This window comes from Nymphaea colorata, chromosome 10, assembly GCF_008831285.2.
Source record: "Nymphaea colorata isolate Beijing-Zhang1983 chromosome 10, ASM883128v2, whole genome shotgun sequence".
Classification (NCBI taxonomy): domain Eukaryota; kingdom Viridiplantae; phylum Streptophyta; class Magnoliopsida; order Nymphaeales; family Nymphaeaceae; genus Nymphaea; species Nymphaea colorata.
Window position 1 is genome coordinate 11,513,968 of NC_045147.1, and position 71,184 is coordinate 11,585,151.

General features: G+C 38.9%; 6 protein-coding genes across 7 annotated transcripts in view; 2 read left to right on the top strand and 4 right to left on the bottom strand.

Annotated features, from left to right (window-relative positions):
- Positions 1-4,073: 4,073 nt before the first annotated feature.
- On the bottom strand, positions 4,074-5,663 carry LOC116261772 (zinc finger A20 and AN1 domain-containing stress-associated protein 4). Its single transcript, XM_031640619.2, has 2 exons — positions 5,474-5,663; positions 4,074-5,108 (listed from the first exon to the last, which is right to left on the bottom strand). Exon 2 carries the CDS (start codon positions 5,104-5,106, stop codon positions 4,591-4,593), a length of 516 nt encoding a protein of 171 aa, XP_031496479.1. The 5' UTR covers positions 5,107-5,108; positions 5,474-5,663; the 3' UTR covers positions 4,074-4,590.
- A 4,668-nt stretch (positions 5,664-10,331) lies between these two features.
- Positions 10,332-24,566, bottom strand: LOC116262503 (PHD finger protein ALFIN-LIKE 4-like). The gene is made up of 5 exons (XM_031641945.2): positions 24,148-24,566; positions 23,858-23,890; positions 13,500-13,728; positions 11,673-11,781; positions 10,332-10,970 (listed from the first exon to the last, which is right to left on the bottom strand). The coding sequence occupies exons 1-5, from the start codon at positions 24,230-24,232 to the stop codon at positions 10,662-10,664; spliced, it is 765 nt and encodes a 254-aa protein (XP_031497805.1). The 5' UTR covers positions 24,233-24,566; the 3' UTR covers positions 10,332-10,661.
- Positions 24,567-31,168: 6,602 nt separating this feature from the next.
- On the bottom strand, positions 31,169-32,311 carry LOC116262779 (protein LITTLE ZIPPER 1-like). The gene is made up of 2 exons (XM_031642273.2): positions 31,543-32,311; positions 31,169-31,455 (listed from the first exon to the last, which is right to left on the bottom strand). The coding sequence occupies exons 1-2, from the start codon at positions 31,608-31,610 to the stop codon at positions 31,239-31,241; spliced, it is 285 nt and encodes a 94-aa protein (XP_031498133.1). The 5' UTR covers positions 31,611-32,311; the 3' UTR covers positions 31,169-31,238.
- Positions 32,312-40,691: 8,380 nt separating this feature from the next.
- On the top strand, positions 40,692-42,935 carry LOC116262153 (uncharacterized). The gene is made up of 4 exons (XM_031641275.2): positions 40,692-41,218; positions 41,445-41,523; positions 41,896-41,964; positions 42,456-42,935. Exons 1-4 carry the CDS (start codon positions 40,866-40,868, stop codon positions 42,546-42,548), a joined length of 594 nt encoding a protein of 197 aa, XP_031497135.1. The 5' UTR covers positions 40,692-40,865; the 3' UTR covers positions 42,549-42,935.
- A 2,074-nt stretch (positions 42,936-45,009) lies between these two features.
- Positions 45,010-59,403, bottom strand: LOC116262152 (uncharacterized). 2 transcript variants are annotated; one of them, XM_031641274.1, is made up of 13 exons: positions 58,779-59,403; positions 57,550-57,734; positions 57,370-57,470; positions 55,461-55,550; positions 52,947-53,056; positions 52,748-52,834; positions 51,363-51,565; positions 49,035-49,236; positions 48,870-48,920; positions 48,683-48,781; positions 47,967-48,026; positions 47,103-47,224; positions 45,010-46,286 (listed from the first exon to the last, which is right to left on the bottom strand). In XM_031641274.1, the coding sequence occupies exons 1-13, from the start codon at positions 59,055-59,057 to the stop codon at positions 45,092-45,094; spliced, it is 2,784 nt and encodes a 927-aa protein (XP_031497134.1). In that variant the 5' UTR covers positions 59,058-59,403; the 3' UTR covers positions 45,010-45,091. The 2 variants fall into 2 exon arrangements, with proteins under 2 accessions (XP_031497134.1, XP_031497133.1); XM_031641273.1 differs by having other exon boundaries at positions 47,103-47,227.
- Positions 59,404-65,996: 6,593 nt separating this feature from the next.
- The window catches only part of LOC116262762 (uncharacterized), a 6,111-nt gene continuing 923 nt past the window's right edge, over positions 65,997-71,184 (top strand). Inside the window, exons 1-3 of the mRNA XM_031642255.2 lie at positions 65,997-66,995; positions 68,030-68,266; positions 68,373-68,590. Coding sequence (XP_031498115.1) covers positions 66,738-66,995; positions 68,030-68,266; positions 68,373-68,590 — 713 coding nt within the window. The 5' untranslated portion in view covers positions 65,997-66,737. The remainder of the gene's footprint in view (positions 66,996-68,029; positions 68,267-68,372; positions 68,591-71,184) is intronic.

Below are 71,184 nucleotides of genomic sequence, written 5' to 3' on the forward strand. Positions count from 1 at the left end.
AAAATAATATTTCGGTTCCTGCAAAAATTTAAAGGTCGGCCCCTCTTGTAACAAATTTCTAACTCTGTCCATGCATGGAAGTAAAGTTCCACTGCTACATTGGATTTCCACCTCTTCAAACGCCCCCTTTCATAATAGCTTCTAGCTCTACCCAATTTAAGCTGCTGGAAGAGTAAAGGCGCCTTACAAGAAAAGAAACCCCAAGTATCTCTCTCTCTTCCATCACCTTCTTCAAGTCAGTGCACCTCCAACCACAACATTTTGCAATGAATTTTAAATCAGGACTGCAAAAACCCAAAAAAAAAAATGATTGAATTTTTGACAAACTACATCTCGTAGATTCAATTAGATTCAGAAATTAATCTGCAAAAAACGTTACTGCATATACTTTTTAAATAAAATCAAAACAAGCAAACATAATCACACAAACAAAAAGCTTTAAAAATGAAAAGAAAAAGAATAAAACATGTAGCACCCATTGTATCGGCTGATGAATCGAGTTTATTTGCCACAGATTTGCTGAAACTCAAACATTCGTTATTAATTTAGTAAGTTCTCTCCTCCCCTTTTTTTTTTTTGTTCTTTATAAAAGTGATTCCGATTCTAGCCTCGAAGCTCCACTGTTTGCATAATCAAGAATTAGTAAAAACTCTTCTTATTAATGGCGTATATTAAGGAGTGGCTGTCGTCGACGCACATCAAACGTAATGCCATTTATAAGAGTAATAAACTGTTTCATACTTTATATTGACGATGCAAAGCAATATTCACGGGAGTTTTCTACTTTATAATTAAAGAGGGTCCTGCTTATGGACACGCACACACGTACAAAAACCAACGTAGCAATAATCAAAGCAGTGTGAGAATAGATCACGTACTGGTGCGAACAAGCGGACAACGGGGAAAGGAAGAAGATTAGAAGTCGGCTTTTTCTAACTTTTAAGGCCGACTTGCATCATATGTTTTTTCACTTTCCATGCGCATCACAAGTGAAAGGACATAACAAACTACATGCTTTATTGAACCCTTCAATATACATTCTGCAATCGTCAATACTTATATTGAGTTTATATATTTATATATATATATATATAATTGAACTCCAGTACTTGGGTTGAGTTTAATTAGAGTTAGCGTGTCAAACTGCTCATCTGTCCCTACCACTGCATAGTATAAAGCAATTAGTACTGAACTTCCTTGAGAGTTTTAATCAATATATATGTATAGTTGGCTTGTACTGCATAACATCCTTTTCTTAGATATAATGCTGTGACCTTGAAATTGTTTGTTGTGCAACTCAAGTAACTCCTTATATATTTTTTTCCCTACAAAACTGTTTTGAACATTTATTGAGAAGATACATAAAAACAATGTAATTCACCCAGTAATTAGTTGTGGTCCTGTGGACACACACACACACAATAACATTGATTACTATTTGGATTTGGAATGTTCAAGGTGAATATATATATATATAAGGGAACGCCTCATGAACTCGATTTAGCCATCGAGAGAAAAATAAAAAAGGCCTTCGGCTGTTTGGTCTGGTCGTCTTTCGTGGTTTCTCCCAGTTTAAACAATACACAGAGTTTGACGAACTACAAACAATTTTGAGACTTGTAACCGCTGGACTAACTCAAGAAGATATTACGTTGCTGTATACAGAAGGTATTTGTGCTCATTATCATTGAAGAAATATTTATCATATATATCACATTGATCCGCATACTAATGTTCTTCAATTACCTCAAGCAAAAGAAGTTTTGCCAAAGTTACAGCATGGTTTACGGTTTCCTTCTTTAGAAATGTAGCAACGCTTCATCTCAAGAGTACATCGCACTCTGTGGTTCCCAAATAGATCAAAGATGAAGTTTACCGCCCTTCCACGGTGAAAATGATGAAAAGTAAAAGACTGCAGCAAAAAAATATTAGAAAAGTGTATATATATTAGTGAAAACCAAAGTAGTCTCACTGAAGTAATATATATATACATATATATATATATATATAATTGAGATTTCAATAGGTTAGGTAACGACTCCAACCAAGGAATCAAGAGGAATCTGCAATTTTAGTAGACAGTGCATGAATTTGACTGAATCACTAGATCAAGCCCATAAAGCCTCATGAGAGGCGCCAAGAGGAGACTATGCATGACCCCCTATATGTTTGTTTACTATTCCTGTAGTCTATTATGTCTGGACCAGAATAATTGATGATGCGGCTATCTGTGGAAGGCCAAGTCTTTTGATTGAGAATCCATCTCAATAATGACAAACGTCAAATAATTGCACCATATTTAATTTATTGGTTGTCTGATAATTGGTGGTTCCACCTTGAGCTTATCCAAGAGACAAATTTCAACTAAATATATTCCTCCATTTTGATGAATAAAGTACTCTACTGTCTCGAAAGAGAAAACTTACTTACGTCCCTACTCACCTGATCTGCTTCCAAGATTAGGCAGTTGAAGTAGTACTGATCAGGGAAGCATGAACAAGTTCCTGATCATCTTCTTTGAGACACGCTAGTTCGTGAACTTGGTCGTGTTTAGCAACTTATAGAAAGAGCATGACAACTAGATGAGCTCATATATATAGCCGGAAGAATCATTACTGCAGTGCAAATAAAAAGGTGTACCAAACAAAAGATAATAAAAATCAGCAACATGATAATAACCCACTTGCAGATTGGCACCACCTAACTCATAAAATATGCATTTTAATGAACCTTCTTACAACATACTGAGATCATTTCGATGCATCGGTATCTCCACGGCGGCTTCATATGTGGTGAGCATTCAAGAGCCGGTGGCCCTGAAAATATGTTTCTCACATTTGGTTGGTCCTCCAAGATCGAGAGAAGAAGATAGCCGCTAGAAACTCTGCATTGCTCGGCCACACAGAGTCTCCTTCTTATATGCAGATAGCGATGGATTGAGACCGCATGCATGATCAGCTGCCTTTAAGGCAGCCCATGGCGGATGAACGACAAACTTTACAGATGGCAAATTCAAGAAACGCAGCAACTTACTTTCGCACGCTATCAATGAAATGAAAGCGTTTCAGGCAATGGGTTGTATATGCATCATCCAACGCGGGTCCGACGGGCTGCGTGCACATAGGGATCGGCGTTGCCGGTCGTGATCGGAAAATTTATTATCAGCAGAAGCTATCCAGCCAAAGTCGGCACCGCTGGTGCTCACCAGAATCCGGTCAGAACCGGCGTCTTCGAACTCCGTTCCGGCTATGTACCGAAGTTTAAAAAGAAAAAGGAAATGCAAAAGGCGCCTAACTTTTACCTTAATAGGTGCGTAATTTTCAAGATAAAATTTTAAGGAGCTGCTTTCCAATAGGATTGATTACTTTTGCATTTTTTAACAAAAAATTAATATTTTCTATTAATAGGTGACTCCTTTGAGAAATTCTCTCATGTTGTTTGTTTAATGCCGGCATTAAAAGTTAAATGCTTGTGGAGTCGTTTGAAATAGGAACAAGGACATTAAGAATGTTTTATGAATCTAGTTTGAAGATTATGACAAATTCATGAAAGATTTACTTTTAAGAGATTTACAAGTTTATAAACACTTACCAACGATTTTTAAAACTTACCCTAATTCTTAAGGCAAATTCATGAAACTAAAAGCTACACCCTAAAAAAAGTTATTTGGATAATCAAAGGTTTTATAAAAGCCTAGTTTCTTAGTCAGGTTTTGAAACTGAGTCTACGAGTTTAGATGCGACGAAAAACTTAGGAAAGCCACGTTACTCCTTTCGAAAACATATGATTTTCTTTTTGGTACAAAATTTGAATCATTTTACATGCTACCCGCCAATAGAAAAGGCAGGCTTCGTTGTTGTAATAATAATCGGATCCATCGTACCGAACACAATCGGATTGCCTGGTTGCGCGATAGAGCAGACTTATATACCTCTTTAATCAAATTAATCAGGTTGACCTGACTTCAGTAAAGATCAAATGTCTCGCACATGGCAGTCGTCAGCATCGATCAATCAAACACATCCCAAAATCAAACCTGAGGCCACCACGCATTCGCCTGAAGCAAAACAATCAAACACGAAGAAAATAGCTAGATGTTTTGCAACCACATTGAAGGTGAATCACCAATTTCCACGTCTAGTTAGCAGGTTCACCCGCCACGGATTTCACCCGCGAGATAAGGAAAAAAAAAGGCTTCCGAAAAGAGGAACCATCCACGTTAAAGAGAGCGACACCAAGAATGACAAACACAAGAAAAATCATCCCACGACTTATGATTCCCCGTAAATGTCATCATAATTCACACACAGCATATCCATCACCCACCTCCCCCCGCCCTTTTTCCCAACCCTTCTTTTTTTCTCCACCCTTCTGCCGACCCCAATTTTCCCACCAAACGACACGGCGCAACCCGGCGGAGCCTACCCTACGCACTACGTCATCCCCCACGAACCGTTTATTCCGTCTTCCCCTCCCCCTTTCCCAAAGGAAACCGAACAACTTTTTCCTAATCGTCGGGCCGCAACCGTCGGAATAACTTTCTGATGAAAATTCGAAGAGAACTGATGAAGGGAAACATCTCCGGGAAGTTCAAATTTTCTCCAGTTTCTCTGCTTTGACGACGGGGTTGGACCTCGCGATGGCCTCCCTTCCGGCTGCCTTGAAGTCGAACGAACAGACGTGCTTCTCCGGCAGGCGGTGCGACGCGCAGAACGTGCTCCCGCACCGGCACTTGAACCCCATCAGACCCACCCGCTTGTTGCAGCTCGAGCAGCGGTTGGGCTTGCCGGAGACCGGCGTCGAGGACGCGCGAGGGACGGAGGAGGAGGACGGCAGGAAGGGAACGGCGGGTTGAATAAGCGTCTTCTCTTCCCGGATTTCGACCGTCGCGGACGACTGCTCCATGAGGGTGAGCGACTTCTCGATCGGCGGTTTCGCTGAGGACTCCTGGAGTTCCTTCATTCGAAGGTCTCGGTAGCACTTGGAGCAGAGGTTCATCGTCGTCGGGCTGCCGAAGAACCCGCAGTTGTTGGCACAGAGGCGGTGGTTCTCGGGGGCTTGGCACCCGGTCTCATCAGCGCCCCTATTCCAGCTTTCTTCCGCCATTTCTATCACATAATAAAGACGAACAGTACCATCAGTAAAGCTTTCCTTGATTAAACGTAGAAACGTTTTTCTGCTTCGTCGAAGCACATACAAGAAACAAAATCCCAAATTCCACGACGATGATGGTGGTGGATTTGGTGTCTGGTGACGGCGATGATGATATTAAGTTTCTCAAAAAAAAAAAAAGAAGAAGGAAAAAGGAAGACGACCTTCGGCACAGATTATTTCATAGAAGCAGGAGGACAATTTACTTTCCACGAGGAGAAAATAACGGAAAAGAAAAAGGGGAGAGCAGCGAACCAAAAACCCTGGAAATCGAAGGAAAAGAACTTCCACAAACACACCAAACGAAGAAAAGGAATCGTACCGTTTCAGAGGTAAAGAAAATTCTTCCCTCTTCTGCTTCCGATCGGCAACCGCCGGCAAGGAGAAGCAGCCCCTAACCCTCCTTTCAAGGACCCGAATAACAAGAACCACACGGAATTTCCTTCCAAACAAAGCAAACGGACACCACGGGAAAAGAAATCCCCAAACGCCTTTCCACTATGAAAAAATCGGCCGCCGGGTTAGAGCAGCTCCCCTTTTATACAGAGAGCTACACCCCGACTACCCCTAACGCCCTCCCAAATTACATCACGCCATCCTCGATAATACTCGGGTCCGCATCAAGGAGTGGCGTCCTCGTTGAATCGCGAAAACCCGGGTCCTTTTTGGAAACGGGAACCTTCTAAAACAGCTCCCTAACCACACTTCCTAACCCCACCCACCTCACTTAACCCACGCCGAGTCCCCGCGGGGCCACCGGCTGTTGACCGTAACGAACCCGTAAGTCGGTAAATGGTCGTGTGGGGCCCCCCTTGAGCTGCCACGTGGACAGCTGGCCAGCAACAGGGCGGCCACGTCATCAATTACCGACACGTGGTCATTGCCAACGTGTCGTCATCGGTGCCGTCAGCACCTGGGGTCTCACGGTTCGCCGCGTGAGGCAACGGCTGACGTGGAATATTCCGGCCGCCGCTCCGACTTTCCGAGAAACCCCCCGTTTAGGGTGGATCCCTTACCAGATTGTCGACCCGAACCCGAATCTATGTGCAATGGGAATGGGATGAACCCGGATTTGCTTCGCCGGCATAGATCTCTTCACTGGTCAACGGCCGACGACGAATCGGCTCCCCTTAGCCCACAATGACTCACATAACTTTTCTTAATTACATTTAAGTGCTCTCCAAAGTAAGCAGGTGGTGCTTGCTTTGGAAAGTCGATCAAAAGCACGAGAAGCTAAATCTGAAGGACCAACTTGGCAAGCAAGAGGGACATTTTTCTCATCTTAAGACTTGTGTAGCATAAACCAAAAAGGAAAGGAAAATATTAGTAACCAACCCTTGTTTGACAGTAAAAAAAAAACAAAAAAAACACACACACAAAAGAAGGCATAATATGGTTGGTCGAATTATAATATAGTTGGTCGAACTATAGTTATGTTAAGCAGCACTCAAATCTGATTTCTTTGCATATTATACACCTGTGCCAAAAATGGTGTACGGGCATTGTGTCTGCTTACTTACATTAGGGTTTATTAGGGTTTGGGCTCATACTAAGCACCAACGTAGCATTGGACTGACTTTTTAAGCTTTAAGGGCATAGCGTAGCTGGACGAGATAGGACGCAGGTCTCTAGTTCGATTTTCGTTGGCGTTATGTTTATGTGTCTTAAGGTAGTAGGGTGCGGCGTCCACATTAAAGGGTGTACTATTGCTATCTGACACTCACGTAGCTCAAGACCTTGAAGGCATGAAGAATAGGGGGCCTTGGGGTCTCGTTTCGAACGGTAGGATGACTTGCCCACCCAAAAAGCTAGGTGAGAGATGTGGTGCACATAAAAGGGGTTGTGTCAACTCCCATGACTAAACTACATTAATCCAAAAACAAGCTCTTTTAGTTGAGATCAGGACTCAGGAGAACAACTCACTTACGCAGACCAATAAAAACTCTTTCTCTAAACAACGGATTGTAATAGAAAAGAGGAGTTAAAGAGTTGACCCGTATCCAGTTCAAACTTTTAATGATAAAATAAATCTGCCGTATATTCTAATCCGAAAATGATATTCCTTTGCTCTTCCATCTTGGAGTCGAGTTGGCTGCCGTCACCGGAAAACCGAGAACAGAGTCGGCTGCCCACAGAATCGAAGAAATATCAGCAGAGAAACCAGCAGCATGGGAAGTGTGGGGTCTGCCTTGGACATTCCTTATTGTATGCGGCACATATCAGCGTGTGGGGTCCCAACCCGTCAATTCATGAGCCAAATGGCTTCTCCTCTCCAAAAAAACCACGCAGATGACGATGAATCCTCCACCACTTCCAAAAGCCAACACACTGATGCTGGTTTCTAGCTCACGACCCATCCCTCTCCTAGTACGGGCAGTTAATCCGGGCCGTCCAACTCACAAATCAGACGCTCTGCCTTCGTCCTCTTTCTTGAGACCAGGACTTCCTCCTTTTGAATCTTCGACTTTCGTTTTCTTGGTTCCTTGTTTTTCTTCTTCCTCAAGATATTTAATGCGTGCTAGATGTAATATATATATATATAATTATATTATGTAGTTTGTGTACGCTGCATAAGTCAAATCAGGAGAGAAAAAGAATTTGTGACTTCGACTATTGACAACCAGAAAAAGAATGGTTGCAATAGTTAAATTCCAGTCGACAAGCTGCTAAACTTGAAAATTTATTTCAGCTAGCAAGCAGAGGAAGATAAGAGGCTTTTTAGATTCTGTGATGTAAAATCTTAAATATCTCAGATTCGTGGTTTTCAACAGAGATTCGAAATCCAGGGACTTGGAGGAAAACGTGGATCTTAAATCCACGTCCTGGAAATCTCGTGTTTGACAAAACCATGGATTTAGGGTGGGCCTTGCACGACAGATCAGACCCTAGGATTTGAGATCCAAGGTAATCAAACATCCTCTTTTACTGAAATACTTTTCAGCAAAAGTTTACACAACTTTTCCGTGTTTTGTCGTTTGGTGCAAAACATATGCTTGAAAAGGCTAAATATTTGAAATTTTTTCATGTCTTAAAAGATCCAATGTCCTGTGAGAAAAAATGGAGGATGATCTTTTGAAATTATTGAAATGGGGATAATGGGGAGGAGATAACATTGCAGCGGGATCATATGAAGACCTGGTTTTGACCAATTGAATGGATAGGGACAAGGGAAGATGAGTGGAAGGAACACCCAAAACCTTCCCTTGGACTATAAAGAGGAAGCATTTTAATTGCTTTTGACCAGCATATGATATGATATGAAATGTCCAATAATGGGAGGCAAGAGTCAGAGGAAGATATCATATGCATATGAAATGTTGGGTTCGGCTTCTGGACCACTAAAAGGAGTTAACTTTGTTGAACGAGAAATATATTGAAAAAAAAAAAGTCTGGAAAAAAGCAAAATACATTGAGAGGAAAAAAAAGACCAAGAAGAAGAAAATTGAGGTTTAAAAAAGAAGGAAAAGGTGCTGCTCAATTTGCAACATTAACATTGACACTTTTGTTTAAAAGTGCGTTTGATTGAGGTGAAATTTAGTCTGGAGACAAGTTCAACGTGGATAACTTGGCCCTTTTCTGAAGGAGAAAATTAGCTCCCCCTTAGATTGTGGCCAAACGGTTCGTAGGGATGTCAATGGAGGGAATTCAAATCAGATATATTATTTGCCATGTCCACATGTTCATATTTGAATTCACATTTAAATAAGAATGAAGAAGAATTTAAACCATTTCCGAATCCAAATCTGAACTCACAAATTCGAATTCAATCAGAATCCAGTTTTTAGATTAACAACTAAATCTGGATCTGATTTTTTAAACTAAACTTAAACCACATTACATATGTTAAGATGTAATGGAATAGTTATTAAAACTATATCTGATCTAATCTGCATCCAAATCCTACTGGATATATACTTAAATGTAAATACAATCAGATATCATTTATTAAATCCAAATCCAATCTAATTTCTTAATGGAATTTTTTTTTTTCATATGAAAGTTTTTACCAGTGTCTCGTTGAGGAAGCAAATACTCCACGATGGTGGGGTGAAATTTACGTTTGGGAAAAAAGCCTCCTCCCTGTCAAAACGCACCATCATGCTGGGTACAAGCAAGATACAACTAGCTACAAGGCTAATTGCAGAAACTTTTATGGCTGCGCATCACACAAGAATAACATACACGCTTTTATTTCTATATCTCTTAGTGAAGAAGTCTTGAGAATAATGGTAAAAACATTTCTGCTTGTCCCTTTCCCCCTTTAGAATGTGTTCTCTCTTTCTCTCTCTCTCTCACACATGGGTAACCTGGGGATAGGCTTGCATTCATGCGGAGAATTGAATATTTAATTTTCCGTTTGGTATACTGAACGCTGCTGACGCTGCTGACAAAAACCATTAAGAAGTCTATACAAAACCAAAAGCAGAGATTATTTGCGGCCTCCATTTTACTATGACACCCTGACACCTCCCATTCTTCTCCACTTCCATGTTCACACGGCAAAAGGATTCTCTAATAGCCTCAGGGCATGGCCCTTGTTGCAGACGACATTGATGCCTCCTTAGTAACCAACAGGGCAGCACCTATGATCCTGGCAACTGTTTCCATTCCTGCTGGGGAAGCGCAAACCAGGTTTAGACAGAGTCGACGACACTTGGCTCTTCATTGCACCTTAATAGGAAGAGTGTACAGGAGAAAAAGGAAAAAGAATATTTCAATTACAAAGAATCTCGAACCTAAAAGGCTCTTCCTTCCTAACATAGCCAGGCAAGGCTGACGGACGACAGAATATTGGCGTCGTCTTCCGTTAAAGTTTCAACCAGCCATTCAACTTTCATAACCCTTCACCACTCAAACCACTTAAACAGAACCCGCCATTGAAGAGGGCATCACAGAGCTATCTACCTCTTCAAGCTTATGGAAACCGCATTTAGCGCGCAAGTAGATCAGTAGATGGTTTTGGCAAATCACATCCAATCTGCAAAGATTCAGAAACCAGTCAGCTGTAAGCTTGAAAGTTAAGAATGGCATGCAGCCTTCAATATTATGGGCAAGGGGCAGTCAAGCACCAATGTGGAGCCTCAAAATGCGAAAAAACCTTCCAATATCCATACCAATCAGCATTTAAGCCAAGTCGTATCATGCAACTGGCAGTAGGGACAATAAGCAGAAATAGCATATGGAGAAAGAATGCCCATGGCATACTACACTAGGTATACATGTCCATAAATAGGAAAGTTCATATGTTACCAGCAGAAAACTGCGGCCTAATTGGCTTATCAATGCATTCTGCAGTGCAAGAGGCCGCTGCATTGCACTTCACCTTGTAAAAAACATGAAAAAACTGGAAGAGGTTATGAGCGATGAACCTTTGGAACAGAGAGAGAGAGAGAGAGAGAGAGAGAAAGAGAGAGGCATAAGAAAAGGTCTGATAATCCAAGAGATGGAAGTTACAAAATGAGGACTTTTTCCAATTGAAGGGATCAAAAGGTACACGGATCATGTAATGCCTACTGCACTCGAGACTTTTTGTTGGAGCAGCTGGGGCATTTATACTGCTTGATATGCTGGGCCTTGGCAGGGGTTATTCTCACACACTTTCCATGAAACCATCTCTCACATACATCACAACAGATCCAGAACTGGTCAGAAGTATTATTCATGCCGCATGCACCACAAAGGGCATCCTTGTGTTCATCTTCATCATCATCCTCATCTTCATCTTCATCATCATCTTCTTCTTCTTCTTCTCCTTCACCATCCTCATCATCCCGATCCACTCGTGTTGGTGCTCTCGATGCTTTTGCAGTGCTCTCTCTCTGCATTTATAATGTAACAAAGCTGAAATCGACAAGCTAGACATTGATGATAAAAATCCACTGTGCCTATACACACAACACACACACAGGTAGCTCTTTGATCGAAGCCATTAGGAAATATGCACTAAAAAATGATGCTTGAAATTCAATAACTTGCAGGTTACAGGTGCACTTGCAAATCTAACCATATGGATAAAACTTATCCATCCAAAAGGAAAGGAAGCAACATACTGTACAGTGTACACCTTCTGATGCATACATATTTTTTAATTTAAGGAGCTGTAACTTTTTTCACTTATAATCAGTTATATAAATAAAAGAAATTAAACACTATCACTGAAACCTGGCTTTTTGCATATATATCTGGTACTTGTCCATATTAGATTTGTAAAAGAAAATGTCCCAAAATGAAGATCAATAAATATCGTATAGCACCTATTTGTGGATTGAAATTTCAGGCATCTTGTGTGCATGTGCACACCCTACACCACACGAATTATTCATCTTGACCCTGCAGGGCACCCTCCATAGCAACCCGCACTGTAAACTTTACAAAAGTTATTGGATCCCCAAATCCACCGCTACATACATATTATGTATGCATGTACCTACGATACTTTGAGACTGTAACCCACTTAACTGTCATTCCACAGAGAAACTGTAATTGCAAGCAAGCAGTTACAACAAAAATTTCCTGCATACCTTGCTCTTGCTGTTGCTTGTAACACTTGACACTTCTTGTGGCTCTTTCTTCCCTACAATCACCTCATAAACAGATGGAAGGTTATTGATCATGTTAAATAGTCTCCTCCTGCAATCAAAAGCGCATATAGAAGAAACAGTTGTTCAGAAGATGGTCATTTTTAATTAACAAGGCAAAGAGACTTAGCACAAGAAAAAGAAAAAGTTCGAAGTTTGCCATGGATGCTGTGTACTTGCACAGCAACGTTAACTTTGACAAGTGGTGAATTGTTGCAAGTCATTTCAGCAGTCAAACATGGAAAACATGTGGCAGATCACGAAAGCAACCAAAATCATTTCTCCTCTAGAGCCCTCAAGCATCAAGCAACTTCTGCTTATGAGCCCAAACAGCCAGGCTACACAGAGATGAATCAGAGATGCAATAGGCTCAAATGATAGTGGTAAACTCAACTACAGTTGGAGTCTGATGAAAACTATGTTTATACTTCAGGTTCTAAAGATGAACATGCACAACAGCTGTAGCAAAAACTTGATCTTCAGATGAACCATGAAGAGAACAGAATATTAGAAACTTTATCATCTACCTTCCTGATGGAATATTTCTTGTCACAATCTTCATCAGTATGACATTCTGCAGTCTAATATATGCAAGTTCCAAAATGCTTCCAAACCTTGGATGCTAGGTTAGGGCCATAAAAGGGACTAATGATATTCGGATCTCTGATCAGATCTTTGAAATTTTTCATCATTAAATTGAACACAACTACCCACTAGTAGCTTCTGCTACAAAAGGTTGCCAAAGCAAAAAGAGTAAAGAGTAATACATATGAGTGAGCAGCAACACTCCACATCAAAAAGGCTCCTCACCTCACACATTGAAAGCTATCCACAAATTGAGCACACCCTTCAATATGTATGACAATAATAGTCATGCAAACAAGACACCAGCACAGCAAGAACAAATCCTTATATTAAAGCTCTTTTACTGACATAAATTGGTTTAGCATTTAATGTAGGAAAGTGGAGCCCAAATCCATTACATCGATATCAATTTCAAAAAATTTCAGAAAGGTATCTCCCTTCAGTAAATTTAACCAACTTCCTTAGACAATGGAGAGCGTCAAAGAACCAAATAAGAATATGACCGTTGAGCAAATTTACAAAATATGCCATGCATGGTCACCAACATGTCCAAATTTACATAACCAAAATTTTAGAAACACCTCATCATATTACCAAAATATCACAATTAATGTGATAGTAAAATAACATTTCACATAGATATTTCAATAACACCTTTTATCTTGAAACAACACTTTTGTATTCTTTATATTTCTACAAGAAAATCATAGACCTATTATCTGATAGCATTCTGCTTATAATTGTATCATTTAAACTTTAAATCTTTTCCAAGGAAATCACTTTTTGAAGGAAAGATCGAAGAAAACCTCTACGAGAAAAATATCAGTGATGAGAAAAATATATGCTGCTAAGGCTAAGTACGATTGTTAAACTTTCTAAAAAAAAAAATCAAATGTAGATGATAAATAAAAAAATGTGAAGAATAAAGCATGTCAATCACTTCAGGAACTACATTAATGCAAATATCATTAAAAGAAACAAGTAATACATTAAAACTTAAAAGTAAAAATGTGGCATACAGCAGAGCTTTAATAATATTGCTAACACTTTATCAGGATGCTAGTTGCAGGAAGAAGAGGAAGAAATTCCCTGCCAGATATCTGGAACTAGGTAAAAATTTCGGACAATTTTCCACCCTTTCTTACATCCATAAAATCATTACCCAGGAATATGCAGAACACATACCTGTCATTCTTATCAAACCCAGAACGAATCCCAAAATAGAAAGCAACGGCCATCAACCATGAATCACTATGAACAGCCACAAGTTTAATCCAATCCTCTTCCAACATGCCATCCCTAGAAAAGTTGATTCCCAGCACAGGTTCAGGAAATTCTGGAGGTACTTCTTCTGAAGGGAGATTAACTTCCCAAGATTCATTAGGAAATCCATATAAGCACAAATTCTCCTTCTCTGCAAAAGAACCACAAGAGACAATCAGTATGGCAAGCCATATCACAGGCAAAACAAAAATAAAATGAATTTCAGCACAAGTATAACTGTTACACAGTAGATGCAACTATAGGTTTTTTAGTGGATTATGTCAACAAGGCTGCTTTGCCACTTATGATGCCTGCCAAGTAATCTAACGCAGCCTACATAACACAGAATGATGCCATATCCCAGCTGCCTGTGCTGGCCCATTTTTATCCACGGCAGGTGTGCACCCAACTCAAGTCAACAGTAAGGATGTGGTCAAACTCTATAGAGAGCTAAATTGTCCTCCTATTGAGTTTTCCTTTTTAAAAGGATTGACCATCTTAGGGACTAGGACAGTGTTGTACGTATCGTACGATACAGGGCCGTATCGTATGATACGTACTGTACCGTTTGGAACTTACGACGATACACCCCCCGTATCGTAAATGGGGGGTGTATCGTCTTTGTATCGCACGTATCGTGTGATACAGGGTCCATATCGTATGATACGGGGTGATACGCCCCGTATCGTATGATACGGGCTGTTTTTCACAGACGGTTGCTGCCACACCCTTCCCCTTTTCCAAATAGTGCTTTGCTCAGCGTCACCATGCTCAGCCCATACCCTTTCTTCCCTAGATCCCCGTACCCACATGCCCCCTCTACTTCTCCGCCACAGCCACCCACCACCACCACCACCACATTAATGCAAACATGGAGGCGATCGAAATTAATCAAAACTCAGAAGTTCCAATTTTTCCATACAAATTGGTGGGAAAAGAGATTCCCGATTGTTAGAGAGGAAGAAAGAAAAGAGAGAGTACCGAGGATGTCGAGGGGATCGTTCGCCACGTAGTACGTGCACCTCCATTGATTTGTGTCGAGGGAGAGAGAGGATGAAGAGACGATGAGAAGGGAAGATGGCGATGGCAAGAAGAAGACGAAGAGGAGGAACAGAAGGCTTCAGGAGCCGACGACCATCTCTCTCCTTCTCATTCTCTCTTGCATATCTGAGTGAAGTAGTGTGGGAGTGAAGCTTTTTCCCCTGTCTTTCTCGCTTTTTTACCCTCACCGTTAGTGGAAGCACTTGAAGCCTGGTTTTTATCAGATTGGATTTGACACTGGGTCCAAACATGAGAACATTTACGAATACTGAAGGGAATAACGAATACTCCTTTTCATCATTTTCTATTTATGAATATTTGATGATGATGAACATATTATTCTTGCTTTTTACTGTTTTTTTATGAATTTTTTATTTTTATTTTTATTTTTATTTAATTTATTTTTTTAAATGCGATACGGTTACCATACGTTACGATATTTTACGATACGGCGTATCTTAAAGTCAGACCGATACGGCTTACAATACACTTTTTACAACATTGATCTAGGATTCAATCTTTTCTGGACTATCGAGTGTCTTATAATCTGTTTTTGTTTTAATTTTAGTATGTTTCTGGGCAATTATTGTACTATATATATATATATATATATATATATATATATATATATATGTACCCAAACTTTTATGACAACTATTGCAGCTATACATCAAGAGGCTGAGATATCTGGGTTGTGGTAGCATGGTGTTAGAGACGGACCCAAGTCCAAGATCCTTAATCATTAGGACAATAGGTTCTATCTCCTAGTGAGATGAGTCGAGTTGGGCGGAGAACCTAAATGTAATAAACTCTTCCCCAGGTTATTACATGATACTGTATTTAAGCTTAAGAGGTTTACCCTAATCGTAATGAAGTTTTGATCTGAGTAAAGGAAGTTGGACTTTCTAGTGTGTGTGCGTAAGTTTTAAGTGATATTGTTAGCAGAGCTGGTAACGGTATCGGAGTTCAGAATGGGGGAAAGAGCGATGGCAGCTGGAGTGATGCATGCCATCGACTACCTCAGGGCTCGCACCAAGGAATCGATGGAATCGGTGAACCGTCGGCTACATTTTGTAGAGCGCCATCACCAAGAGATTGATGCCAGACTGCAATCCATCTTCACTGAACAGCAATCCCTCTCGGCTCTCAGCGATGATGAGAAAACTCCTGCAACAAGGTAGGCCATTTAATTCTCATAACACTGAACATACTGAAACAGACTTTCCATCAGGAGGAACGCCAGCTGCATCGTCCAGCCGAGGCAGTGACATCGTCCAGCCGAGGCAGTGACGGGGGGTTGTCGAGTTGGAAGCCAGTGAAAATGGAATTCCCCCGGTTCAGTGGGGAAGACTTGTTGAGTTGGATTTTTAAAGCAGAGCAATTTTTTGAATGTCAATGAATAGCCGACGAGCACAGAGTAAGCCAGGCAGTGATGCATCTGAAAGAACAAGCTATCCACTGGTACGCTGGCAGTTGGCTCATCATAGAAAACCAAACTAGTTGGGGCTCATAAAAGATATGAAGGTGAGATTTGGTCCCTCTACATACCTTCACTATAACGTTGAGTTATCTAAAATCAAACAGAGGGGAACGATCGTGGAATACCAAGAGAACTTTGAGGAGCTTAATAATATGGTTCGAGGATGGCCAGCAAAAGCCTTGATAGGAGCATTCATCGGAGGGCTCAAGGATGAGATTCATATAGTGGTCCAAGCCACCAAGCCTCACAATATTTCAGACTGTTTTCAGCTGGCTCGGATGGTGGAAGAGAAGCATCGCAATTCATCTAGCATCACGAGAGGGGACTACAGATAGATCATAGAGGCATACATGGGCAGTCCACACGGACAGACCTCTTCCCGCAGCTAGCAGGCATGGCAAACCCTCGAGGATATCCAACAGGGATCGCGGCAACGCAGAGGAAGCCCAGTGAATCGGCCAGTGATCAGACACCAAATGCCTGAACAAACTTATGACAAGCATAGAAGGGGTATATGTTTCCACTGTGATCAACCGTGGACTTTGGGACATACCTACATGAGGCTTCATATGTACCTGATAGATGAGGGGGAATATCCCCTAGATGAACCCCTGGAACCTACAGAAGAAGAGACCTCATAAGTGTTGGCAAAGGCACAAGAAGAGGGACCTCCTGAGATATCATTGCATGCACTAGCAGGGGACGAGGTACCCCAGTTAATGGAATGGAAGACTTATTGTGTGGGAGATCTGTGAGTGTGCTGGTGGACACCAGACCCACCCACAACTTAATTTGTGAAAAATCAGCAAAGACACTAGGACGTTGAGTGGAGAATCAACCAACCTTTGACGTAGTCCTGGGGGATGGTAGTACATTGAAATGCCAAAGGAAGTGCACCAAGGAACTTCTCGAAATTCAAGGCCACAAGTTTCCTATTGAGCTCTTTACATTGGCTATGGCAGGGGAGGACTTAGTCCTTGGAATCCAATGACTAAGCACCCTAGAAGAAGTCGTTTGGGACTTCGTTGGCATGAAAATGAATTTCTGTAAGGTGGGAGAGGAGAGAAAAAAAACTCTTGTCGCAACAGTTCGAAAGACCAACGTAGAACAACAGCCTTGGCCAAGCTGTTGAAAGGAGCATTGACTCCCTTAATGCTGCTGTTAACATGTGAGCAGGACCAACAGGTGATGGGAGCTGGAGCAACAAGCAGAGTTTGTCAGCAGAAGTTGTCAAGCATGTTATTAGAGTTCAAGGAGGTTTTTGAACCAGTGAAGGGACTCCCCCCTCCCTGAGCATGTGCCCACAGCATAGAGTCGCGTTCTGGAAGTGAAACAGTCTCCCGGAGGCCCTAGAGGTACAGCTAGCACCAACGGGAAGTGCTGGAAAAGCTAGTCCAAGAAATGCTGGCTGATGGTATCACTCAGCCCAGCAAGAGCCCATTTGCTTACCAAGGAAAAGGATGGAGGGTGGAGATTCTGTGTTGATTATCACGCTTTGAATGCCATCATAGTAAGAAATCGCTACCCTATCCCAGTCATTGAGGATTTAATAGACCAACTGCATGGGGCTAAGTAATTTTCCAAGCTCGATTTAAGGGTTGGATGTCATCAAGTTAGAGTAGCAGCGGAAGATGTATCCAAGACTGCCTTCCACACTCACGATGGTCATAACGAATTTGAAGTGATGCCCTTTAAACTGACGAACGCCCCCGCCACCTTCCAATCACTCATGAACGATGTGTTCAGACCATTCCTCTGCAGGTTTGTATTAGTGTTCTTTGACGACATTTTAGTTTTTAGTGCAGCTGAAGAAGAACACTTTGAGCACCTGTGGCAAGTGCTGAATACCTGTAGTAGCATAATCTCAAGGCCAGATTGTCTAAGTGTGTATTTGGCACTATTCAAGTTGCTTATTTAGGGCACATCATTAGCAAGGGTGTGGTGAGAATGGAAGATGAGAAGATTGAAGCTGGAAGCAGCCAGGATATGAGATCTTTCCTTGGCCTCGCGTGATATGACAGGAAGTTCATGCAGGACTATGGTCTCCTTGCTGCTCCTTTGACAACCCTCACTAAGGAGAGATTCGAATGGGGTGTGGTAGAACAGCAAGCGTTTGACAGACTGAAGCAGACGATTACAACAGCACCAGTCCTTCGAATGCCCGACTTTACTATTCCCTTCATTGTTGAAGCTGATACGTCAGATTTAGGAGTGGGTGCTATCGTCCATCAAAACCAGCATCCTGTGGCCTTTTTCAGCAGAGCTATGGGGCCAGCATTCAAAGCAAAGTCAGCATATGAAAGTGAAGTCATGGCCATTGTGCTAGCTGTTCTTAAATGGAAGCACTATCTCATGGGGCGAAGGTTTGTAGTGACCACCGACCACCATAGTTTGAAATATTGCTTGCAACAAGAGACATTATCTCCCATTTTACAGCATTGGATCTTCAAGCTGATGAGCTTCGACTTCAATTCAGAAAAGGAAAGGAGAACCCAGTGGCTGATGGCCTTTCCCATCAAGGTGGATAACCAGCAGAACTGCTGTTGTGGCATCGAAGGTTCAGACAGAGATATGGAACCAGATCAAGCAAACTCATCAAGAGGCAGCGTATGTGAGAAAAATCAAGGAACAACTGATCAATAATCCAACAAAATGCTACAGTTATGTGTAGACAGATCCTTATACTTCAGTGAAGAATCATTAACCATCTGAACAAACTCTATTGAAGCACTTTTATAATTCTAAAGAGGCCGGCCATGAAGGTGTGGAGGTAACCTACCGTCAGTTGAGGACCAGTTTTTATTGGCCAGGAATGAAGAAGGCAGTTAGGCAATCTGTGAAACAGTGCAGCATTTGCCAGCGAAACAAGTACGAGACCCAAAAGCCTGCGGGTTTGCTGCAGCCTCTACCTATGCCGGAGCAGATATGGAAGGATATCTCCATGGATTTCATGGAGGGACTCCCCAAATCGAGTGGCAAGACAATTAATTTAGTAATGGTAGATCGCCTCTCAAAGCACACGCACTTCCTACCACTAGCTCAACTGCAAAACCTGTAGTAAAAGCTTTTCAGGATCAAGTAGGGAAGCTCCACAGAATGCCGCAAACCATTGTGAGTGACCGCGACTCACTTTTCTTGAAAGAATATTTTCGATTTCAGGATACTAAGTTGTAGATGAGCACATCCTATCATCCCCAATCGGATGGACAAACTGAATTGTGAACAAGAGCTTGGAGACTTATCTTTGATGCTGCGCAGGCCAATGCCCAAAGCTATCGGCAGATTATTTATCATGGGCCAAATTTGCATATAATACCCACTAGCACTCTTCTACCAGAATCTCAACTTTAGAAGCTGTGTATGGGAGAGGCCACCTCCAAATCTCTCGATGCTATCAGCCGGGAACAGCAAGAGAAGAGAAGATTGACATTCAGCTTCCATGCAGGGATCAGGTACTTAAGAGCCTAAAACAGCACCTTGCTTGCTGCTGCAAGGAATAGGATGGTGATACAATATAACGGGTAGGCCACAGCCAGATCAAAAAGAAGATTAGTCCACTAGCGTATGAATTGCGATTATAAGCCAGGAGCCTGATTCACCTAGTCTTTCATGAGTCCAAGTTGAAGCCATGTGTTATGCCACCTTTGAAAGCTCAGATTGCAACAGCACCGACGTTGGAGACATCAACAGGGCCCAGGCGTGCAAACCTATAGGAGACTGAACACCCACAATACTAAACTTGGGAATCAAGTCACAACAAATGGATCATAGAGTGGACTAGCTATGATGATCTGCCAGCAACTTGGGAGCCAGCTACAGAAATTCAGAATAGGTTCCTTGAGTTCTCACTTTGAGGACAAGGTGAAGTTCGAAGGTGGGATAAGTTGTTAGAGACAGACCCAAGTCCAAGATCCAGGGTCATTAGCCATTAGGACACGATAGGTTCTACCACCTAGTGAGATGAGTCGGGTCAGATGGAAAACCTAACTGTAATAAACGCTTCCCCAAGTTATTACATGATATTGTATTTAAGTTTAAGAGGTTTACTACTCTACGTAATGAAGTTTTCATCTAAGTAAAGGAAGCTGGGCTTTCTAGTGTGTGTGCATAAGTTTTACATGATATTGTTAGCAGAGCTAACACATGGCTGCTCAACCATTTACCCATCAGGCTATCACACACATGCAACAAATGACTTGTTGGGAGTTAAGATATTGACGAACTTTTTGGTAAATATGTTTATATTGTGAGAGCTCATTAAGTTGTAGGAGGTTTCTCCAATAATTTATTTTTATTTCTCAGATTGTTTTTGTATTTTTTTCCTGCTGCCCCTTAATCCTTATTGATATGAGGATTAGGGTTAATGAGAATTGACTTTTTTCTCTTTCTCAAATCTACGTAACATGAGTGAATTGAGCAGCATGTTACGGAACAAAAAAGACGGTCCAAGGGTCTCAAGACATAAAATACTCACAAAATATAAACACAGTACACAAGCTTTAGAGCATGATTTTGATCGTTGTGTCAAACATCAAGTAAAAAATTGCAATTTAAAATCTGGAAATTGTAATAGAAATTTTAGAGCTACTAATAAGAATATAAAATATAATGACAATCTCAACGTACCTCCCTCTTAGAAAACAACGGATTACCACACAAATCCACATTAAATATTACACTAGAAAAGGATGTACTTGTGGATGATATTTTAAATATTCTAAAGCCTCGACTATTTTACTTTAGAACCAAGTCAAATTCGTAGCCGAGAAGAAAAAAAAAGTGAATGTATGTAGCAAAAAAAATCAATGACGAAAGATATTTAATCTCAAAAGACTCAAGAAAATCCTATAAGCCAACACCAATCACAAGTTAATGAGGTTCTTCGATGGGTAACTGTAATAGAATCAGGCAATGTTGTTAGAGGCGTGCGCTTCACACTATGAAGTGCGTGCCTCAAGGCATTTTCCACCCAAAATGCCTCAAGACGTAAGGGTGAAGCGCTGTGTGCCTGAAGGGTGCACATCACCAAGGTGAGGCGCATGCTTCTCACTGTAGCACGATTCACAAATGAGGTGCATGCTTCAGGCAAAACCCACCTTTCTTTTTAAAAAAAGTTGTTAATTGCTTTGAGGGGCCTGCCTTTTCTTTTTACTCTATGTGTAATGTAAAGTAAAAAGTAGAAAATTCATTTCTTTAATCCTCTTTTGTACACCCTCAATCTCTCTTCTACACAAGAGAGGCCATTGTTGCAGGTACTGGCGCTCTCTCTCTCTCTCTCTCTCTCTCTCTCTCTCTTTGTGGCCATTGACCCTCGAACAAAAGCTGCCACCCAGCAATTGGCTTGCAACCTGGTCTATCAGGCAATAAATATAATAAGTAGGCTTAAGTTTGAATTTTCAAAGTAATTTTATAAGAAAACATTAAATATTTCGACCTGAATATGTAAGCAATAAGCATGTGCTTTTCCCTATTTAATAGTGTTTAATGCCTAACTTCCAAAGAATCCAAACCCTAAGAAAAAAATCTGTAAGCAATTGATCCTTCTGTACTATTGGCATTGGCACTTTTGACCTACTTCATGTGTATCAGGTAATAAGCTTTGATACAAAACAAACAATCTATCGGTGACCTTGGTATCCTTGCACATGAAGTGCACATTATAGGTAGTTTGGTAATATCTATGTGAAAAAATTGTATAGTATAACATATTTATATTTATATTCTAATAAGAGATGATAAAGATTATGGAAAAAATAAACTAGTTTATAGCTGCCACGGTGCTTTTCTTTAAGTTTAGTGCAGGATATGTCCGTACAATTAAAAATTTCACCATTTCAAAAGAAAATTTTGCTTATATGGTATATGGATATGTGACCTAATTGAAGTAAGCAAAAAATAACAATTTTCATTTGTGATACATTTTATTTGCCAAATGCAAAAGCACTTTTTTTAATAACTTTTTTTAATACACGAAAGTAACCAACATCTGACTCCAATTTTACAATTATGTGATAAAAATTAACTTTCTTAAAAGCTTATTAATACATAAATTGATAATTAATATTCTTATAAATATATATATTTTATCATTTTATCCTGAAACTTATGCTTCAATAAGCACCACTTGGAGACTACTCGCTTCACAAGCTTAGTGCAGTATATTGCTTATGATATAGGTTCAAAAGATTTCAAGTTTTACTAATCTCTTAGAGTTCTAACAAACAAAAATGAAGAAACAAGAAGCAAGAAGAACAGAGAAAAGAGGGAAAAATGATAAAAATTCATAAATGGGAGTAGAAAAGAAAATAGATATATGTTTAGGACTTTAGGTCCTTTTTTGCTCTTATCTTTCCAAGAAAAACCATTTCTTGAGAATTTCATAGAAGACAATTTTTAAGAAAAACAATGTAAATTTCCACATCTATCACCCAACAAATTTCTGTTATGATCACTCACGTCGTGACTCCAGATAAAATTCAGTTTGAATAACAACTAAGTCAATTATCCCTTTTAAGCATTACTTGCATGTATATTTGACTTAATGTACATGACTCCAGAATTTAAAAAAAAAAAAAAAAAAAAAAGAAAGAATCAGACCAACAGCATTTATGTGTAAATATAGTGGATATACACAGATTAGAATAGATGAGTTTGTAAAATCAAACCGATTGACCTACTAACCAAATATAATGTGAATCAGGAGGATTAGCTCCCATTGCTTTAAAGCCAATATGGCCAATTTAATATAATATTTTATGAGCATATTTAGCTTAAATCAGCAAACAAACAATGCGAGTATATGTTAAAATGAAGAGATCATGCATGATTTCAACCCACTTAGATTTTTCCTGATCAACGTGATGAAGAAAGTGATCCATAAAAAATAATAGTTAGCTACAAACATAAAAGTTTCATGTGAACTTGCTTTAGCTGCTTAGCATTTACAATTTGAAAACTAACTTTAAGGAGAAAAATTGCCATTGTGTTTTTCCACACTTCAAGACTAGCACATAGATATATGAAAAAGTACATAAGTTGACAATGCTAAGATTCAAGCAGGGAAGGAGGCAAAGCAGTTTTGATAAGCATGCAAATCAAAACAAAAAGGGAAGCAAGCAAACTAGCAAAGCATCCAGCAAACATGAGAGAGATGAAACTCTCAACAAAGTAGACGTTGTTAAACATGAAGATCGCAATGGACATGCCACCACCGGGACAATGGCAATGTCACCGCATGTAAGACAAAAAAAAGTAAAGAAAACATAAGACAAAAACAGTAAAGAAAACACTTAAGGAGAATTCAAGTGAAGAAAATCTCTGGTGTCGAAAGATATAAGCAAATGAAGTGCGTTAATAGTGAAAAGATTACGCAAATGACAAGCGTTAAAGTTACTATGATACATAAGAACCAGGAACTGATAAAGGAGTTCTGTCCATAGGTTTTGGACTGCTCCAAAAAAACACGAGTGGCATGAAGATACCGAACTATCGAAAGGATTTTGCCCTCAATATCATGAGAACGGGAGTCCAATAGCAGACCAAACCCTTGAAATGAACGTGCATACCCTCCAACGACAAAAATTTCCAAACAGAAAGAGGAGCTTACCAACATAAGCAAAACATTCAGATAAAACAAGCATTTCAGCATTAACAAAAGCAAGCGGAGACGAAGCATCAGATAATTGTGCAACAAAGATAAGAGAATCCGAGAGGAATATGTAAAAATCAGATAAAGAAAAAGAAAGGGAAGCGCATTTACCTGGATCGCACTGCCGGTAGAAGTCACGAACATCTAAATGAAAAGCAAGAAAATAAAAGGTTAACGTTGAAGACCAAAGTTGGACAAAGTATCAAGAAAGAAGAAGAAGAAGAAGGATAGCAACAAGCGGAAGGGTCCTCCGGCGCTCCAAGACCGAAGCCGGAGACGACGACGACAGACGATTAAAAACCACAACCGCGTAGGAAGAAGACGGACCCACAATCATCAATGGCCCATCCAGAAGCCAATAAAAGAATATAAGGAAAAACAAAAAGGAGAAACGAGAAAACCTGTAGTCAGAGCCTTGACGATTCCAGTCCTTCGGCTCCTGTAATCCCTGAAGACGTCTTCAACGCTTCTGAAAGGACCCTCCATCCTCTCCCTCCCTCCCTCCCTCTCTCTCTCTGGCGCTCCCTCTCCGGAACCACCACCAAGAAGAAGAAGAAGAAGGGGAGTGAAAGGAGGATAAAAGAGGTGGGGAGGAGGCAGTTAGTGGAGGCGGCGGGCACCAACTGGAACCTTAGAGAGACCCACAGAAGACATTAATTCGAACGAAAAGACCGGAAGAGGAGATGTCGATTCCCGTCGCCGTGCTCAACAAGAACAAGAAGAAGAAGGAAGAGTGAAAGGGGAGCTCCGTGATGGCGGTAAAATATTTCCCACATGCAGACAAGGAGAAGCAAATCTCTCTCTTTCTCAATTCCTTTTCCTTGTGGTTTTTCTCATTTATACTTCGCCCTCATTTCTGTTGGGTGGTGAGGAAGTTGCCTCTCCGTCAAACCCCCATTTTCTCTTCCTTCTTCGGTTCCCCGGCAGACCTGGTGACCCAAAGCTACAATCGTCCTTAGCTCTAGGCTCGGTCTGAGCCGACCCCTCAACCCACGGGCTGGGCTGGGCTGGGCTGGGCTGGGTCCGTTGCTATTCGGACAATCTGTCCAACACCCGCCTATTTCAATTTAAATATAACAAGTCATACTCAAGTCATTAAAAAAAAACTTTTTCTTTAATTTTTAAATGAAAATTTTTCTTCTATCATTATTTAATTCTTAAATTATTTATTGAATCTAGCTACCTTAATAAAGTACAACAGGTCTATTATGCATCTCAAACCATAGCATATCTAACAACAATTCTCAAATCCTTGTCCCATGTGAGTGACCTGACTTGGTATGGCCCATTAAGTAATGGGCCAGGGTAGGCCTGGGCTTTAATAAAATCGAAGGTTGAACCTCGGCTCAAGCCCGGCCCATAACAAGCGGAGTCCTAACTACCCTTAAGAAGCTCAGCCCGATGCCTAGCCTTAAGTCTCAAGTTTGTTCCATACAAATCAAATCAAGTTAGTGGCAAATCTATTTTTAATTGCCGGCGAAAACAAGGATGCAAAGCTTTTAGTATGCAGCATTACTATTTTATCATTTTTAAGTACGTTAAGAAATTATTAATTTTTAAATATTAAAAAAAATTATTATGTATTTGGACAAATGCTTCTTGCCAATTCCATAAGTAATTGAGTTAAACCACTAAACCAGCCATTTCACCAAATTGGCAGCTTGATTCAATTTCATGCTCCAATTTAGTAACTATAGTTCTCAAGCCTTTTCTTAGCATCAATATTGATGTTAGGAGTTGGCTTAGGGTGTTAACTAGTTAAAACAACGATAATTTGTCCAAATTTTGGAATAATGATTTTTCTTAATAAACAACATACCAGAAACCCAGAGGGGTGGTAGCGTATTGTGTGGCAAAGTGGTCCGGCTCTTGTAAGGACTGAGGTTCGAGCTTCAAGTGATCACTGTCACGTCCCAATGCGCTCTACCTCTGAATCGTAAAAAGTCCCGAAGCATGCTCTATAAAAACCCAAAGGAGCGGGCATAGAGAGGGCAATGGCCTCTCTTAGGGGCGGTGGAATGAACCACTCGCCCTTAAACTTAAAAAAAAAAAGAAACTAGGCTACCAGCAAACAAAGTTAGATGAGAATTGTTTTTCCTGAAAGAGACCACTTTCTAAAGTGGGAGAGAAACCCTTTCATTGGGTTTACCAGTTTCACCCACCATAATGTTTTCAAATGAAGATTTACAGAATTAGGTGCCATTAACAATATTTAAGACAATTAATAACACATGTAGAGGTTCAATTAAAATCCAATATCCTCAACTTTCTTAACTTTTTACATATAATGGGGAGATTGGCATGCATGCATGTTGATTAGTGATGTCAATGATCATATTGGAATAAGATATATTTTTTTTTGCCATGTCTTCTTTTTTTGATGTTCGTATGTATATACGGATTAGAATTTGAGTTTGAATGTGAATGAAGAAAAATATATACCACATTAATTCCAAATTTGAATTCACAAATGTGAATCCAATTTTATATTAACAACTGAACCTGAATCCAGACTACATTGTGATGCGTTAAGATACAACTTCCAAAATTTATGGACATCAGTTATAGAATATTTATGTAAAAGCTATATCTAATATGAACCCAAATCCAATTGGATATTTATTTAAATACAAACCCGAATCCAAATCAGATCAAATGTCATTTCTTAAATCTGAATCTATTCTGATTTCTTAATCAGATAGAACAGATCTAAATTGGAGTCTTCTTCTAGATCTACCCACTATCATCACATACTTTGTGGCCAAACACTCAAAAAAAGGGGAGGGGGAAACCATAAGAGCTACACCTAAGCCTTTCCTCAAGTTTTCATGCTAATTGTTTTTAAGATCCCGCAGTTAAGTTTAATTAGATACACAAATTATACAGTTGTGGATAGATAAATATGTTAGAAGTTAAGTTGAAACTACATCCAATATATGCAAAATGGCCGGATGCACATTCCAAATTCTACCAGTTTACATTCCATGTAATTTGGAAACTATACAAGTAGCAGAAAGAACATGAATAAAAGGATGGTACTACTACTAGTTGCCCCCAAACAAGTGGCTCAACCAAATTTACTTTTGTTTTCTTGAGCTAGTTATGGTTTTTTTGTTCTCATTTAGTAAGTTAGTGTTAGGTAAGGTAGGTCCTTATCCAGGTGTTGAACTTTTTTGGATGGCAAGAGACAAAATTTGATTATAAAATGTATAACTTTTTTTTTTTAACTCTTGAATCAAATTTTAGCAAATTGGATTTGTCAAGAACCTGGTGTTCCTTGTGCTAAATTTGGTTTGCAATGAAAAAGTTTACCAAAAAAACAAAGGTAGTTCTCAAATTGGGTTTAACTCCATAGTTTAAGCATTCTAAGGCCAAATTTGGAGGCAGATTTTAAGTGTCAATCAATCTTGATGCTTACTCTTCTTTTAACTTAAAAATGTCTTCAACTTAATCCTCAAATTGGGGATGGAAATAGAGGTAGGCCAAACCGCACTTTCTCTCATTCTGGCTTGATTCTGTTATGAAAATTAACTTCACTTTGTCTCATAAACCAACTGGTGTAAATTAGAATATGGTGATTTTTTTTTTTAAATATGCTTCCTAGGAAGGCATTTCATCATAACATTGCATTTTTAAAAACAAATGTTCTTAAAACACGTCATTAAACATCATGTTCTCAAACATGATACTAAGAACACCATGTTCTTGATCTAGGAAACACAGTATAATTATGTCTACCATTTGATTGCCAAACTTAAAAATAATGTTCATAATAGCACTTGATATATTTTCTGAAGCAAAGACATAATGTTCTAACATTTAAGTATTAAATAATCAAATTTTTTGATAAAATAGGGTTGGCCCCAGTTAAAAGTTTTCATACTTTTTATTTATTGGTTGCGCATCTATTCGGCCCCCTAAAGATGAAATCCTACCTCTGCCCCTATTCTTGGAATGTATATGTCTTTTAGGCACATCATGTGTACCAAGAAGACAACCTTCTTCTTGTCAAACGCCCTCTAAATGTTTTCATATAAACTTATCTTAACAACTCAAATCCAAGCACAAAAAAAGTACTCCTTCTCTCTCACTCCCTTGCTCCATCACTAATCTGCTGGGTTCAAGTTGCTTTTTAAAATCCAATTATATAGATGCATAATAACTGTCAAAAATTTAATTAAAGCATAAAAATCATGAAAAACAAATGTATACATCAATTTTTATAAGTGAAGGTCAAGGCTTTTACATCTATTGAAAATATAAGAGCCATAAAATCACACTTATTCATCAAAGTTTGATCTCCTTTTGATATATAAATTGGACAGTAGGACCTCATTTATGAATTAGAGCTTCTCAAAATGGATATATTCTAAAAGACAATTTTTGTTCATAATAGATCATAGATGGATTTTTCAATTCTTTTTCGCTCTCCTCCATTCATTTCACTTATGACATGGGGAATGAATCCAACTAATTCTCATTTTGAGACTAGCTTTCAAATTTTCTTTTCTCCCACTCTTTTACTTGCCCATTCTCACTTCTTTCTTTTTCAATTTTCTTTCTCACAATTGTTCTCTCAAACCAAATATTCACAAATTTTGGATATATATATATATATATATATATATATGGCATGTTTCGTTTGTTTTTGTTGCCGGCATGTCTTGTCTCGTCTAGAAAGCAACCAACTTTGGCATCACAATAAAGTAAAAACTAAGTTATGTTACAAAATGAAAATGCCAGTGCAAGTTATAACAAAGGTTCTGAAACCACATGCACTATATACTCTCCTTAAGATCCATTTATTAAGGTGGAGATGATGGCTATGGAAGGAAAGAAAAAGAAGTCCTTTATTGGGAGTTGATTTTCCACTTGTTTTTTTCCTTGAAAGGATCTCTCTCTCTCTCTGTCCACCAAAAAACTGGTTATATACACCACTAAGTGTATAATTTTTTGTGCACTGTCAGTATAATAACCAAAATGCTTCTAATTAGTAAAAAGTGGATCCCCTTCTACAAGGACAAAAAAAGGATTTTTTTTCTTTGTTTATATATATATATATATACACTTCTTTTCTTTTTTGGTGTTTTTATTCCTTGATAAAAGGATTTTTAAAGTATTTGCTTTATTGTGTTTTCTTAGCTTGATTTGTACATTAGTACATAATTTGCTTTGGATGAATATTTAAGGTTTTTTTTTTGTCAAAACTTATTCTTTCTCTAAAGTGAATTTATCTTGGTGGAGAGTAACTAAAAAGTCAAAAAAGATGAAGTCATTTTCCTAACCAATTTCCCTAACAGAATTCTGTATGCAAGTTGTCATAAGAGAAAAAAAATGAAGATTCATTTTATATAATGTTGAATGACACACAGAGACAAGAAGTTTAGCTGATTTCATCATTTTTTCTATGTTCCTGCTTCTAGCTAGGATGAATCTATTGCTTATGTAATCTAGGTTGTAGATATGTTGAAATTAAAAGAAGGAGCTCATAAATTGTCATGTGCATTTTCAATTGCCCCGTTCCTACGTGTTGATTCATCTTTTCGGCTAAGGAGGCGTCAATTTGAATACATATTGTATCCTTAGTGGGAAAAGACACTCCAAATTGGTCAAGCCCCTCTCCTTTTTCTCCTTGTCTCTAGGGCCTTAGAATGTTAGGAGCAGGACACATGTCAACTAGAGTATCACACATCTACATTTTACAGTTCAAAAGAGTAGTAAGCTTTCACCAATCCGATAATATGAGCAGCTACGCTACGCCTCTCAGAGCATCTTGTATTCTTAGTGTTCACATGTCCATTACACTACAGTTAATAGTACTAGTTCACATGCTTGAGCATTAAATTTGATTCTTATTATAAGAGAAACTTGTTTGGAACATCAGTGTCACTTAAGTTGCTTTCAAACCAAAGAGGAAGACATTAATGCTCCACCAATAAAACTTTTTCTCCTATATAGCCAGAAAACAAGTGGAACAAGAGAACCTTGTGCAATATCTGATTATATTTGCGACCAATTACCATTAACTCAATGCAAGAGTACCATTTAAGTATGTATGCAAAATATGTTGTGCAAGCAAAGTATGACCACTTAATCTTGGTTGCTAGTAAATAAACAAGCAGCATGACTACTGAATGTAGCTTGTTAGGGGCGTTTGACAATGAAGACCGCAACAAAATATTTCATGAATATATCTAAAAGATTGAGACAGATATATGTAGTACTATTCACCATATTGTAATATGGATCTGCTGCAAATACTTGAGGTAGGTTGGTGAAATAATTTATTATTGTTCCTCAAACCATCTTAAAGGGCCGTTAGGTGTTAGGAATAATGTGACAACATTTTGTGAATATGTTTTAAAATTAGAGTAGATTCATTAAACAACAAGTATTATATGCATGAATGCCAATGGAGCATATTGTAGTTGACTTAACCACATCTGCTTTTTCGGTTATTCATGTATTCAGATTTAAATACAAAGAAAGAAAAGTCATATCTTCATTAATCTGAATTTAAAATCTAATTTCACAATCCAAATTTTATTATTACGTTCATATCTAAATCCAAATCCAAATTTTAAACTAAATTTAGCCACTTTCAAAATGTAAAAATATTATATATAAAATATTTATTTAAAACTAAATCTAGTCTGATCGGATAAGATATGTATATGTATCAGACACTTACATAAAATGCTTATGACACTTTTATATATATATATATATTCAGACATCAGCCGGCCATGAAAAAGGACGAGACTCTCAAATAATTTCATTCCACTTCAAGCTGTTTATCATTTCGCTTTTCATTGTCAAGTTGTCTAATCTCGTGATTGTCCTTTCCCTCTCGTCAGTCCACTAATAGTTGGGCAACTCAAGTGGAGAGAGAAAAGGGAAGAGTGACTACACTCCTGTGACTTTGATCTTAATTAATTGAGCAACCACCATAGTAGCATGTCTGTGCCCACATGTGGGCTTCTTTTGATTCGTATGGGCAGTTGCCCCCACATAACGATATCCGCTACTTTATCGTATAATCGAATAATTTAAAGTTCTTCCCTTTCCATACGTCTCATTGCTCCCCTGATTTTCAAAAGTTTTGGAAACCCATTTATTTTCTCAAAAGAACCTTCATGCTACTCTTATTCAAATACAAAACAAAATATCATTAAGCTCCTCTCAACATTTGAAGCACATCTATTTGCTAGAAAAACTTGTGTTCTGATTTAAAATTTACAGACGAACATGATCAAGTTCATCCTGACTCTCCCGTCGGCGGAATCTGCGCTCTCGGCAAGAGTACCATTTGCTTTCCGGCCAACCACATGCACATGCTAAGAGAGAGAGAAGAGAGACAGAAGCACGTGGAGATGAGAAGCCAACAGGTAATAAAAATGCGAACAGGAAGACCAACAGGCATAAGACATGCAAAGTAAAATATTATAATTCTTCCTTAGAATAAGACAAGCTAAGCTAAACAAAGAGAGAGTCAGGAGAGTGGCTGCTTGGGAGAGGAGGCTGGAGAGGATCTAAGATTGGTGAGGAGAGAAAGCAAGGCCTGGTTCTGCTGGTTGAGGAGGAGAGCCTTCTGCCTCAGCCGCTCGTTCTCCTCCATGATGCACCTATTCCTCACCAACAGCCTCACGTTCCTCAGTTGCAGCAGCAACCCCCACCTCCCTCCCCTCATCTTCCTCATCCTTCGTCTCCTGCACAAATCAAATCAAGTCCAGAAAATTTAAGACCAATACTAACATAATTGTCGAAGTGGGTCCTCAGAATTCGACTCCCAATACCTCTCAAAGTGGGCCTTGACCTTGGGTCGCCGGAGTTTCGGCCGGCAAACAGGCGACGTCTGCAGCATGATTCTGCTTCCTCCGGTGCCGGCTGCTTGGTGGAGTTGAATGAACAGAAGAAGAAGGTGGAGAAGGCAATGTATTTATAATATAAAAGCGAAGAAGCGGAAGAAGGGAGAGGCGTAGATGAGGAAGAGATCCGCAATGATGAATGCATTGGTTGAAGGCAAGAGCCGCCATCATTACCCCCACCCCCATGGATTGGATCGATCGTCGCTCCCTTCTGCATGATTTTCTTTGCAGCGGTCAGAGAATTATGATTCGGACGGACTTCTCACTCCCCTCCGGGCCCATTCTTTTCCCTCCTCCTTTCTTCTTTCAACCGCTCCTTTTTCTCGTCAAAAATCTTCCGTTCAAACGAAAACCAAACGAGCTCCTAACGCTCATCAACGAAATAATGTAAATAGATTACGTAACATGAACAGAAGAGCATTAAATTAAGATTCGAATTATACTGAAACCATGTTCTGACCGCCATTGATGGATCTCAAGTCCATGTTACAGCGCTTCGAGAATTGGGCCTTCTTGGCACCGAGAGCCGGGCTCGCCACTTATTGCATTCGGGACCGTGCATGAGGAGGATTGATCGGGCGCCCTTGGCCATTGGTAATTTGCTTTCTTCATGTGCAATGATGATGATGATGAGGGTAGAGCAGCTGGTAGCTGGGCTTTATCCCTGTGAGGACCCAATTTCCCATCTTCTTCGTGTCAGCCCCACGTCACGGCCAACCTCGCTGGTTCTCAGGCCCTCTTCATCATGCTGCTTATCCCCCATGGGCTCCACCATGATCGCGCCAACTCGACCCTCCTGGGTCCGGTTCCTGCAGGAGGTGTTGGTTGCGATCATAAGAGCTCCTCTTCTTGCATGCATGACTCGATCCAGAAAGTTGGCTCGCACATTTAAGTCGACATGCGAGTAGAGCTGTACAATTAATCGAGTCAATTCTCGATTGATCTTTGCTTCACTTGTTTGTGACCGAGCTGAGCCCGAACATAATTCGAAACTTAAGTTTATAAACTAGTCGAATTCAAGTTGATTAAGCTCAAGTAAGCTCGTTTAATTCCAGTTTTTCTTTTCTTTTTCTTGTAATTTTTAAACTTAAATCCCAACGAAAGAGATCAACATGGTAAGCGACGAGTCGACCTAGAGCAGGGACTCAGTCCATCGACTTGAGCTTGAACTAACCTTAGAGTAGGGACTCAGTCCATCGAATTGAGCTTGAGTTGAATCGAGCTGACCATGCTTTGGCTTGTGTACAGCCGCGAGCATCATGAGTTAGCATTAAGCCTCGTATTGTGCGATAAATGGTGCCAATTTGTCAGGTTGATCTTAATTTATATTCCTTAATTGTATATATTATACATCTTTCTTTAAATCTCCATTTTAATTGCTGAACTTATCAGCTCATTCTGCTGGCACCACATCAACTATGTTTATTAAGAAACAGTACTCTAATGTTCTCTTTTATCAATTATCTAATACAATTCCATTCATTTTCTAATATCAAAGGTTAATTATTATTGTATCGCCTAAAATTTCTTGAAAATTTTGCAGATATTCCAATCAACATCCTTTCTCCTGGCTATGTTTATATTTTCAGCCGTCATCCATGTGAACTCGTTCAAGGATGTTTGCATCTTATAACAAAAGAAAGAACACTTACTACGTGCAGCAACTGAAGAAATCATTCTTCCACTACAAACTCAAATTCCTAACGAAAGAACGCACGGCTGGAGGAACAAGACAAAGAAAAACAAAGCAGGCATGCTTGGGCTTGCTAGAAAAAGCAAAGCCACTATTGTGGAATACAATAGCATGAGAGACTCAAGTCAAGGTGACATTCCAAGTAGGACTGCTTGCTCTGAATCATTTCGGAACATGACCAACATGGCCCATATGACCCACTGCGGCCGCGACACATGGCCGTGTTCCGCAGGCCGGGAGACTGCACCGGTACAACTTTAGGCCTAACTCATATGGTCCATGAGAAAAGTCTATACTATGGTCCACTGCATTATATTAATGCCTCATGGGGCCCCAAAGGCATCATTGGGTCTCCATTTTTGCCTTTATGGCCGCCTTTGGGACATCATTGCTCTGGTTTGAACATAGAAGAAGAGGGGAGTTAGAGGCTCGACAATGATACAAGGGTTTGAATTCAAGTTCTTAGTGGCAGATGGTCCAAGCGCACTCACGGGCTGCAAACCGAAATTAAACCGATCATCATGGCCTGGCCTTGGGTTGAACCATGGACCAGGACCATGTCTGTATGCCATCAGTGGCCACATGAATGGACGGAGCTTTCCATCTTGCACTTAGCCCCGTCGGCACCTTAATTTGAACTTAAGACCTTGTTTGATTCTTTGGAACCACACCAAATGGCTGGATTTGGTTTCGCCACTCCACCAATTTGTGGCATTCTAGAGATGTGATCTTCATGTCCCGTATTTGCGACTACTCCACGCTAGGGCTGCACAATAAGTTGAGCCAACTCGAGTTCGTCTCTTACCTATACGTAAAAACTCGAGTTCGTCTCCTACCTATACGTAAAAACTTGAGCTCGAGTTCGTTTATCGAGCTTGAGTTTAAATTTTATGTTTGAAATGTTAAACAAGTCTAGTTCGAGTTGTAAGAACTCGACTTGTTTAAACTCAGTTTGACTCCACTACTTAACTGTATCATGAATGAGATATTTATGTTGTTAAGTTGTCTTTTAGGGATGATTGGATGCAGAATATGCATAATTTTTTCTTTGGAATTTCTGTTAGATCATTCATAATTGAATTAGTTAAAGTAGTTAACAAGTTAAATAAAACGGGACATGTTAAATTAACAAAAACAAGTTAAGCGAGTCAAGCTCAAACTTGATGTTGTATAGTTGAGTCGAGATCATACCGGAGCTCGATCAAGTTCGAGCTTGACACAGCTCTTGTCTAGTCCTACTTCAAACCCAACCACAAGTGCACGCCAATGAAACATCCGCTAGCAGTTATAATTCCCTTTTTTTTTCCAAAAAGACACTTGAAGCTACTTATTTTCTGGTCAACAGAACATAAACACATTAAGAATGGCTAGTGAAAGGCTTGTTATTTGTTATTATGAGCTTGCCTTGGCCCATTGAAGCAGTGGCGGAACTAGAACTTTGGGTTGAGGGGCAGTAGTTAAAAGAACCTTAAACCCTTAGGGCACAAACTTATATAAATGAGTAAATAGTTGAGAGCACTGATATGCAAATAAGAAAATTTTATGAGATTGTGCGGGCAATTGCCTACACATGCCCACATGTGGTTCTGCCGCAGATGTACTTGTTTTGACTGTTTTATGATGAGGGATACCCCAAATGTTAAACCTTTAATGGGTTTGCCACCAAGTGAATTTAGATGAATACACAATCACACATGCAGTTAATTGGAATCTATACAATTCAAGCTTGTAATGGGCAAGGTGTCCATTCTTCTGTCCAACATTTTCTGGTATTTGATAATGGTGTAATGTCACATGAAACTAACCTCTTTCTCTCTCTTCTTACCCTTCTTTGTTCTGCCACCACTTTCCCCAAAAAAATTGTTGTTGTAAGTTAGTGCTCAATCTTTTTTTGTTTTTTAAATTTTTGGGTGGTTGGGGTTTTCCATTGCTTCAAAGAAGGCTGAAGCCGCCACCTAACCCTTTATGTCCAAAGGATTTAGGGTTTGCTTTCGGTGCATTGGGTGCTGCCCCCGCTGTGCTTCAGCTTGCATGTTAGTAGTCATCTCTTGCATCACAGAAGGTTGGTGCCACGGGGATTGGCAGAACAACACTTTCACATGGATCTTTCTATCATTCTTAAAATTATTTTCTGATTTCTAATATTCCATATAGGCCAAATCACTTAAGAAAATACAACTTTCCAACATCTAATTAACCCAACATACACTTACATTTAAATTTCCTGGAGATAAACCTCCAACAATTCCCAACAAGTTTATAACTGAAGAATAGGTGTTTAACAGGCTCCTCTTTCATATGGCAAATGAAACACCATGTTGGCCAAACAAACACTTTACTTTTTCAATGGATTTGATGTGGCAAGCATTTTTCGAGTAGGTACAAGTGGCAGAGCTATGATTTTTTGGCTAAGGGGTACTGCAGTCACTAGCCCAAGTTTGATGTGGGCAAGGGCAGAGCCAAAATTTTTTCATAAGGGAGGGTCAAATTAAAGTTTTTAAATTTTGATTGGACATAAATAACATTTGTCAAAATTTTTAAAATTTTCTAAACTTTATATATATATATATATATATATATATATATATATATATATATATATATATATATATATATATATATATATATATATATATATATATATATATATATATATATATGCCAAGGCTCAAGCAGGCCCTATCTCACATAACATGTAAGCAATGTAATTTTGAATTTTTTCTATCTGGTGTAGTTCACTTCTTACACGAACTCTCATATATCTCCGCCGCTGGCCTACCCACACGAACCAGCATGCATGTGGATGATAGTCATTGTGTCACACCCATTTCCACTTCTTTGTCGCTTTATTAAACGCTATAGATCTTTGCAAACTGATGAATGAATCCTCTGGTATGGTCTATATTCTACCATAAGACAGTAAGGACCTTCGGTACCCAAACATGAAAATTTCAGTACTCCACAACAAAAAAAGGATATTTTTGAGCCAATGGTATAAAATAATATCTAAATATAGCATGAGTTGATAAAAAAAAAATGTTCATGGGCAGCTAAATATATAGTTAACAACAAACTCTACTTAAGTCTATGAGACATGACTCATTCTTGTTGAGCTGCCCCCATATAAGTATAACTGACCTAGTCTACCCAAAGAGAGCCAAGGTAGCGCCCGCATGGGGCCTGACCCTACCTCAAATTTAAAAAAAAAAAAAAATCTATATGTAAATTTTAAAAAAATTTATTTGCTTTATATAAAAATTTTAAAAAATGATATTTTAAAATTTAGAAACTTTAATTCAGTTCTTCCAAAAAAAAATTCTACCTTTGTCCTTAGTCCACCTAAATCCAATTATCAAATTAAACATCAAAACACATTTTCTTCACGTAAAATATACTATTTTTTTTCTTTTCTTCCCTCTCTTTTTCTTTCTTTCGTATCAAAACACATTTTTTTAATCTTTTCCTTTGTCTTTTATAAGATCAACTGTCTAAACACAAAATTGATTGTTCTTTCGTGAAAGAAACCTTGATATGTTTGAACTGATATGAAACTGTCATAGGGAGAGAGAGAGACAGGTTGGTGCTTTGTTGAGAACAACCACTTGGCACGGGGGTAATTAAATCTTCCTCATCTCCCATATTCAGTCTCCCCCTCTTCCTCCTGCCGCTCGATTTCCCATGCAAAGCCGAGCTTGATTTTTGGGACGAGTTTCTTGGGATTTCCGGCGACCGCCTTTTAGTTCTCTGAAAGCGCATGATGGGAGGCGTTGGGAGTTCGCCAACTCCCAGGCAGTCTCTCTCGCCTGACGACCGTACTTGCCGCAGGATTCCTCTTATCCACAGTCTCAGTTCACTTCTTTCTCCTCCATGCACCTTCCGCCTTGGGCTTCGCGTTTTCTTTCTGCAATTGATTGTTCGGACGAAACTGAAGTTTATATTATAGGTTTCATTAATTGGTTCATCTTAATGCGGGGATTCTTCATATATATATATATATATATATATATATATATATATATATATATATATATATATATATATATATATATATATATATATATATATATATATATATATATATATATATATATATATATATAGAGAGAGAGAGAGAGAGAGAGAGAGAGAGAGAGAGAGACTTCAACTTAAGAGTGAGACTAAATAAAATGTTTCAAAACTAAACAGATATCTCGAGCTAACCATGGTCGGTGCTCCGGCCACTCGTCTCGTCTGTCAAGTTACTTTTTACCTTTTTTCATGAAAAAAAAGGCATGCGCACCCGCGTTTGGTCTACTAAGTAGTTAATGCTGGTAATAATGTGAAGTAAAAGTGATTGGCGATTATTCACCTTGGATGTTGTAAAAAAAAAAGTTAGTTTACTGCCCATTATATGCAACTTGAATTGTTAATTATGACACATGAAGAAACTATGTGTTAACCGTTGGGTCAAATTTGGCGAAACAGTTCATAGAGTGTCACGAAAATGTTAAAGACACAAAAACGTTTTAATCATCATAAAAGAGTATCATACTTGTAAAATCTCATTATATTGTCAAAAGTACATCTAAGTTTTCTATCTTTCGAGTAAAGGGACATGTTCATAAATAGCAAAAAATAATAACAATAACAAAATCGGGGAGAGAGAAAGTAAAAAAATAATTTAAAAATAACGCAAGACAACATATGAGCCATTGGATATAAGAAAGGAACAGCTTAAATCCACTGTTATTTTGATAAATAAATGTTATGGTCATCGTTAAGTATATATATATATATATAATTGTATTCATTTAAAATCACCTAATTACCTAACGAAAGCCATTCATTTATTATTAGATGATGAAAATACTCGTCACTATTTTTCCTTATTTTTTTCTTAATCATTTAAGAGCGGTGCATATTAAATAGCTGGTGATATATATATATATATATATATATATATATATATATATATATATATAAAAGAAAGAGAAAGAGAGAGAAAATGGGAATATCCCTGATAAGATCTAACATCGAAGTCGATCAAAACTCAATCCAGACTGTTGAACATATCTCCAAGATCAACTTGAGACAGCCTAAGCTAAACCTAGAACAAATTAAATACAATGACACTACTCAGCCGGACATGACCCCGGCGCGAAACCCAATAAGAGAATCAGTACAAGTGAGGTTACCCAAATCCAAAGCAAAACCTACTACAAAAACTAAAGATGTGAGGCTAGTACAAACACGTTATATACATCAAATGAACTCACAACTCACTCAACAAACCATAACAAGCCATGACTAAACGTGCAAACCACACCCAAACCCAAATAAGTAGGCTATCTCTCTTGTGTTTGTGTCTCCGGCTAAAAAGCAAAGATGCAAAACTACTAACCCTCGAATCTATAGGGGGTTTAGAAACAATACCGGCTAAGTCATGCTTGGCTATAATCAGCAATGATGTTCTTGAAGTGAATGCCAATCCCCGGGCAATGCAGCAACATGTATGAGAAGCCCAAGGTGGAAGAGGCCTTGCCAGTGCATGCGATGGATGAAGAAGACCTCCTAGCGCCGGTGACCTCCTATTGCTCAAGAAGTAAAAGTAGCTCACTGCTCAAGATGGTTGAATGCTGGTGGAATGAAGATGGCCTCCTGCTACTAGAGACCTCCAAATGATGCCAAGAAAGCTGCCGAAGATGATGTATATCCCAATCCCCCTGGCCGAGAGTGAGGATGATAGCCCGGCCCTCCTGCCCCAATGCGACAGCTAGGAAGTGAGCTGCGGGTGAAGCCCTTCCAACCACAAGTGAGACAATATGCGGTCAGCCTTGATAAAGCTGGGCTGTGGTTCCCACTTTGCCCTCGCAAAATGTGGATAATCTTTTGCTGGTTTAAGGGTAGACTTGTCCTCTGTCGAAATGTTATCTTGCTGTCACCGGAATAGTAGCAGAGGTTGCTGGAAAAGTAGCAGCAGTCGACGAAATTTCAATCCCGCAAGCACTGTACCTCACCGTTTTGACTCCAAATTGTACCAAACTTTGCCCTTTTCTCTCTTCTTCTTGGGCAATGATGTTTTTACTTCTTCACACTTTTGACGCCCTTTTCACTGATTTTTATCATTTTCTTCTTGTTGTTGTTTTCTGACAAGAATCTCATGCCTAAGCCGTCGCTTAAACCATAAGATTTTGATGGATTTTTGCCGGTAAAAACACCTCAAACTCTCAAGCAAAGTTACGATTAATCTATGGATCCTATGTGACGAGTAAGAAAGGCTCTAGAGCTAGTTTCCACCGTGGAGTTGCTGCTCAAACTCTAGGGATTTTGCCTAGGGAGTGAACCCAACGCATTGGCCGAACCTAAGTCTAAAACAATCCAACAAGTTGCACACTTTCACCAAAAGATTTCGCATACTAACCTTAGAGTTCTTGGTTGTAGTCGCACACCACAATCACCCTCATTGCCTTGGATGAGAATAGCCTTCCTTGCCTTGGATGAGAATAGCCTTCCTTTAGACGAATCTGGCCTCTAACATTCACTTGTGTTTGATGAAGGCTGCACCTAGATTGCCTTGAGATGAATTGGGAAAAACGAGGGCTGATGAAGTCGCAATACACCGGAGCACACATTGATCTTCTAGCCACCAATCCGTTGGTCGAGTGGATGAGGAAAAGAACAAGAAACAAAGGAGAGAAAGAAGAATGACCACCGGTTGTAGAGAAGCTTGCGCGAGGAAGAAGACCAGCCAAGGCCGGTACTTGAGAAGGGTGAAGGAGAGAGAGTGTGCACGAGAGGGAGAGAGAGACGTGAAGAGAGGGAGAAAAAATTGACAAATGAATTGAATTCTTCTTGATTGCATACGAAATCAACTAATTACAAAGTATTTATAGCCTTGGATCTACACGATCCTTAAACAATTGAACCGATCCACAAATCAATCAAATTGCAAAAGCAAATATGCACATAAACAAAAGTGCATAATCAAATAGTGCACAATCCAAATCAACCACCCCTACCCATGTGAATTGGGCATTGGTTCGGTCTACTAACCTACTTATGTTCAACCTAGACCGGCCCTATGTGCTTGGGTCTAGACTCAACACTTAGGTGGACTTGATCTAAACCGAGGTTAGTCCATCGCCTTGGTCTTTGCTTGAAGAAGCCTTGCCCAAGTGTTAGTGATCCAATCCACTTCCTTGTCTTAGAGTGTTGCAATTCCACTCACACCTCCCTCTGCTTCAACTCACCTTGTTTAACCTGATCTCGCCTTTGTCTGCACCACCCTCTTGACCCGAACTTAGGTATTCAAAATCATGGTTCGCACTGAATTGCTTCAAGGTGGGCTGTTGCCTCCCTCTATGACTGCTCTCGGCCTCATCCTCGACTGGCCTCTGCATGGTTACGGGCTGGACCGTATCAATTCCTTTTGTATGGAACCTAAAACAGATGGTCCAGGTCGCAGCTACCCTTTGCCCCGGCCCATCGCTGAGGCCGGAGTTGTGACATCAAGTGCCATCCAGACAGGACGACATCCGATCAGCCCGCAAAGAGCTCGCCGCCGCTTCCACCATCGGCCATGGCGTTGCAGCTGGCCGCCTTTACCATCTCCGCTCCTCCTCGCCCCTTAAACTTTCCCATCCTTCCCTTCCACTGCGCTGCTTCAAGTCGTCGACTTTCGGCTGGTCTGCCTCCGCTCCGGATCAAACAACGCCGCCGGATTCTCGCCGAAATCCCTTCATCGGAAAACCGTTTCCAACTCTTGCGATGCTTGGAGGCGGCAATGCTCGCGCTCGCCTTCTCCGCTGTTGTCTCTGGTAACGCCTCGGCGTCAGGATTGCCCCTCCTGGATTCGTCGGTACTCTCCCGGGAGCCCTCGAACGCGCTTTCCCTTCCCACTTGGGCCATTCACATCTCGAGTGTCGCAGAGTGGTGAATCTCAAGCCTTTCTCCCTCTTCTCCATTTGGGGAGTCTCAATTGCTCCCTTTTCCTGTGCATAATTTGTTCCCCTCGGAGTAGGATAAGTTGGTATATTGCATCCTCTCCCCTCGACGCAATGCACCAATTTATCCTGCTTTTGGTCGATAAATTGGTGGTTGGACAAGATACCGACCAATAGATTTCGTATTCTAACCATGTCGGCACTGATGGTGCCAGGGTTGCGGCCATGGCTCTAGTTTGGGAGTATGGAGAGAAATCGGGATTTGAATCTTGGAAAGGGCTTTCTTGGGGCATGGTGAGTGAATCTTGGTTCTGCTGAATCTGATGTTTTAACTTCTATCTCATTCTTGTTACTTGTTTCTTTGTTCATTCAAATGGATTGACGAAGAGCGGAAAGGAACACCATTATTAGCAGATTTCTCAGTTTACTAATATGGTGCAAAGTATGTGCATTTAGGAGCTTGGTTATCCTAGAGTCTGCATATATGATTCTTCTCCCGCTAGTTCGATGAATATTCATAGGTTATCTAAAATGAGTTTGCGAAGCATGGTGTGAATTGGAACTTGGACTTCCTAATTAATGCTGCTGCAGATATGTTTCAGTGTGTTGCCTTCTTGTCTAGAAGTTGGTTGGTGACGATCTAAACTTTAACATGACGAATTGCAGGTTCCTCTTCTTGGTGGAGCATTGTGCGCGTGCACCTGGCATTTCTTTTATAATTCTGAGTCGCTCGATGTAAGTTGTAATACGTCCTTCACTACGCCCGGAGTTCTGTTTCCATTCTGCTCCATAAAAAAATTTGCGTCAGGACCTTCTATAGAAAACTGCCATTCTCAAATTTTTTTAGATTAACCCTTGAGGGCACAACAAGAAAGTACCAGATTTTTTCCCTGTAGTGGTATATAGGTGGTTTCCATGATGATCTTTGTAGATTAACTGCGTTTGATTGAACCTTATGAAAAGGCCTGAGCATAATTTCCATCTTGAATCTGCGTAGCTCACGCGCAATACATGCCAAGTGGATTGCATCCACATGCCATTATTACTTCACTGAATCAAAGGCATACAGACTAGGCAACATCTACTGTATAATGCATACTCGGAAGAATATTCTTTCAAGCTTTAGCAGAAACTAGTTGAAATGAAAGTTGAAAGCAGAAGTTATATTGTCTTACCTCGTGGTCAAACAATATGTTATCCTCAAGCTGGAAATGTTTTTTGTCTAGGTACTTGTGGCTCTACAAGCAGCATTGACAGTTCTTGGTAACTTTACAATGTGCATAGCGGCATTTCGTATCTACAGGTCCACTCGAGGATGACTGAGGCCCCATTATTTTCCTCCAATGGGTCATCTTCATCCCCCATGTAGCTGCAAAAACTGTATCGCAGCAAAGGTTACCTCACGACCGAAGTTGTTGACAGGCCAGTGCATTACTTGGGAAATGATTCAGCAGTTAGCATGGAGTCCGGTGCCGATCGCCCCTCCTATGTGCATCGGTTTTCTGTCTTTAGTGACCAATACTGATCATTCGTGTAAAAACATGAAATGGAATGTACCATATACAGTTTCCTTTTACTCGTTCTTTAGATTTTCACTAGGATGACAGCTTAGCAGATCATGCAATTGGAAAAAGAAGAAAGAAGGAAAATCCTTCATGATGTGCACTACATCAATTATATTAATGTTTTCTCTTTGTTCCTGTCCTCATCCTGAGAAATGACGCGATGGGTTGTCCAATATTAGCTTTTCCCAGTTTGTTTTTGAGTTATTTCTACAGTAATTTTCTGAATCTTCCCATATTCAAGATTGTACCTTTTCAGAAAATTCCAACAACTTAGCTTTTCGAGCATGTTAAACAGGCTCGGTGACTTCTGGTGTTCAAAGCCCTATCAACTGAGAATGTTGGAGGAGTTTGTGCAGCCTTGATGATGCATCACCTTTGCCTACTTAGCGACGGCCAAAAACTCGCATATTCGGCTTGGCATCATTCTTGTGATGCCTTGGCTCATAACTGACCTGAGTGTCTGGGCAGAAGGATCTTAACTCGCTCCGAACCAAGGCACTTAATAATGTAGGCTAAAAATGTAAAAATTTCTCTGGGATTTTTTTATATAAGACTATTTTCAGGTCCTTTTGAGTGTTACAGCTCTAGCATTAATTGCATATATATATATCTATCATGGCCAGTACTACCTGAGTGTGTGAAAGTTGGACGCATCAATCCATCGTTAAACAAGTTGTGATTAAAATTGGTTACAGTCTAGTTGAATATGGACCACGAAAGCACCTTTAGAAGCAATGGTTTTTGTGAAAGTAATAAGATAAAGTTATGCATTTGTTTCTTTTTGAAAAATGATGGCTTGTGGTATACATGTCTGACTTTGTAAAGCCTGTCTACAAAAAGAAAATCAAAATATAATTATTTATGAGTTATGACCCATCTGAATGACATTAACAGGTTCCAAAAATCAGGATTTTGCATCAAAATAACTACTTTTTAAGACCAACTGTGATGGTACAACCAAATTACAGCGCAGAATGGAACAGATGGTGATTTTCTTTGTAATTGTTCTTAAGTTCTTAATGTAACTGATCTTAAACATTGTACTACGCACACAATGTGTGCATGCAATTTACTTCTCTGTTTAATCACACGACCTACAGACCGAAACTGGCTTACAAAATAAGATTATGTAGCGGTTTCTGATAGGCTTTCCTACACCCTGCATAGGCAAGCCATAACTGGAGTCCTGCACCTGAACCAGCAACCCTTGTTTAGCAGCTCTGCTTCAAACGCTTATAAGAATTCAACCACCGAAACTACTAAGTAGGTGAAGATGGGAGTAAAAAATTGAAAATGGATCAACGTCTGGGACAAAGCTCTATACAAGTAGGCAACCTAATGAGACGCAATTCCGGCTTTTTCAGAAAGCCAGTGCTGCGTTTCTTAGCCATTTAATTCAAAATGACACAGTTATCTTCTCTCTCTCACACACACATATACAGAGGCCTTTTCATATTACATTAATAGATTTTCTTTATTAACTTTCCCGCAAAACGCCACCCTGTTACTGGTGTTTGGTATCTTCAACGAAGACCAGCTCTTTACGAAAGCCGAACCGGCCCCCTTTTTATTCGATATGGGGGCGAATTCGAATGTTCCGAGATCAGCCAATTTACCATTGAACCATGTGAATCAGGCGTGACTCGAATGACCAAAGATCATCACTGTTTTTGCCTCTTACAAAATAAAAATAAGAACCATGATAACCAGAGACGCCGACATGAAACCACAGGTGCAGGATTACAAATTTACCAGGATCTCTGATGGTAAGCAAGACCAGAACAGGTGCACAATCTCTAACAGCGTCCACTCCCGCAGAATCATCCTCACCTCCCAGCACGACGGCCTCGCCAAGGGTGGCAATCATCCTTAACCTCATTGACGACACCTGCACAGGTCTCTCTCTCTCTCCCGCCCCCCAACCCTGTCCGAACAAAGAAGCGGGGGAGAGAGGGAGGAAGAAGTTCTCAATGGGGTAGGGGGCGGGTTTGCTCTCTCTATATGTGAAATCCAGCAACCGACCGAAAGGCACTCAATTGGGGAGTGTTTAATTTCACTAAAAACCTAAAGAGTCAGCCATTCAACCATAATTATTTTTTATATTTCGTTGTTTATTCTTACATTTTCTAACTTTATGATTTTTAATTTAATTTATTTTTAAATTTTTAGCCAATTTGATTTACAAATGATTCTGATTACATTTTGATTCACCGAGTCACTAAATCAATAGGCTTTCCAATTCCATTCAGAAACCCGTTTTGATAACATTGGACATCGGCGATTAGCCACTTAGGCCATCAAGCACTTTCACCAGAGCCTTCATCTGTTCCATCACTGCTGCTGTGGCTGTAATCCTGCGTATCCTCATCTGATGATCGACTTTCATCCAATCTCTCGGTGTCCTGGAATTTCTTTCTAAAGTCAGGATCAATGATGTCAATCATTGCACTTAATTGTCGCTGCTCTTGACTCATTTTAACAGCATTGTCCCTAACAGGGACATTCTGGCTACCTGCTGCAGGCAATTGAATCTCTGTATCCTCCTCCATCAGCCCAGTTGATGGCTTCACATCTTCCTTATTTTGCAGGAAATCATTAGTTGCCACTTGACTCGCACAAAGGTCCTGCTGAGGAGTTTTTTCTTTGCTGGCCAGGTTAGCGGCGGCAGCAGTAATACGTTCTGCACTGCAAGGAGACTCGTTCTCTCCATGGCAAGAAGGAGCAGTGCTTGCTGCCCAACTGCCAAGAGGCTCCGATGCCAATAAATCAGCTGTTCCAATCATGCGCACATCATCCTTGCTACCTGCTTGAGTATCCTCCTCCATGGTTTCTGGAACCTCAAGATGCCCATGCCTTCCGGAGCCTCCACTTTCTCTTTCCTCGTGGTTAGCCTCTGCATCTAATGATTTTACAGAAGGTGACACGACATGCAAGGGAACAAATTGGTGTCGTCCTTCCAGTTCCTCATCAACCTCCATCGTCTCTCCTGCTACACAATCACTTTTATAAGAAGTATTTTGTGGAATGCCTAGGCCACAGGGAGAAGCTTGAGCCTCTGTTCCAGCCACCTGCTCAGTGCCAATTTGGTTATTTCTATCTGGTAGCGTATCAGCAAGATCAATATCAGAACCGAATCCTTGCTTTTCATGTGCTCTGCTGGTGCATTCCTCATCTTGGGTTTCCTCTTCTTCACCACACTCATGGCTTCTGTGTCCACAGTAGTGTTTCTCTGTGCTGCTGCCATCACTAGCCATATTCTTCAAACTCCTGACGTTTTTCCGAGTTGAGGCAGTGGAAGCTTCACCAGCAACATTTTTCAGACAACTTGCTTCTCTACTATTCTTCAACATTTCACGTGTGTTGGTATGGTTATCAATACAGTTTTCTTCATCCTCCAATGTTCTTTGCATTGCTTTGATCTGTGCTTGCTGCTTAGCAAGAAGGGAAGAAATCTCTTCTGTTGTGGAATAAAATGCACGTAACTGTGTCTCCCTGGCCATTAACAGGTAAATAAAGCATTATGCAGAATTATCAGCCAAGGTGTTGATAACTTGAACAGGTCCTACACACACTATAGATCATAGAAACAGTTGAACGTGGTGTTGCTAAATAAAAACCTTTAGCTATGCTCATAGATACCAAAGCCTCGTGTTTTGATCAAACTAATTTAATGGGAAACTGGCTTTATTTCATCAAGTTCTTGATGTAGTAAAATCCATGGACTTGAAAGTACACTTAACCACAAGAAACGCCCAACTTATAAGTTGGACTGCACAAAACAATGTCTGTTGAAGCTGTCAAGAATGCATTAGGACACTAACTTTCATTACTTACTAACCGTGTATCTCAACTAGTATTCATTCACAAAAACTTTTGACAGCAACCTTAGTGGATAAAAAATGAAAGCTGTCCAGAGTTCCCTTCGCTTTTCTGGAAAATCCATTAGTTCCACAAGGTCCTTGAACCTCATCATATTATCCTGTTGGTTGCAGAAACTCTGTACAATGAAGGCTTAGTCAAAGTAAATTTGGGGATTAAGAAAGAACATCAAACATAAGTCTTGTCCTTTGATATTGCTTTATTGTTCACGTAACTCATGGTTTCACACTTATTTCAGATATTCACAGCCTTGCCTAGCTTTAATCTTTCTAAACACACCTGCAAACACTGGTTACATACATAAACATGATAATCTCAAGTAACAAAAAATTTGCTTCTCCAATGGAAATGTAAATTAAAGAGATACTGTCCCATGTTGAAATGCATGCAATTGGATTGATGACATAGAAAGTCAGCAGAAATACTGACCGAAGAATTATTCTTTCTCTAGCACCCTGAAACTTTTGTTTTTCAATAGAAAGATCCCGAATGGCAGCAGCCATTTCAAGCTCAAGGGCAGACAGCTTAGCCCATGCCTCTTCACGAGCTACCTGCTAACAGCATCACCAAAGGCTCTCAGCAAGGATAGAACAGCAAAGAAATGCTCAAAATGTCCCAAACGCAAGTCATCACCTTGATCTATCACCAACAGAGAATGGAGGATGCAAATTGACAAAACTTGAACCCCACTTTTGGAAGACAGTATACAATATATACACATAAGTCTATTTAGGAACATGTAGGTAAAAAAAAACAAATTAAAATGACGATGTGCATCGAAAGAGCATTCATCCATCTCCTAAACATTGAACAAAATGCTGCAAACCCCCATCTCTCTGGGCGTGTTCTAATGAGCAAGTCATCACCTTGATCCATTCAAGAAAAAATTGGACACGCAAAAAACAAAACTCGAACCTATTTTTGGAGTACAGAATACCAATCTATTATATATACACATAAATCTGTAAGGAAGATTTTGCAAAAAAATAGGGAAAAAGTTATAAATCACAAGATGCATCCAAAGAGCATTTTTCCCATCTCCCAAGTCTTAACAAAAGGTTGTACGCACCACCTGTATAGCAACTACATCCATTCATTAAGCTTGGAGATAAAAAGTGAACTACATCTATTACTTAAGCTTGGAGATAACAGACGAACAGTTTCATAGAAAATGAAAATCCTTAGACAGCACATAAATGTCCACAAACAGCAAAAAGATGTGTATCCAATTCGCCTGTCAAAGTAAAATGCAGATACAAGAGGTCAACATTTTTCAAAGAACAGCATCCCTACCTTTTCCTTCTCAACCTCGTGCCTCAATCTTATTACTTCTGCCTCCATATTTTCTGTTTTCTGTAGCACAGACATCCAGAACAAAAAAGTAGTTTAAGCATTCAAGCTCCTAAGAATTAGGAACACAAGGTTTTCTTCTCAGCATTTTTATTTGCATGTAGACAGAGAGCCACATGAGCAGGCATAAAATCAACTCATTCATGCCAACATTTGTAGTATTGAAAATTGAAAAGCTGAAAGATAATTCAGAAATTGGTTTCTTCAGAAAGTTGGTAAAGGACAACAAAGAAACTTCAGAACACTAACAACAACCCAAATCATAATGTACATGAACTTTTGGTGATTATATTGGAATAAGAATGATTGATACTTGTGGCAAAAAGGAAAATCGATGCATAAATGTTGTTGCCATCAGCTTCTCTTGCAAGACTTTCCTAGTTTGTTTTACCAAAATTACATTTTTGGCCAAGCCATTTATGGGGGTGGAGGGTGGAGAGCACACTAGATGTCCATATGCAATTGCCCTGTTCAAAATGTCATATAGAACCAGTAGTCTGTCATTTTTTCTGACCTAAGAGAAACTACAAACTTTTCCTGTTCAAGGTAAAGCAAGATAAACCAAAATTCAAACAATGTCACACATTCTGAAAGGCTACCAAGGAAAATCGTTGGCAATTAAAAGAGTTGGACCGTTTCGCATATATAATCAGCCATACTTTTTGGGCATCTGCAGAGGCAATTTGTTCCGCATGAATCTTTGCTTCTAATTGCCGAACCTTCTTCTCAGATTTAACAAAACTTTCACGTGCATCCTCCTATGATAATAGCAGACAATAAGTCTATATCACCAAATAACTTTCCTATACAACATATCCGATGAGGAATTTCACATTAAAAACAGACCAGTTTGCTTCTCAACAACTCCACAAGGGCACGGCTTTCTTTGTCAGATTCCTGTGAAAGCACATTTTTTGTTGATCAGTGCACAGATCGATCAAGCACTTAACCACAAATACTAATATAGAGGTCCTAACAGTAACAATGCATACCCCTACATGACATGTATACCTGAAGTTTACTTATAACTTCTTGTAGCTCATTTTGTTGTCTCAAGGCAGCATCATTCTGCCGCTTTATTTCTTCCTCAGCCTCTGAACGAGCTCTTTCCAGTGCAGACTTCAGATCCACTGCAGCCTGTTCTCTTTCCACTCTGCGTTGATTACGTTCTTCCTCTAGCTGCGACTCAAGCTCTGATATAGTTGTCTTCTGACTACAGAGTAGAACTAAGGTAATCGGACGTTGCATAGTTTTGTTCCCAGAGATGCCACAGAAAGGAAATGATATAATTTCATGAAAAGAGAAAGGTTTTCAAGAGAAACTCAGTGAAAAGGAAAAGAGGAATAAATAATAGAATTTCTGAGGGGGCACTTGGAAACCTCAGATCTGATCTGTTCGAGACCCCCAAGATATGAAGTCCTTAGATTTCATTTTGGGCTTCCACACATTGGATTATTATTGTAAAGCTGAAAAGGTGTGAGTCTTAAATCTGACAAGGTCAGATATCAGATCTATTCCATAAAGCCTGAGTTATAGCATGGAGCTCCTGTCACCTCAGAAGGCTCTTGACACTCTAATATTCTTCATCAAATATTTTGAAATGTTGGGAAAGTACTACAACAATCCCATGAATAGGGTTCAATAAGTTTAAACTGGAAGCTTTGTCCAATATCACGCCATAGAGTCAAATTGCAGTTTACAAGAAAAACTCACTAAGCTTTATGGGAAAGGAGAAAATTGTAGCAATGAAGTAGCACCAGTTTTTACAATCAAAAGGTTGAACAATCTTCAGCAGTGGAGCTGGCACTTACAAGAGCCGCATGACAGTACATCTAAATCTGTATGTTCCATATGGAATTCGGTTGAGAATCTTCCTTAAAAAGACTAATTTGCAACTTTTAACCATGGAAGTCAGCAGCGAGCCAAGCACAATTTCTTGATTGGTCTGAATGAGAAGTGTTCAATAAGGATGCCTCTAATACAAGATGCCTCACGTACCAAAATATCAAAATCTACCCAGCTTTTCTCCAACAGATATTGAAATTGACTTCAATGCTAATCACAACAAATTACTAGTATTTACTACATAAGGCGTTTTTGGCTATTAACTTATCTATCAAGGCCAAAAAAACCAAGTGAACATTTTTTGCCTTGCTGAAAGGCTCCGTATGTGTTAGTTGAGCAAAATTCATTACTGAATGGATCAAACCTCATAAAGCGGTGTTTGTGAAGCCGGAGCTAGCTGGAATTTATGCATCAGATGAGAATTTGGCTGAACCACCTTGATAATGCTTGCCTGGGAGATGCCAGGCTTGTATTAAGCATTTGATAAGGGAAGTGAGACCCTCTACCCCAATTTGCAGTTACGCTAATGTGAATTTCATAAGGTCCAGTTTCTGGATGTAAGAACTACCAAATCCAGTATTGGGCAGCTCCAAATTTTCCAAATACAGAAATGCCCTTCATCTGCCAGCACCCAATAGAGTATTAAGGAAACACAAAAGATACACCTGAATCAAAGAAGGACCAGAGAACCAAGTCTTTATCATGACAGGATACTCAACAGTGATGATCATCAGCAATTCCCCCCCCTCAAGGTTCTTGAGAAAGAACATCATCTCGTTAGTTTCAAAGTTCTTAAACATAAGTATGGGATTCTTGTGAGAAATCTCCTTTGTGTATGAAGTTATGAAGCAAAGGAAAGTAAAAAAAAAAAAACTCTCCAAAATGATAAATTTGCCCTTTCCCATATTATATTCTAATAAAACTTTGAGATAACTGAAATACTTCCAACCAACCTCCCCTATCTCCAAAACCCATCTTCTACCAAGTAGTAACTATCCCTGCCACGCTACCCTGTAACACTTCCATGTTTTCATTTGAGGAATTAAGGAAGCACTTCACGGGTTATTTAATGGCAAAGATCATCTTATGCAAGACTTGGAAATAATTGAATAACTTCGCATATGGTGCAATAGATTCAGGATCCACTTATCTAGAAACTAACAAGGACGATATGATATCCTATAGAAACAAAAAAAATTCTACCTGGATCCATCACTTTAACCTATAGGCTTCAGGTAAAGAGGAAGTCAGACAAAAGAGCAACGATACAATCATGCAAACAAATATCCAAGAGTAATTTTTGTAAGTAAGCAATCAACAATTATGTGGCTAGATGCTAGGTTAAGCCCCAAACCTTTACTGAATATAGGAAATATACAAAGACATTACATGGAAAAAAGAGAGAGAAGGTCCAGAAAACCAGATAAATATCCAATAACTCAGTTATCTACAGGAAGGAGATGGTAAAAACTGTGTATTATTACATACAGTTACCTATTAATAATACCATCGGCATCAGTCCTTGATTGTATAGCAGCTGCAAGCCGTTCATTGAGATCAGCAATTGAGCTTTTCCTTTCTTCTGATAAGACACTAACCTCATCAAGCTCCTTTTGTTTGGCTTCCAATAAAGAATGCACATGCTTGACTTGATCAGCATATGAAAGGGAAATTGATTCCTTCAGCTCCTTCAATTCCTATACAAGGATAGGCACTAAATTTATTAAAATTGATGCAGGCAAACTACAAGTACAAGAAAGTTAAGATCTTGGAAGACACAAAAGTTCAGATAAATTCCTCTCAGAATATAGACTCAAGGGGCAAATGAATATGTCAAGTTTATGGCTAGTACAATAATAATCACAGTGGCAAAACCTTAGACATAAATATGGCTTGCCAAGGCAACCTCTCTATAAACCAACAATACTGGAGGGACTCAGAACTGTATTTCATTTATCTTCCACTATTCAAGGGAATTTCTAAGATCACTGCCATCATCATTTTGAAGTGCTTCATTGATCTTTTCAAAGTTTGAGGCAAAACTTGCATCGGCCAAAAATGATTCTATATTAATCCACAGTGACCAATATCCTGATGTTCGTGAAACATAGCAACCCTATCTGGCTTCAACAAGTCAATTTTTGCTCTACTTTCAGAAATTGGTAATGGCATAAATTTCATGCACAAAAGTAATACCAGAGTATTTTAAGGATCATTCTTCCTTTCATTTATTTTATGTGTATACATTCAGATGTTTGTTTCTTTTAAAAATTATCTAACAATTTCCATTTTTCAGAAGAAAAGCACAACTTTTCTTTTTAATATTCAACAGTTTTAATTTTTTTTAATTCCAAATTATATAATATCTTTCCAAGCTTTTTGAGAAAATCACCTTTAAACAACTCTCAGGAATATTTCGGATAAAAACTTCCAGGAATGTCTTATGACCATGGAAAGTTTAAATTTATTTTTGTCGGAATTGTCCAAAGGGCTAGCAGATATCCATGCACCAAACATTCCAAAACACATGAAGGATATATCATACACCGATACATGGCTATATCAATCAAGTACATCCATAAGCCCAATTCCAGGCAAATAAATATTGGCAGTTTCTGACACTTTATAATCCATGGGAAACCAAAGCCATGTTTCCTAGGCTTTGAATGAGAATCCTTCTCTCACAACTGAGGGGAAAATGCATTTTTGTCAAATTTCCTTGCATCAAAACGAATTTGAGGACATGAAGAGGGAATAAAATGGATGACATAAGAGTTCAATTTTGTGATGATCAAACTAGGGTCACCCCATAATGTCAAGCCATATGATTTCTAACTATCATTTAGAATTTTAGAGAGTTGAGATGTTGACAGACATACAGTTTCATGATGAGCTGCAGCTGCCCGAGCCTCACTGTGCAAGGTCTCAATGGTAAGCACATGGGTTTCCAGCTGTTTCCTCAAGTCCTTTTTTCCAATAAAAAAATAGCTTCAATGATTACAATTTTTGAGAAAAGGTAGAAAACGTAAGAAGAGATCAAGATCGTGGATGTTTGAATCCCAAAAGTTTTTTATTTACCTCATTTGACCTTTGCAATATTCTTACATCATCGAGCGATATTGGACCATCTGGTGCACCAATCCCAAGGCCTTTTGGTTTCTTACTGTTAGGGCCGAGATTTGCAGAACCTTCACAAAAATTATGAAAAGGTGAGGAAGAGAAGCCATTGAAGGATAAGGCCTCAAGCCCTCAACCTTTTATTGAAAAGAAGAGTAAATAAATATCAAAAGTGGAAGAGTAATTAGCACACACAATACGGGTGAATGATCAATGTTTGTTGTTAGGAAACAGGTATACTTATTGCTCTTTTATTAACAGAAAACTCTACTAATTTATTCTTCTGCACCAAAAAATATTTCAAGCATAAGCATCAAAGCATCCAGCAGCTTAAAAGTATCGTACAGACATCAATGAGGCATAGCGAGTGAAAGAAGCACCTGCATATTTATGTACATGCACATGTACATACACATTTGCACCCCTGTGTTTGAACAAATATCTGAACACACCTTGTAGAAGCAAAGCTCATGTACAAGAACCCAGTTGCAATTGGTTTTATATTGATAATGTCTTAACTTACTAAGGATAGAAAAGCAATAGTCAGCTCTTCAAAAAGGCATTGCTGTGACTAGGCAGGAAAGTTCACCCTAGCTAAGAACCAAGAAGAAAAATTGAAAATGGTAAGTGATAACAGTACCTACGGGGGCGTTTGATGGTTTAAGATTTTGATTTTAGAATCAAAATTCCAGAATTATAATTCCTCCTGGAACTGGAATGGAATCAGAATTCTGGATTCCAATATCACTTCATTTTTTATTATAGAATTAAAAATGACCTGTTTGACAAAAGAAGAATTAGAATTTTGGAATTAAAAAAACATGTTACTGTTGGATTCCATGAACACCTCTTCTGATGAAAGAGATGGGATACCTCTTCCAAACACCCTTTCTTAAACAGGCCATTGAGGAGGGCCTTGTCTGTTGTCATCAGCGGTCAACGCACACCTCCTGTAGGGAGAGCTTCTATGCATCCGTCATGGATGAACAGTAAGCAGATATTTTTCTTTGGGAAAAAAAAGAATGCACCTCCAAAAACCTACATAGAGAGAGTGTGAAATATAGTTTTTTTTTTTTTAAAAAAAAAAGAAAGGTGCTGTCGAAGCAGCCCCTTTGTCCATGGGCACCTCCTGTTATGAGGACAAGAGAGAGTAGACGATGGCGACAGAAGCTTCAGGACTGGGAGAAAAGGGGAGCAGGCACTTGAAGAGAGTTGGAATTTTGATTCCAGAAACAAAATCTAACCCCCCTTGGTCGGATTTTAATTCCAGAATTATGATTCATGAAGCAGTCCAGAATTCTATAACAAGATTCTGTGCTTGTTTCAATAATTCTCATTTAATCAAAAATTGGAATTTTGATTCTAAAATTCCTTTGATTCCACGCAATCAAACGTCCCCTAAAAGAACCAAAAGCAATTGAAAAAAAAAAAACTAGATGACTAAAAGTAATTGATATAGACCACATATAGTTTATTATATAGAACATTAAAGAAACAAAAAAAGAATACAACCCCTAAGGACTCCCAGCAGTTGCTTGGGCTCATATGCAACCTAGGCACTAGGGTTGCACCTAAAGCTACAGGGACTAGACAGAGGTTTTAAAGGATGAAATACTAGTGGTGGTGTGGGAAACAGGCATTAGGATCAACAATCTATATATGCACAAGAATCTCAAAGTTGGTTAACAGGGTAAACGGATTTTCAGTCATTAGATATCTGGAATGCATTGGATTACTCCAAGTTGTCACCATCATTATGCTAATGTACTGCCAAGATCTCATCAAATACAATAAAAAGGGCAGGTAGTTGCTGGAGATTTGTTCTTGATCTAAACTATTAGACTTGTTTACATAGACTATTTAGTGGAGAACAAGCATTGTATCAGATAACTTCTTAGCAAAGCGAAAAAGGGGATGGCTCAGGTTCTTTGGGAATTTAGGCAACCTCCAACAATTTCCAATTCCCATTCACAAAAATCTCATCAAAGTTCATTTTTAATACCACCGCTGCTTGGACTGCCAAACCCATAGAATCTCAAACAACATAAAATATTCCCACATCAATTGAAACTTACTATAATATGTTTCATCAACCAACACTAAATCTTATTTCCTATTTTTACAGTTGATGGTTTAGTGCGATTGGATCAATTCCACTAACACACTGTCCTAGGCTGACTTGGGAGGTTATGAGATAAGATCGGCCTTACCAGTTCTTTAGGCAGACTGCAATCCTGCCACTATTAGTGGGAAAAGAGACAGTCCTACCTACCAATCAATTCAAAAAGTCAGGTAACGCCACCAACCCAAGATCTTAGTGGCAGCATGAAGATACAACAGCTCCTACCCAATTATTGCAAGTGAAAGTGTTAAAAGATTAGCAAGAACAGACAGCAACAATCAAAGTGATAATGTGCCTTTATGAAGATCACAATAATAACAAACCAGCCACATAAAACATATCATATAGCATACCTGTTTTCCTCTTAGAAGGTATAGATTCAAGTGAATTTTCAGCAACAACTGACTTATCCACTTCTCGGTAGACAAATGCAAATGTGTTTTCTGAAAACTCGAGACAAAAAAAGATGGAGTGTAAGCCCTCCTCAGAAACTCCAAAATAGGTAAATTCAAATTCTGGCAACTAAATAGCCAAATATCAACCAGTCAGAGCCCATTGTCAACTCTGCCCTATTTGTGAGATATATGTCAAAAAGGAGAAAATATATGCAACAAATATGCTCCAGTAGTGTGCTTTTTATACCATGTATGGAAACAAACACATGAACCATCTTTATATGAAGTTATGAACAGCTCTCTTAAAACAAAAAGGTGTTAGGCCTGTAGCTATCACCAAGTTTGATGTTAGCAATCATCCATCAGATATAACATAATAATATAATCACTAAACAAACATAATTTGTGACACATAACAACAAATTTTGTCGGTAGTAAATGAAGTGTGCATGCACAAATATCAAATGCAATAAAATACTATCCAACAAGGCATCATCTCATCCAGAGGAACAGTGACAGGGTCTTTAAATATGCTTCACTTGGAAGATTTATCATACTACTCACCAACATGAACAAAGAGAAGATAACATACGCTCAGAATCATGTGAACTCCAGTACCCAGCTTTGTATCTCATGGAAACATGCATCTCATTTACCCTTTACATATTTTAGATAAAAATTTATTTGTTTTCTTCCTAAACCAGTAATCAAACATAACAAGTAGCAAATACCACTGCATAAAAATAAAAATAAAAAATGCACGATAACCATGAAAAAAATAAGAAATAACACTGTTGATGCTAAGTTTCTACCATGCGCTAGGCAAGTCCATACACCACGTGGTGTCTTGCCATTTTCTGATGAACAGTGACATTCTCATTCTTGATGCATCCTAAGCATAAATTAGATAGATAAAAGGGTTAGTTTGACACCATAATTCTAGAGCTTTATTTTCCTCTAACTCTTTGCAGTTCCCTCTTTTCAATTGTTCCCATGATTTTCTGTTTGTCAATCTGATCTACCGAAACCAGGATCAAGATAGCATTGCAAATTGCTAAATGCTAATGTGTTTGCCACCTTGTTGTGAGACATAAAAATACGCTTCAACTCACACATCCAGCATACACTAGAATTTACAGCCTTAGTGCTGAAGCAAGCAGTGGGGATTATGCATACAATACCAGTAGCCAGTATGGTATCATTTAAAGACTATGGAATCCGTTTTTGACATGAAAGAAATAAACAATAAGTCAATAACACTAAAGTTTTACCACGGGCTAGGTGCATCTATACACGGCTTGCCATTTTCTGATGAATATGGACATCTCTCTCATTCTTGATACATCTGAATCATGAATTAGATAGTGAAAAGGGTCAATTTGACACCATCATCCTAGACCTTCTTCTTCATCTAACTTTTTCAGCTCCATTCTTTCAAAATTTCCCATTATTTTCTGTTTGTCAGTCTAGTCTACACTCTACAGAAACCAAGATCTAGCTAGCATTGCAAATTGCTAATTGGTTTGTCACTTACTTGTGAAGACAGAAAAAGAGGCTTCAACTCATAGATTCAGCTATTTACGATGCTAGTGCTGAAGCAAGCGGTGTGAATTATAACTACAACATCAGTAGCCAGTATGATACAATTTACAGAGTGTGGGATCAGTTTTTAATACCAGTGCCTAAGACATGCCTATAGAATCAAGTACAATTGGTAGCCAGGCTTTTTATAAATAGAAAGGCGGCTCCTTTGCAGGAATTATCAACCAAAACACAAAGAAAAACTACGATAACAATTACAGTGCATAGAGAAAAATTAGAAGGACAAGGATTTTCAGAAAAAATGACAAATGGTCAAGGTAGTTACCATTGTCAGGACGATTAGCAAGAGATATAACATCTCCATGATGAAGTTCAACATGATCATTCTTCTTCAGCATTTCCCAGTTAAGATATGTTCCATTGGTGCTATAAACAGTTCAAAACATTCAGCTTGTCCACAAAATGTAGGAAATACCATTTTTGAAAATGAAATATGTCAGTGCACCTTGTATCCCTTATATATACTGCAAAAACGAGACTATTTTTTGCATTTGGGACATTATCAACCACTTTACTCCTAAAGATTTTGCAATGCCTTCCACTAACTACAGGTGAATCACAGCGGAAGATTGATCTCTCATTCCCACGGCCAATGATGTTCTCGTCAGACACCAACATTATGTTTTTTCCCTGATTTAGAAAGATAGTGAAAGCACAAAATTAGTAAACTTATAAATGAACTAAAGATAAAAGTTCTTTGCTGAATTCTGTCCATAATCAAAGATCAAGTTCATCATAATAACACGACAAATTCTTTGATGATTCTCAGGAAGCCTGAGTAAAAGAGGAACTTGTTGAAATTCAAAACCAAGAAATGCTGCTTATACTGGTGTGCCCTCCCAATAGAATATTAAAGGAAGAAAAATACAGTGTAAATACTATAGAACCAACAATTTATTGTTTAGAATATACATACAAAATGTCCGTACAAAAATGAAGCACATGCATGCTTCATCCAAGAGCACAAGTATAGATATCTATTGCAAATCCAAGCAAAACTGGATGGGGAACTAGGAGGAATATATAAATCGCGGAGAGACAGAAAACAAGAAGGAAACAGAAACATTTTGCAGAAAGATTTTTCCGCTGGATGACTAGCGTTTTCCTCACTAGCCAAATTGAATAGCCAATAGCTCCTACACTTTTCGAAACAAAACCTCGCCAGAAAGCTTTTTTCCTCCAGACCAGTGGTAAACGCCCCACTATGGGACCATTTCAGCAGATCCTTTTTCCATGAAACAACAATTGTAAATTTTCAGTCGTAAATAATAGAAAAGGAAGTCTGATAAATAAATTTGAATCTGCATTGTTGAATAAAATTAAAATTTCCTCTGTATCACTCTCTTCTGTGCAAATTGGTGCACCCAAACATTAATAATCCATCTACGCCTTTGTGTAATAGAAAGTTAGAAACAAAGAGATGAGCAGGAAAGAGCATTCACAATCCTCAGATAACAGCAATTGTCAATTAGACGCATCTTTGAAACGATTTCATCCAATTGATTTGAATCAGATTTCTACATGCATTTGCACCTAGTGGGTATATCATCAGATGGTTCGATAGCTAAGTAATTGCAGAAAGAGTGAAATATGAAGCAAGTAGAAAAGAAGGGAATGGTCGCGAATGCCAACGTGCTGAGAAGACGCGAGTGGATAAAGAGATGAGTGTCGTACTTGAAAGTAGTCTCGGGCTTTCGAGGAGATGGGTTCGAGGACGCCCCACGCTTTGGTAGCCGAGAGGTGGATCGGCTCGGCGGCGAGGGTTCGAGCGGCTTCCTGAAGAGATTTCTTTATGTGTTCGCGGCTGGTGTCCACCAAAGGAGTCGGAGGAGCGGCTCCTTCCTTCACCCGCTGGCCGTCTGGAGACAGCACTGCATCTCCTTCCTTCCCGCGCAAGCCCGTCGCATCCGCCGCCCCTCCGACTTCCTTCCCGCCCTCGCCCGCCAAAACCATCGCCGCTTCCCCTTCCTTCCCACGCTTGGCTTCCGAAGCCAGCACACCTCTTCCTCCTTATTAGGCTGGTCCTCCGACGCCAGCACTATCTCCTCTCCTTCCCGCGCTTGCCACCCAAAGCCAGTTCCAACTCAGGCTTTGCGAGTCGAGTGCTTTGTACTCGTCTTCCTCTTTCCCTCACTGGCTGGCCAAATCCAGCACCATGTTTTCTGCCTTTACTCACTAGCCTCTGAAACTCTCTCTCTCTCTCTCTCGTTCTCTCTCCGGCCAGCAGGACTAGAAGAAAGGAAGTGGCTCCAATGGCAACGAGGACGACGGCAGACGTCTGAAACGGAGGGAAACACAGTCGCGGGGCTCTTGGGAAATGCGAGAGAGGACAACGGGTCGTTGCTGATCACACCGATCGTGTCCTAAATGAATTATTCTGTCACATGGACACGAATATAACGCGAACTATTTCCTTCGTTTTTTATATAAGAATTAACAAATGACGGCTCAACCCTTGAAAGTGTATATAAATAATGGCTCAATACTTGTGAATTTGTAAATAATTGTTTGAGTTTACAAAATAATTAATAAACACACGCTTTGGTAATGAAAGTTTAAATTATACTTAAAAACATTTTATTTTTATAAAAAATAATTCGCGTCCCTTTAAACTTCGTTTGATGCACAAGAAAAATACTGTACAATATAATTTTTTTTTCAAAGTTTGTACGGTTTTTTTCCACCACAAAGAATTTTCCTGTGTGTTTTTCGTTGAATTCAAAAAAACTTCCCACCCAAAAAAGTCCATGAAAAATTCTTTCTTTTAAACATTGATAATTTTATCATTCAAAAAACTTCCTATGCATCAAACTGGACCTGAACTTCATATGCATCAAACTCGACCTGAAAATGTTTTTCCAACAATTTCAAGTTCCTCAAATATCTCTCTTTCAGCTTTTCCTCATTATAATTACACTTAAAAGCTATGTTTGTCAGATCTCTAACTTTAAATACATGCCAGATCACATGTACAACTTAAACTACCACTATGTGTATATAGATAGTCGCTCGACACTTGTCTCTGAATTTGTAAGTAATTGTTTGGGTTTATAAAATAATTCATAAACGCACGATTTGGTAATTAAAGTTTAAATTATACTTAAAAACTATTTTATTTGTATAAAAAATAATTGCTCAAAAGAAACGGGAATAAGTTGTTTCTCCAATAATTTCACATTTCTCACATGTTCTATCTTTTAGCTTTTGCTCATTATAATTACACTTAAAAGCTATGTTTGTCAATCTTTAATTTTAAATTCATTTTAGGTTAAATGTACAACTTAAACCACCAGTAGATTTTTTCTTAACTAGGGATCTCAAATCTATGCTACCTTGTGAAAACCATGGATTTGTAGTTGGAGAAAGGTAGGGTCTGATTACATGCTTGAAAATCAAATCCGTAGTAGCTTCGGATTTGAAATATGAAGCTATCAAACATAACCTAAATAAAATACAAAATAGACAAACAATTGTGAATTAAGAAAACTCTATATTTAAAAATATATTGTTTATTAGGCCTAAAGTGGTTTTTAAAGCGCCTTCATGTCCTTTGTGTTTTTTAATTATTTACAAATTTGAGTAGTTATTTTATAATTATAACTTTCAAACGTTAAGCAGCTCTCTAAAGTAGGTATTATGAAGTTAAAGCCAATTTAACCCTACCAATACCATGCAACTTTAACAGAAGGTTTTGTTTATAAACTCTTATCCCCAAAATTGATGTCTAAATATTCAGAAGCACATTAATCAAAATTTTGAATTGAAAAAGTATATGTTGTGGCTCCAAGATACATGCAAAGTAGTTTAATGTGCTTTCACCGACCATCGAAAAGTAACGTAATGAAATTATGTGCGCATTTTGCAAAGTAACGTAATGAAATTATGTGCGCATTTTGCAGGAGAAGTATTTCGTTCTACCGCCTAACAAAAGATCTGAAACCCCCACTCCGGAGAACCCATTTGAAGTAAAAATGCATCGAATGTGTGTTTGCATGACTACACAAAGTTGTTTTCACCATAAAATCTTGTCTCTATGTCATATGGAATAGAATAATGTACTTATAAATCGCAGCCCTGTATCATGAGGAAAAGAAGAAGAAGGAGAATTCCAACTCTCGTCTTGGTGGTGGGATAAATAATCTCATTTATTCGGAACATAAAGTCTTGTTGCTACTTTTGCCTACCACTTTTTTGTTCTTTTCTGTTAATATCATGCCATTTGTTTCCCATGCAAGTTTTTTTTTATTATTATTATGTTAGTTTTGGACATTGACTGCCACTATCTAAATTGTATGCCACTGACAAATGGGTCGCTGTCTTATTATGAATGACCATAAATGTATTTCTGAAATTAAATGCACTTCTAAGTAACAATTACTTTGGTTTTATGTACAGAAATTTACATGTCATATTATTTTGATCTTTTGTCATTTGCATGAGTAATAACCTTCTCCCTCAACCAAAAGAACAAAGAAAAAGAAGAAAACAGCAAGAAATAAAGAAAGAAAAAGGAGAGTTTGCATTGATGTGCAATTAACCTCAAAGACAAACCTTAAACTCTCATTAATTCGAGGTCTTCAAGTTCAGCTGCTTGTTCAAGATTAACTTATTTCATTTAATTGTATTTATGAAGTTCAACAATGAAAGTAGTTTTTTTTTTATCAGGGATAGAGCTAAGCTTGGGCAACTAGTTCCAGTACTCGACAGGTACCCGGCCTGATTGGGCTCAGGGCTTGGGCCCGACAAAACTAGCCCGATAATATATTGGGCCAGCCTAGGTCGGCCCGATTCAGCCTGATTTTTTAAATTTTTATTATTTTATTAATATTAATATATATTTTATTATTAAAAATATATTTTATATTTAAAAAATTTTATTTTATATTTATTTATTTTTTTTAATCTGACTGAGCTGGGTTGAGCTCCGGTATCGGGCTCGGGTTTTGAGTATCTCGACTCGATGCCCAAGTTTAGTTAGAGCCAACAAGAAAAAAACAAAGGGAAAGGCCATACTTTCTTATAAATAATTTAAGGAGACCACCGTCTGTTTTTTCAGAAGTAAAATTATATGAGGTTTGACATAATTTTCAATTGAGACGGAAAAAAACCGCACAACCTTTTCATTTAGGGACTAGAGTGTGGTTGATTATCTCATATCTTAGATTTGAGGTAGGTGATCCAAAATCTTATGATCTTGTGTTCAAGGATTTTAGATTCTTGATTTGTAACATGGATCTGAAAACACGTTTAAATAGGCAAGTATATCATAAATTTATGAACCTTGCATTTAAAAATCCATCATTTTCGAGTCAGACCCTCTTATCTCAAACATGGGATTCATGGATTTAAGGCAATAATGGTGTCGTTCTTAAATCCATAGTTAGGACCATGGATTTAAAGTGAAATGTTTGTCAACTCAAACCTTTAGATATAAAATCTTGGGTTAAGATAGTCAGGGATGCACAGGGGTTTGTTTTTTTCTTTTTTGTTCCATATCTCACTCAAACCTGACCTCCAATGCATTCATTTGTCTTAATTTTGACGTGTTTGCATTTTTTAGAGGCGTTGGTATACACGTATGCCTCTCCGTGTTTAAAGTTTTCTCATAAATCTGATCACATAAATACTACATAAAAATCAGAAAATTAGGTTGCCTAGATCAAATTTTATAAGTCGAAAAGAGTCCAAAGCAGTTAATTTTGAAAACATTTTAAAATTTGATCATGACTTTGCTATGTATTTGAATATATATTTTGGGTTCAATAATTGTTTTAGGTAAGAGATAGATAGAGAGATAGACTCTTGAGAGTTGAAACTGAAGAGAATATTAGGTTTTCTTTCTAATCCCCTCCACACCCACCCAGCTTTGGGAGCTTTGCTTTCACTTTGCCACACCCACATCTAAATATATTACTTGGCTGGTGGCCACATTTGATTGATATCTCCTTTATGCGGAGACCTGCAAGTGTAAACAAACATCTGATTTTACCACTGTGTAAAAATAAAAATATGAGATTCTCTCATATTTTAGGTCTAATAGGGTGAAGTTAGATTGAATATGTAAGGATATCAATTATAATTTCAATTTGGATTTGATATCCGACCTAATTGCTTTAAAAAATAAAATTCTGAAAAAACTTTAACATTTTGATTAAGAAATCAGGTCAGATTCATATTAAGAAATGACATTCTATTGGAGGAATATTCTAATATGGATTTAAATAAAAACTCAGTTGAATTTGTATTAGAATCGAATTTAGTTATAAATAAATATCTTCCATACAATGTCCATACACTTTGAAAATCAGTCCTTAACATATCATAATGCAGTTTTAAGCCAATTTAAAAGTTGGATTCAGAGTCAAATTGAAGTTAGAAATCAGATTCATATTGCATATTTAGATTCAGAGTTGGATATGCTATATTAACATTTCTATTCATTCATATCTAATTTTGAATTTTGATTCAAAAATATGGGCATGCAAATAAGTAGTTGTTAAGAGGCTGTTTGACACTAGTAACAAACTGTCATTGTTCAATGAAACTGCCTCAAAAATTTGGGTTGATTCATGAAACCCTGTGATATAGTGTTTTGTGAATTTACCTCCAATCTTAAGTAGAATCACCAAACAACAACAATTTGTACGGTCTGCCTTAAAGATTAAGGTAGATTTATGGACACGTAGTTCTAGTGTTCCATAAATCTACTCTAATTGTTGATGTATATTTATAGAACACTCACATAGTATCCCACCGATCAAATGGCCCCTAAAAGTACATCTAATTCAAATCCAAACATTGATGTCTTTACCTTAGTGGCCTCAAATCACCTCTACTGTGAAATCTAAAGAGAAACAAACACCCCCAAGTTAGTCCATACACTAAAAGCTATAAGCAAAGTATCTTTTCGCCCCTACCCATCAAGTTTTGATATAGTTCACATGCAAGAGATGTGGCTCCCCACCTTTATTAATCAAATAATAACAAATGATATGTACAAATCAAAACAGCAAAACAAGTTTGGATTTAGTTAATGTCAACAGATGCAACCTACTCTCAAAATCTTGACCTCCTTGTGTTTGGAGGCTTTAACTGGACCGAATTGGCTAACCCTTAGAATCCTACAACGCCCAAGTTTGTAAAGTGGCCGATGGAATACTACTTTGCTAATGCCACCATGGGCAGAACCAGAATTTTTTCTAAGTTTGTAAATTTTGACGCGAGCTGAAATATCATTTTTCAAAATTATTATATAAGATAAATAAAATTTTCTAAAATTTACATGTACCATTGAAGAACAAGCGACGAAATAAACAGTAAACAATTCACTATTCAATGATGAAATAGACAGTAAACAATTCGGCTTTGCGGTTGACAAGTACACCACATTAAAAAAAACTGGTAGGTTTCCATAGCTATAAAGAAAGAACGTATATATGCAATGCCAAGAAGATGAGATGCTTTTCAGGAATATGCTCATTCATCCTGAATTATTGTCCTCAATTATGAACTACCAAGAACTACGTGGGCAACTTTAAAATAAAAAAAAGCAGAAGCAATAGAATGATATTGATATCTGATCTAAAGTTTTTTTTTTAAAATTTATTTCTTTAACACTTTATATTTATGGCTTTCTACATACTCAATATCCATATACTTAAAGGAACGTGACATGCTTTAAAAACTGCCAACGAAGCAAGTAGGTTTCGCCTGGTTTATCTATTTTTTCATGAAGCAAGAATTGAATCAGAAAGATTCCTGCCAGTTTACAAGCCAGCGGAATTGGATGCAGTTTTCCAACTCTTGATTGAAGCAGGTCTGGAATCCCCAACAAAACCCAAGTGGTGGTGTTCAACTTTTTTTCCGGGTATCACGTGGTTCCGTCGGTATACCATGGGCCCGAACCTTGTGAGTGGGCTGGAACCCGGCGGTCGGCATTTGGTCCAGCCGGCCAAAAGCTGGCACCGCCGCCACCAGCACTGGCCAGGGTAGGTCTTGGCTGGCTGAACCTGGTCCATTTGATAGGCGCTATCAGAAAATTCATTCAATCAAAGTTAAGTTAACTGGACTCCATCCATCCAACCAATTCATCGACTCATTAACGATTTGCAAATCACAAGTTAAGAGGGTATTGGAAAGCAGAGATTTGAGATCCATATACATGTTTGATTCATGGATTTAATGTTAGGGTTCCATGGTAACTCGAAAAAAACGTGATAAATTAAATGACAATTTAAAACAAAACAAACATTTTTTAAGAAAAATGTTAAAAATGAAAAAAACATGTTTTTAACCCATTGTTAATACATTTTTCACTTTTTTGGTTTTTTTAATATCAAATAGTTTTTTTTCTATTTTCTATTTGTTGTAAATCTACTTATTTGATGTTTTTGTTCTTACAATTTTATTTTTTTCTTATTTTAAATTTTTTAAATTTTAAATAATGTAATGTAATTTTTTATTTTTTTCAAGTTCATTTTATTATATTAAAGAAAAACCTCACCGTTTAAAACTCCATTCGTTTCAAACTCCATTGATTAGAACTTTACTCATCGAACTTTAAATCAAAGGTTTTGACAGTGGTGGAAACATATGTGGGCGACTGCCCACATAGCCCATGTAAATTTGGGTCGGCAGGTTATAGATATTTACTTATTTGCACATTAGTGGTCCTTTAAAAGTTTTAATTGTAGATATTAATGCCCCATCGGTTGGGAAGATGGGTAGTCCCCCGAGGAGTGGGGTGTTTTAGTAATTTTGCGGATTTAATCCGTTATCCGACGTGGCAGACGCGTTCCATGCAGATGGAAGCGTGTGGGCAGCGAGAGCACGCCACGTCAGATGATCGTGGGGCGATGGGGAGCGCCTTTTTCCCAGCCCCCGGGTTCCGCATTTTCCTGAGAAAACGGGGACCGAAGTTTGCGGCGTGGCCACTTTTTCTGGGGAACCGGAAAATCTCTTAGGTCTGGTTTTCCGAGCAAGAGGAATAAAGAGGGCGACGGTGGACCGGCGGTGGCAGGGGAAGGAGCAGATCGACGTCTCAAGTACGATCGTCGGCGGTTCTCCCTCCCCCCCCCCCAGTTTTTACTTTTCCTACCTTTTTCTCCTTTTAAAATATATTTTTTTCCCAACAAGAAGAGGAGAACGTCTTGTCACCTTCTCAGCTACCAGTCTACCCTTTTCCTTTTCGTCTTCTTTTCCTTTCCAAACACTCTCTCTCTACTCCCTTCGAATGCAAGGAAGTCGATTCCGGAAATACTCTGTGTAGCTTTCATTTTCCCCATCTTCTTGTTTGGATTGGAAAAATTGGAAGCGAAGAATCGGCAATCGGGGTTCGAAATCTCTCTCTCTCTCTTATGTTCTCCGCCTTCCGCTGGTTGCAGACAGGGGGAAGGCGAAGAATTTGTTTCTGCTAAGGTTCGTTTCTTTATCAGATAATAGAACTCGGGCTTCGGGTTTCTTGAAGATCGGTTTGGGTGAATGAAACGAAGGGTCCTCGCAATGCGTAGCTCCTCAACTATAGAGACGTTTTCTCTGCACCGGCTGGATTGGGAGTTGATTTGCAGCCGGTGACTCGGATATTTTCGCTTGTGAGGGTTACTGGGGAAAATTCTTGGGGTCCTTGCGCCGGAGATGACGTATTCCGTCCAGATTAAGGACGGTTTGCTGTTGGATACGAAGCTGGAGGTGGAGGATGGAAATGGGGCGTATGTTAGGTTGGGTTATCTGAATGATCCCGAGCCGGAGGCGTTTGGGAGGCAGGAGAACCAAGCTGCTTTGAAGAAGCCTTGCCGCGCGTGCTGGTGGGTGAAGGTGGTTTTTGTATGCCTCTGCCTGCTGCTGCTAGTTGCTGCTTTCATCATTTGGGGAGCGCCCTTTCTTATTGAAAAGGTAAAATTTCTTCTCGTAGATAGTCTCGTACTGGACTGATTGTCTTTTTGGCGTGCAATTCATTTCTCCATGTGCTTACCACAACTTGTGTGGCGGACGTATATATTAATTTTTGGGAGTTAATCTTTTGTTCCCATCTGTGGGCTTTGGATTAGCTATCCTGAATTCTGGTAACGTCCGACAGCTGTAACATAAAATTCTCTGAGAACTCCGCAGCATATCCCGTGTTCAAGAATGACCTTTTTCCCTTTCTTGAGTTATTGAATTGAAGTTACTTCACCGCCAGGAACGTCGAGCAATGTATGAATTAAAAAAGAAGAAAAACAGACAAAGGCAGAAGTTTCACCCACGTTCTGCCACTCCGATGCTCATATTTTAACTTCTCATGGTCATGAACAGTGAATCTAGGCCTTTTCCTTGGAGGTTCTCTACAAAATTAAATTATACTTGCCAGGTACTGGCAACCCGGACTCACCTAGGTCTTTCATGGATTTTTCCTTTCTCTGCCTTGTTTCATGTGAACTTTGGAAGTTAAGGTTGGTTCTATACCTAATGCAAACGATCCTCATTATTTTGCCTTTCCCTTGTTGATATCAGAAGCATAACCTAATTTGTATTTCTGCACTTTTGTGTTTAAGTTTTTCCTACAAATAACTGTAAAATTCTCCATTCTTTGAGTTCGGTGCATGTGGTCGTTGAAAATGTTCTTGTCATATGGAAGTTTTGTTGCCAGAGCCGGTAATGGGTTTGGAAGTTACAAGAGGACTATTTTTCCAATGACTGATGCTCAGTATATCTTTTTTCAAGTGCACTGGAAGTAGTTTCTAAACTTAGTAAATACTGCTGCTATATAACCATGAACTAGAATTGGGAAGGGACGTTCGATGTTTGAACATGGGATGCTGCTTTTCTTTTGATCTCTACCTTGCACTTCTTTATCCTTGCAATCTAGTATTTTCTAATGTCGCATGAATTATATTCTTTCGAGTTTGTAAGTGCTTATTGTAATATCATTTTACCTTGTGTTATTATAGGTTGTTATTCCAACCTTGGACTGGGAGATGGCCACTTTTAGTACGCCTGTTCTTGGACTCTTGCTTTTTGCTTGTATGGCAGTATTTCCTGCTATCGTACTGCCATCAGCACCTTGCATGTGGTTAGCAGGGATTACTTTTGGTTATGGATATGGATTTTTGCTAATCATGGCAGGGACAAGCTTGGGAATGTCTTTGCCATACTTCATTGGTTCTCTCTTTCATGAAAAAATACATGTGAGTCCTGATTTATGACCAAATTTATGCCAAATATTGCAGTATGAGTTTGTCAGATACGTTATTTTCTGGGGCCTCAGTGAAGAATTAATTTTTTTTGATACAGAGATGGCTCGAAAGATGGCCGAAGAAGGCTGCTATTATTAGATTAGCAGGGGAAGGGAGCTGGTTTCATCAGTTTCGAACTGTCACTCTGCTTAGAATCTCCCCTTTTCCTTACATCGTGTTCAACTATGCAGTTGTTGCAACTAATGTCAAATATGGCCCATACATATGTGGATCATTAGTAGGAATGGTGCCAGAAGCTTTTATCACGATCTACAGGTTAGTTTTCTTACAGTCTTCATATAAAGGTGGTTCTTATAACTGAAAGTCATTTTCCTTCTTACTCTTTGCATTCATATCATGTCCTTAATGAAAACTATGATACTGCTTGTTTGCATGTGTATCTGTTCATGCATTCAGTTTTTTCACACAAAAGAAGGTTACTCTTATAGTCGAGTTTGGTGTGGACAAGCATTGACCGAGAATGTTATTGGTCCCTTGAGAGCTGGAGAATGTTATTGGGAACAATTTTTTTATTAGATCTGGATTTGGTGGGTCTCCCATAAAGCTTTCGCTTCCCCATGACCAAAATAGCATGATATGCCGTTATTCAGGACCTCCCAAAACAGTTATATTTGCCATTCGGAAACTGGAAATGACAGGTAACGACCACCTGATATCGTCCTGCTAGCCAACTGGTGATTTTCCCAATTTCGTTTATTTCCACTCCCTAGGAAGAAAACGAGGCTCGTCTAGGAATTTAATATTCATGTTCTAAGTTTTCTAAGTTCAACTGATCACCGATGCATTCTATTCATTTTAACTGGTTTAACATGCGAGCTACATGGCCATGTTGATTTTGATTGGTCGATCAACTTGCTTTTGGGCACTGCCCTTCAAGTTTCTCACAGCAGCTGGTGGTGGCACAATCGGATTTTCTAACTATCGAGTAGAATTCTAGAAAATATGCCTCTAACGAAGATATTTGACCAATATGTTTGAATAATGTTTTACAACTTACAATGTTAAAGAGCTGTTAATAAGCTTAATGGATCACCTTTTTTCCCAAAACTCTGATAATTTCAGCGAAGCTCCTCTCATAATACATTCTTGACCAAGTGGTATTGTTAGTATTGGAAATGTGGGCAGTGGCAGGCTATTCTTTCCTTTAGTAAACTTGTCTAGCAGTAGCAGGGGCTACTTTAATTTCTAAACATCTATGTTAATGTGACTTTTTATACAAAAACGATTTCTTCCTAGGAATTTGACAAATCCCCTCAAATTGATAGCAAAATGTTTCTCGTGCTGCCAATCTGAGTCAGTTTAGGAAGTTTACACATAAACGCCGACAGGAAGATGGAAATTATTAAGTTTGAAACAATGTCCGACAGACTCAACTGGATCTCGTGATGTTTTGGACCAGTTCAAACCAATATGTACAGTAGTCTTCCTGATCTTCTTCTGGCATGAAATTAATTAGGCCTTCAACATCTGAACAAGTTGATATCTAGACCTTCTTTCTTAAAATCTGAGCATTGAGATGTATTCTCTGCGGATGGATTATATTAATGAGAAACATGTGAAAAATGTCTATGAATTTTTCAAGAAACTGATTACTTTATTAATGTATATAATATTGCCAGCCCTGAAGGCCTCATAATGCAGAATTACGAGATCCAGCTGTCTCATGGGCAATTAATCATCATTATATACACCTTGACTTTGACTGCTGAAACTCAGTTATCTCTTTACAGATATTCATATTCTTCAACAGAAAAACGATTTGCCTTTTAATATTTGGTTACAACTATTCTCCAAAAGAATACTTTATCCTATTTATGCCTTTTGAAATCATTACTTGGAATTGTTTTTCTGAAATATAAGTCATACTGAGTGACTTTTGAGTCTTAGCATCTAAGGATGGAATGTGCAGAAGGCAGGTCGTCTAGTAAAAGTTTTCTTATAGGTGATCTCCAACTGCTGAGTTGGCTCTGCTATTTTATTTAATTAGATTGGTGTAATTTCTCTGGATTTTCACATTTTTTACGACAGTGGAACAGCTTAGCTGCTTTGGGGTTGAAACCAGCCATCTTGTCGTGAGTTAAAAATGAGACCGTTGGTTTCAGACATTCTGAGCAAAGCCACCTATGACGATGCGACTCGATTTATTTATTGAACTCATTATCCTAAGGTTGAGTCTGTCACTTTACAGAATTAAAAGCGAAGTCACAGGTTCTCAATTCTCATGCTCGTGCTGGTAGTAAGCTTTGAGAGTTTACCAAGACAATTTGGCGTGGGGGGCTTACCGAAAATAGTAGTGCTCTAAAATACCGACAAGAAAGAGAAAAAGATAATTGAAAAAAAGGAGCTTTCTGCTGTCACTTTGTCATTATGTATTCTTGGTAATTCATGAACGTTGAAGTTGATTGGTTACCGTTACAATTTGCCTACTTTTGCTGTTTTATCTGCCGTGAACTCATTCGTGCACTGTTTTAGAGGCTGGACGCCTTACTGCATATGCTGTGCTCCACATATTTGGTGGTTTCGAGGCTTTCGATCGTCTCTGTAGTGGCCGAGAGACTGGTCGGAGTGATTCATAATTCCTAACTTGCCTAGTGGGTCAACCAAGTTCTATTTACTCAACCACAACCTCTCACGGCCAACCTTTCCCATACCTGTCAGTCGAGTTTGCCTTTCAGCCCATTGAATTACAACCAAGTTTCACTTTGTGTATTCTATCGCATTGTTCATTTAGTTCACTTCTGATTGATGATAGGAAAGTGCCATTTCTACCAGCCTTGCATTAGAAGCTCTTTCGGATAATGACAAAAGGTGATCTGCCTAAAAATGCCCTTTCTCAATATTTTAATGCA

Coding starts and splice junctions, on each gene's coding strand:
- LOC116261772 (XM_031640619.2), bottom strand. CDS start 5,106: ATGGCGGAAGAAAGCTGGAATAGGGGCGCTGATGAGACCGGGTGCCAA.
- LOC116262503 (XM_031641945.2), bottom strand. CDS start 24,232: ATGGAGGGTCCTTTCAGAAGCGTTGAAGACGTCTTCAGGGATTACAGG. Junction 13,729..23,857: donor CTACCGGCAGTGCGATCCAG/GTAAATGCGCTT, acceptor GTTCTTTTGCAG/AGAAGGAGAATTTGTGCTTA. Junction 11,782..13,499: donor GGGTTTGATAAGAATGACAG/GTATGTGTTCTG, acceptor TTTTGATTGCAG/GAGGAGACTATTTAACATGA.
- LOC116262152 (XM_031641273.1), bottom strand. CDS start 59,057: ATGGTTTTGGCGGGCGAGGGCGGGAAGGAAGTCGGAGGGGCGGCGGAT. Junction 49,237..51,362: donor GCCGATGGTATTATTAATAG/GTAACTGTATGT, acceptor TCTACTCTGTAG/TCAGAAGACAACTATATCAG. Junction 48,921..49,034: donor AAGTTATAAGTAAACTTCAG/GTATACATGTCA, acceptor GTGCTTTCACAG/GAATCTGACAAAGAAAGCCG.
- LOC116262779 (XM_031642273.2), bottom strand. CDS start 31,610: ATGCTGCAGACGTCGCCTGTTTGCCGGCCGAAACTCCGGCGACCCAAG. Junction 31,456..31,542: donor GTCAAGGCCCACTTTGAGAG/GTATTGGGAGTC, acceptor TGATTTGTGCAG/GAGACGAAGGATGAGGAAGA.
- LOC116262153 (XM_031641275.2), top strand. CDS start 40,866: ATGGCGTTGCAGCTGGCCGCCTTTACCATCTCCGCTCCTCCTCGCCCC. Junction 41,219..41,444: donor ATCTCGAGTGTCGCAGAGTG/GTGAATCTCAAG, acceptor TGATGGTGCCAG/GGTTGCGGCCATGGCTCTAG. Junction 41,965..42,455: donor ATAATTCTGAGTCGCTCGAT/GTAAGTTGTAAT, acceptor TTTTTTGTCTAG/GTACTTGTGGCTCTACAAGC.